General features: G+C 37.0%; 3 protein-coding genes across 4 annotated transcripts; 1 reads left to right on the forward strand and 2 right to left on the reverse strand.

Moving 5' to 3' along the window:
- Positions 1-38429: 38429 nt before the first annotated feature.
- On the forward strand, positions 38430-45684 carry LOC129882756 (protein KINESIN LIGHT CHAIN-RELATED 1). Its single transcript, XM_055957195.1, has 2 exons — positions 38430-40234; positions 45138-45684. Exons 1-2 carry the CDS (start codon positions 38526-38528, stop codon positions 45373-45375), a joined length of 1947 nt encoding a protein of 648 aa, XP_055813170.1. The 5' UTR covers positions 38430-38525; the 3' UTR covers positions 45376-45684.
- A 1101-nt stretch (positions 45685-46785) lies between these two features.
- LOC129881718 (RING-H2 finger protein ATL16-like) lies at positions 46786-48319 on the reverse strand. Its single transcript, XM_055955832.1, has one exon. The coding sequence runs from the start codon at positions 48072-48074 to the stop codon at positions 47004-47006; it is 1071 nt and encodes a 356-aa protein (XP_055811807.1). The 5' UTR covers positions 48075-48319; the 3' UTR covers positions 46786-47003.
- Positions 48320-50710: 2391 nt separating this feature from the next.
- Positions 50711-56759, reverse strand: LOC129881719 (hyoscyamine 6-dioxygenase-like). 2 transcript variants are annotated; one of them, XM_055955834.1, is made up of 4 exons: positions 56497-56759; positions 54546-54787; positions 53756-54071; positions 50711-51511 (listed from the first exon to the last, which is right to left on the reverse strand). In XM_055955834.1, the coding sequence occupies exons 1-4, from the start codon at positions 56746-56748 to the stop codon at positions 51275-51277; spliced, it is 1047 nt and encodes a 348-aa protein (XP_055811809.1). In that variant the 5' UTR covers positions 56749-56759; the 3' UTR covers positions 50711-51274. The 2 variants fall into 2 exon arrangements, with proteins under 2 accessions (XP_055811809.1, XP_055811808.1); XM_055955833.1 differs by having other exon boundaries at positions 53756-54074.
- Positions 56760-72089: the final 15330 nt, after the last annotated feature.

Here is a 72089-nt window from a genome sequence, read left to right on the forward strand (position 1 = left end):
CTAATAGAGATGAATGCTAGGCAGGATTTCGCTATTAAATATTTTAAATTCTTGAATTATTGGGTGGATAACCCTACTTTTATCGAAATTGTAGAGTCCTGTTAGGACAGACCCCTGACTGGGAATCCAATGTGGTCCTTCCACCAAAAAATAAAAAGGCTTTCCTCCACCCTTAGCAAATGGTCGCGAGTGGAATTTGGCGATATTTTTGCCAAGGTTAAGAAATATGAAGAATTGGTGAAAAGTGCCGAAGAAAATATGATAGTGTCCAATAATGAAGAGAACAGGATGCAATTGCATGCTCTCAATGCCGAATACATCAGATTTCTTAAAATTGAAGAGAACATTCTCAAACAAAAAACTCAACTACATTGGTTCAAAGATGGAGATGCTAACACCAAGTATTTCCATGCTTTAATCCGTGGTAGGAGAAGGAGATTGTTCATTCACAAGGTTACCAACAAAGAAGGTGATTGGATTCAAGGCGACAAACATATTGCTAGAGCAGCATGCGATCATTTTCAGAAAATATTCACAAGTGATGAATCTCGGATTTTGGAGAACATCTTGAATTACGTTCCTAGAATGATCACAGATGCTCAGAATGAAAGACTTCAAGCCACGCCTACCATTGAAGAGTTGAAACAGGTAGTCTTCTCCATGAATCCTAACTCTGCAGCTGGTCCGGACGGTATGAGTGGAAAAATCTTCCAAGCTTGCTGGGAGATTATTTCGGAGGACCTACTTGCAGTGGTTACTTCTTTCTTCGGAGGGTATGCTATGCCTAAGTTCTTTTCTCATGCTTGTTTGGTCTTGCTCCCAAAGGTAGATCACCCCAACACACTCTCTGACTATAGACCCATTAGTCTCAGTAACTTCACCAATAAGATCATATCAAAACTCATTTGCCTCAGGCTTGCTCCGATTCTCCCCGATCTTATTTTTCTCAATCAGTCCGGGTTTGTAAAAGGAAGAAGCATCTCCAAAAATATCATGCTAGCACAAGAGATTATCCACGATATCCGAAAGCCTATTATTGGCGAAAACGTGGTTATCAAGTTAGACATGGCCAAAGCATATAATAGAGTCTCCTGGTCCTATACTTGTCTAGTACTGAGAAGGATGGGCTTCGGTGAGACCTTTATTGATATAATTTGGCGAATCATGTCTAACAATTGGTACTCCATTATCGTTAATGGGTCTAGACATGGTTTTTTCCACTCCACCAGAGGGCTCAAACATGGTGATCCTCTTTCTCCTGCCTTATTCATTTTGGGAGCGGAGGTTCTATCCAAAATATTGAATAGTCTTCATAATTACCACTTCTACCGTGGTTTTCATATGAAGAAAAGAGGCCCACAGATTAATCATTTGAGTTTTGTGGATGATGTTATCATCTTTTCCTCTGGAAAGAAGGAAATTCTCCAGATTATCATGAAGACCTTGACTCTGTATGAAAAGACATCAGGGCAGCTTATAAACAAGAATAAGAGCCATTTCATGATGCATCCCAATGCACTCCAAGACAATGTGGAAATGGTGAAACAGGTTATGGGTTTCACTCAGAAGCATAGTCCCATCACCTACTTAGGATGCCCTCTGTACATTGGCAGGCAGAGAGTCATGTACTACACGAACATGGTCTCTAAGCTTGTCAACAGAATTAGAGGGTGGCACTCCAAAATCCTCAGCTACGGCGATAGAGCTACACTCGTGAAATACGTACTTCAGTCGCTCCCCATTCACCTTCTTTCGGCCATTACTCCCCCCCGTACTACTCTCAAACAGATTGAGAGAGTCACCACTTATTTTTTGGGGGGTGGAAGGATAACAAGAAAAAATACCATTGGGCTTCATGGAAGAAACTTTGTTACCCTTATGACGAAGGAGGTATTGGGTTGAGGAGAACTACAGATGTGTGCAAATCTCACTAGTTAAAGCATTGGTGGATCTTTAGAGCTAAACCAACATTGTGGGGTGATTTCCTTAGAGCCAAATACTGTCAAAGAGCAAATCCCATCATCAAAAAATTCCATACTGGCCAGTCGCTTATATGGAAACACATGATGCACAACAAACACATTGCCGAACCTCACATTCAATGGAGGCTTCACTCGGGTTCGTGCTATTTTTAGTGGGACGATTGGCTAGGTATCGGACCCTTAGCCAACTATAGGCAGGAGTTGGGAAGAGAAAAGAATGCGAGGGTGGCTGATTTTCGTATAGATGGCCAATGGAACATCGATATGCTAAATCAGTTGGCACCAGCGTAGCTCGTTCCTCTCATTACTTCTTCCACACTTCAGCTGCAAGGAAACACACCGGATCATGCCATTTGGAAGCTGAATACCAATGGGAACTTCACATGTTCCTTGGCATGGCAGCTTGTGAGGGAACACCGGACCAAGACACTTTCCGACCATTATACTTGGCACAAAAACATCCCCTTTAAATGCTCTTTTTTATTGTGGAGGACTTTTAGAGGCAAGCTGCCAACAGAGGAAAATATCACTGCATTTGGATATGTTTCCACACCATGCTATTGCTGCCACAGTCCAGGTCCGGACACCATAGAGCACATTTTCAGCACTGGCCATTTCGCTAGGAATATTTGGCACTACTCTCAAATTCTCTAGGCATAAGGCATGAAGCCACACTCCTCAAACCTCTTGTTATAAGCTGGTGGCTTCGCAAGTACCGCACAAAAGCTCACAAACTTATTCTCTATTCCACCCCAATATTTATATGTTGGAATTTATGGAAGAATAGGTGCACGAGCAAATACGGGGGGAAGAGTTCTAGCTTGGCGAGAGTGAAATTTGCTGTTTTCAAGGACATCTCAAATCTTCTTAGAGTCGCGTACCCCTATATCCATTTGCCCTCGAACTGGATCCACACCATCTCCTGCATAGATAAGTGTACTCATGAGATGAAGATCACCCAAGTCTCGTGGATTAAGCCACAACTCGGTTTTGTCAAGCTAAAAACTGACGGCAGCGCATTGGGTAATACGGGCGCAATTGGGGGGTGGCATCTTAAGAGATCACATGGGTAAATTCATCTTCGCCTATGCCATACCATTAGGGGAGGGAACCAACAATCAAACTGAACTAGAGGCGGCATTTTATGGGCTTAAATGGTGCATTCAACAGGGTTTTCAGCACGTTATCCTAGAAGTTGACTCGGAGTTGCTCACTAAAGGGATCAATCATCAGACTAAACCTCCGTGGAGCCTTCACCAGGTAACTCAGGACCTTGTTGGTATTTCCAAATTATTTGTTCACTTTTCTTGCAGGCATGTATACAGGGAGGCAAACTTCACTGCGGATGCTCTTTCCAAGCACAGTCACACTCTTACCACTCCAGGACACTACACCACCCTCCAGCAGCTACCTCATGGTACTCGAGGTTACTACATGCTAGATAGAGTCGGCCTACCCAGCTTCAGATGGAGGAAGACCAAACGGATTAAAAAGCCTCCATGATCTACTATTTTGTGTTGCATCCTTAGATTGAGCACCCAATTACAGTGTTTGTGATTTTTCATGTTATATCTTAGCCATGTTATTTGATGTTCATCGTCTACGATAATTTTGTTGTATATATAGCATTTATGAGGATTCATCTCCAGTTTTATTTAGATTTTTCCTTTATTTTATGTAAAGGGAGAGTCTTCCTTATTTATGATTTTCTAGTTTCTTTGTATCGAGAGGAGTCATTTCCTTTAGGTGCATAGTTTCTAGGTTTTCTTTTCATGTGCTTGTATCGGGGATGAGTTGGTTGCCCTTAGTAGGATGATCGGCTTATGAACCACCATAGGATTGGAGGTTAGGTTAATGTCCCCCTCCAGTATTTTTCTTTTTTTATGTATAATACAGCTTGGGGGTGAGCGGCTCAACCCCTGGCCGCGCACGAGAGGTGGGAGCCTCGTGTGAGGTCTGTTCCCTTAAAAAAAAAAGCTTGAAAAAGAATTGAAGAGGTCTTGAGAAGCTTAAAGAAATCTTAATGCTTGGCTTCAATTGGTAGCCTTGAAACCCTTTGATTTGAGAGGAATTTGTTGGAGATGATTTGGGAAGGAGGAGGAATGAAATTCTAGGGCTTTGGGTAACCAAAAGAGTGGAAAATAACCTCCAAAAGCATACAAGTTCTAATACATATGATCAGGGAATTGTCCAAGATGTCCTTACTTAAATCTGAAAATTTTTGCAACAAATTTGAATTATCCGGAACAAGTCCGTGATGCGGAGGCGCTCCCCTGTAGTTCAATTTTTTGCAAATTTTAATTTTTGCTAGGAGCTCAACTTGAGCATGAAAAAATCTACACTGACAGGGAACAGGTCCACGATAAGCCTTGGTCGCGGAGTCTTCTGTTTTGCATATTTATTGAAAATTTCATGTTGAGGAAAATGAGTCCGAAAAATCCTCCAAGGTCATTTTCCCTCTATTTCACCTTATTATAGCACATTTCAATATTTAAAATATGTGGAACATTCACTACTAGAAATAAGCTATTTTCCGACTACAACTACCGACTACAAATACATAGTCGAAAGTCTGTATATTTTACCGATTACTGTAATAAATAATTTAAGATTTATACTATTGAATTTTTTTAAATTTTATCCAACCGTGATTTATGACTACTGAAGTCGTAAAGTTTTATAAACAAAGTCAATAAATTAATTGTCACACCCCGGGAGAGTACCCTAGGCGTGGCCGGCACTCGAAAGCCATTTCTGGCCTCCAAGCGAACCACCTAGTCCAGTCACACATTCATTCAAACACATTCTCTCAGCGGAAGACTCAATCAATGAAGTACTATTCATAATTTAGGGCCAAAGGACAAATAACTATCAATCAACAAATATTTATAAAAGAACTACTCAAAAGAACAATCCAACATTTCTACGCTCCAGTCTATGAAGCCTCTATCAACAACCTAGAAGGTGCCAATGACAAGCCCATAGCTACCAATAATCAAAATAAAGGAAACAACACAAAACTATACAGGAAACTCAACATCCTCCGGAAACTAGGAAGACTCACCAACTAGCTGGGAGTGTGTGGATATTCAACGGTGCGCCTATTGATGATCTCTAGTACCTGTCTCTGCATCATGAAATGATGCAGCCCAAATGACGTCAGTACAAGGAATGTATGAATATGTAAAATAGCCGAATAAAATAAACACCAAGGAAGTATCAAGTCAACTCGGAAGCTCGACTCAAGAGAAATAACAACTCAATCAAGTGCCCTAAGTCTAAACAAGAATATGGTTTAGACGGGACCAATCACATATCGTTCAACTCAATCCGACTCAGAGTACTATCAAGACCTATATGGGAGTTTCTCTTATACGACAACCATCACTTATGAGTCAGTGACAGTATAACAAACCGACGTTATTGCCGCATCCTTTCATACTTTGCCAGGGCATTAACGAATCAACCAATCATGTATCTAATCCAACCAAGTCCTATAATGTCAAGATAATAAATTTGGGGAAGCATCTGACTTTAACGATTCAATCCCCTCCTACATTTGGCGACGTAGTTATTGGGTTCGAGTATGGACTATACGCTTACCCAATTCGGTGCTCGATATTCCTCCCAAGACTCAATGCTCATAAAACTCCATCCAATCAACTCAATCAAATCATAACGACAAGTCTCATTTACAACCTTGTCAATTCATCAACTCTATCACAATCAAACCTCTCCCAATCATACTATCCGATCAATCGCAATCATATCTTTCCAAAGTAGATCAAATAGGCATTTATAACAACATGTAAACCTATCCAATCATTCCTCTATTCATTTAACAAATCTTTTGGGACTCAACACAACTCCAAGGTTTTAAATCAATAATTCAAGATAACAACATATTTAAGAAAATTAACATTTCTTTATGAAAATCACATAGTTAGGAAATTAACAATATATAATCGACACCTCATCTCAACTAACTCATAACAATATGAAGCACATCACTTTCTTGACTCCACAACATCATCATAATGGAAATTAGGATAATAGATGAAAGGACCTATTTGGACCTACCTCTATCAATAAGCTCCATTCCTAAGGACAATAAATCAAACGAAGATGTAGGGCACATTGGTGGAATCAAACCATGTTTTGGATAGCCTTACATACCTTAGCAAAGACTTGAAGAAAAACCTAGATGTTGGGTCTTCAATAGAAAGCTTGAATCTTGAAGTTCTTGGAGGCACTTCTTGTTGGAGAAGGATTTGGAGAAGAAGAAGAAGAAGAGGAAGAGAGGGATTTCTAGGGATTTTAGAGAGAGAGAGAAAGAGATTGAAAATAGTCCCCAAAACATCCCAAGGCTGTGTATATATAATTTGGGGAAATCCCCAAATTGCCCTTTCTTCAAAAATTTGGAAAAACGGCTAAAACACCCTTGGCGCGATAGTGGCGGGTTGCGCCCTTATAGCGCCAATCCAAATTTAGGCTTAAAACCTACATATTTGATAGTGTCGCGTCGCGCCAAAGACCAAACTACTGAGGCTTGTTCCTAGAGCGATAGTGGCGCATCGCGCCCTTACAGCACCAAGCCCATATTTTCTAGATTCTAAAAAATAGGCTTAAAAACTCTGCACATCTTCTAGTGGCGCACCGTGCCAGGGACCAAACTAATGAGGCTTGTTCCTGGCGCGATAGTGGTGCATCGCGCCACTTCGGCGCCAAGCCCAGGTTTTCAGCAGTTGTTCCAGGCCTGAAATTCCTGTCGTGTTAGTTCGTCTTAGGATCGTCATATCTTTTGACTCCAAACTCCAAAAATTACTTTCTTGGTGGCGTTGGAAAGAAGACTCGATGACTTTTAATTTAATACATCGTGGGCCACCTAGATTGTCGTCCTCCAAAAGATAGGGTCGTTAGAAGTCGACCCTTTATACGAACTCATCCTAAAACTTAGTCCTTTGGTGTTGTCCCTGGCGTCTACCTCTAATTGGAGATGCTGGTGTTAGCGTAGGTCTAGTTGACTCTGGACCTACTAAGGCTAGCCTTCGATGAGGTAACCACGAGACCAATGATCTATCTCCCCTCACTCATAGCACCCTTGGACTATCGGTTGATAGTTGGAGGTCGTCTACCTTAGCTAAAAGAACCCATTTGTGAACCACTTCAGTCCCGACTTGGACCAACACTAGAGTCACCCTGACGGTGTTGATCACCCTCTAAAGTTTGTAGAGAGGCCTGGAAGGGCGGCTGGGTAGACTCAGGTGAAATCTTTGATGAAATTTGTCATAGGACTCCTGAGGTCTAAAATGGTGCTTACCCTGACTATCACCCTATCTAACTCTCTTCCTATTGACCTCTTGGGCCTGCGATAGAGCTGCTCGAGCGTGCGGACATGGTCTACCACCTCTAAAAATATATAGCCCACTAAGACTAAAGACTGAGTCTCGATCTATAACTGGAGTGTCAATCATCTAACAAAGCACCAAACTCTCTCCTCATCTACAGGTAAGATTATAGTGGCATGTTTGGAGAGTTCGTGGAATTGAGTCTCATACTTCAATACGGTCATGGAGACTTGCTTCAATCATACAAATTCATCTCGGAGCTCATCTATGATGCTCTTGGGATAAATCGGGCCAAAATAGCCTCTAAAAACTCAGATCACTCTATGGTAGAGACCAACTAGCCTAGTCTCCAAATATGTACACCACCGTTGCCGGACGGTATAGTCTAGCTTATAAGCAGTAAAGTCGACTCCTCTTAACTTTACAAGGCCCAAGGTCTGCAGCTGCTCTCAATAAGTAAGTAGAAACTCATGGGCATCCTCACCCACAGCCCCAGAAAACATTGGCAGTGATAGTCTAAGGAATACCCCAAACATTTTCTTCTCCAAAGTAGCATGATACCCTCCAAACCATCCGGCTGAGCGGCAGGTACTGGTGGCTGTTGAATAACTAGTTCCTCTGGCGCAGGCCGGTCCTACGGTATTGGAGCGGCGGGAGCTGGGGTCTACTGCATACCCCCAATAGAAACCAAAATATGGAGCCTACTGCATACCTCCAATAGCACCCAAAATCTGGCTGAACATCGCCTGTAAATCCAGAGCTGCAATTGGCTTGGACGGGGGTTGGGCTGGTCTCGGGCCTACCAACTGCTTATGTACTAGAGCTGCTGGTGGATCTACCTCTGGCTCCGAAGTCTGCTCTCTGTTCTGGGCTGGTGCTGTAGCCTTGATATTACCCCGAGGTCGTCCTCTACCTTTAGCCCGCGTTCAAGCCATCCTGTAAAAGAGTGGAACAAGTGAGATTTCTATAATCCAATAAGAAACACACTGCAAGACAATGATATAAAAAATATATGTTTCTAAAGAAATCTTGTAGCCTCCCAAAGATAAGTCATGGACGTCTCCGCACAGATCCGCGGGACTCTATTAGAAATTAGCTATGTACAATTGAGACTAGTGATCCTGAGGCTCTGATACCAACTAATCACGATCCGATTTCTCAAGTCATGATAGAGCCTACTATACAACCCACTAGTAGGCAAGCTGACCTATATTCCGGAACTGCGAGTAATAGGATGTCAAGGTTGAAGACCAACAATTCAATCTAAAATCGTAAGGAAATGATAGGAACATACACAAACAGGCGGAAGCAAAGCTAAATATGTACAGATAAAAGATCCCCCCAGAACCTGAAAGCCATATGTACAGAGCTATTACAAAAGATTACAAGTCCCCAAAGTGGACCACGGAATCAGAGTTGTTTCAAAAAGCAAAAGACAGGCAAAATACATATACAAAGGGAGATGGGTAAATCTAGAATGCATTATGCTCACTCTCGCCTATGATCATGACCGCAGCTAGCTCGAATTAATTTCAGTAGATAGTATTTGGGCCTGCATCACGAAAATAGAAACAAAGTGTAGTATGAGTACCAAAACAACAGACCCAGTAGGCATCATAGGCTGACTGAGCAAGATAAGCAAAAGTAAATTGAAAAACGAGTAATTGACCATAGCCAAAGACTAGGCAAGAAGTAAATATAGGTATGTACACGAGCGTACTCAACAAACAAAGAGATAGAATCTAGCTAAATCTGTCAGAGTCCCAAAAACTCGATGGGTACGCTCGAACCACCAATTTCCTGGACTTGAACCAAACCATCACAAAAGCCTGAAACTTTACCCCAAAACTGAGAGTAGATGAAGACTTGATCTGAAGATTCATCAGGGAATCAGGAAATTGAACAACGTGTAAGCTAGGCCACTGACTTCAACCTGGTAACTATAGCAAATAAATCAATGTGAGTAGGCTAAACCACGAACTTCAAGCGGGTAACTGTAGCTAAGGGGTCGAACATGGGTAAGCTAGACCACGGACTTCAACTGTTTAACTATAGCTAAGGAGCCGAACTCAAGCAACGACAATAGTAACTAAGGGATCAAACCGAATTAGAATCAGTGGCCAACGGAGCGTAACAAAGAGTACCCCCAGACCGAGTGATAGCATTACATCACTCTAGCCTAAACCCTATACAACCAGAATCATTGAGAAGACTTCCAGAATCAAGAGCCAAGTGATACATGTGTTACACCCCGCACTCTTGAGCTCAGAACGTCTTCTTAAGTTTCTTAGACACTATTATGTGAGCCGGATAAGCTACGACACTATCAAACAACTCTAAGGAAAGAAGATTGTGATACCTCGTGTGAAGGAAGGTTGGAGATAGAGTCATAAGAATCCGGAAAGAGTTGGAGGCTAAGAAATGAGTCGTAGGACTCGATTTACCTACGTAAGACACTAAGTTAAGAGTCTTATACACTTAATTTGCTTAAGGATATACCAAGCTTACATAGTATGGATTACATAGGCGCTTAAAGTGAGACGAAATTACGAACCCGCGAGGAAGGGAAAAAAATGACGCGTGGCAGCCAATAGAGGAGCGACACGTGGCAGCACCTCAAGCAAGCAGGTGATTCACCTACTTAGGGTCAAGTAGGTGATGCAGCTGCTTCGGGGAGGTGGACCCTGCTGCCACATGGCAGCCCCTAATTGGCAGCATGACACAGTGGCCAATCACGGCTTGACACGTGTCATCCTTAGGGGCTGACATGTGTCATCCCTTGGGACCACCCATATAAATGATATATATCTCAAACTTCATCTTGTTCACCAACATTTCCAGCAGCAACTTGAACATACAAAACCCTAAAGCTAAGGAGAGAAAATTGCGACGGCTTGGGAGAAAAATAAGGTAAGTCCCGATTTTGTTCCGTAAATTAATTATATAGAGTATACTATGATGATATGGAAGTATTAGTAGTATAAAATTAGAGTTTGGTGCAGCAAAAAACGGACAGCAAGCTTCCACGACGTTACAGCACGCTGAAAAAAAGTTCTGAGGCGCGGTTTTGGCGAGTTCTAGCCAATTTCGGGAAAGGTAAGTTCTTCCCCTCTAATTTTAAGTTTATGACGTTAAATTAGGGTGTATTACACACCTTAGGGGCTGCTGGAAGTTGGGGAAAAGGTTTGAAAAGTTCAGCGTTCGGAATAAACGAATTTGGAATCGCTATAGTTAAGTTGTTGTCGAAATAAGGTGTTGTACGCGTAGGGGCTGCTGCTGGTTGTGTTGAGGAGTGTTGCAGGGTCTAAAAGTTCTCTAAATTAGGTGTGGGATCTTCTGGTTTCAGCCACATGACCCTCCGCTTTGCAATTAAAGAATTCGCGAAAGAAAGATTAAAAACTCTAGTTTTTGTATCTTAGTTTCGAGTGAATTGTTGGGGGTTTATATTGTGTAATTTTGGTCGTAATATGTATATGTATGGGCTGCTGGTTGCATTGTTGGTTGTATTCAGGTGATAAGGACATGGTTGGGAATTCGTATAGGGCACATTATAGGGGAGGTGCTGCCCGATTTTCGTTAACATCCTAACTAGTTAAGGAACTAGCCGAGAAGGCGAGCGAAGGGATGAATGTTATGAATACTCGTGGGTAGTCTAAGTTGCTGAAAAGTCCAAGGCTGTTAATACTTACATTACTTCCATGTTAAATAGGTTTCGAGGACAATGATGTGGACGTGATTAAGAGAAGTCCATACAAGGTATGTGAAGCTTTCCTTTGGCGTGTTTTTGGAATAGATATGTAGAACTATTCTTCTTTTCTTTTGGCATGTCTTAGATATAAGTTATGAATGATATGTATACGATATTTGGGATGCAATCCATTCGTAAAGCCCTGAGTATGAGTCGAGACTCTTGTTTACTTCTTGGTATTAGAACTTCCGCAATAGCTGAGTCATTGCCTTTTTGTCTTCTATATGATGAAAACTAGTACATGTAAAACCTATTTCTTATTTCCTTTGGAATGGCTTAACTTTAAGTGAAATGGTATATGATATAGGTTTAGAGGCAATTCCATTTATGAGCTCTGATTGTAACTCGTGACTTGTAGTCACTCCTGAACATTAAGAGTCTGAAAGTAGTCAAACTACTATTCTTGAGCCTACTATATAATGAATAGAAAGTAGAGGTACCAGCTCCTCTTTTTAGAGGCTCTGAAATGATAAATGCCGTTGATTGCATGAGTTGAGTCTTTGACTAGATAAATTGTATTTCTGATTGCATAGACTATATTTCTGATTGCATGAACTATGTGGCATTATTTTGATGCATGTTTGTGATCCCTGAAGCCCCAACTGATATAAGCCCTAATGACATCTAAAGGGATACCTCGGATAATTACTCCCCCAGTCTTCAGGTGACGCTTCACTTGACTGTTTCATCGAGTCTTAGATAATGACTTAGTTGCATATGGTTTCTCACTACTATACTCGTGTATACTGTAACCCATCCTTCCTCGAGTCCCACGATGGGCCGGGATATATTATCATGCACAGTGTTACTATTTCTTTCACCGCGTCTCGGGCCGGATGTGTATAGTTCCACGCACGAGGAGACGATGTCGTACGTGAGGTGTGATATATGTTATATGTTATGACGATACGATTATTCACCGAGTCCCGGGCCGGCAGTAATATGATAGTATATGTGGTGAAATAAGGAAGGAACACCGAGTCCCTCCTTAGAGGGCCAGGTACATATGTATATTATGATGGTACGCTATAGACGTACACCACTCTATTCACCGAGTCCCTCACTAAAGGGCCGTATACTTTATGTAGGCATGCATATGAGATTAAAGCAATACATTGTGACCCTGAGCCCCGCAGTGAATCGGGTGTGATACGATGATATACATGATAAGATGATACCGTATACGATGGTATGATACCGTATACGATGATATGATGAAATGAAATGCATTATGATACAATGATATGATGAAATAAAATGCATTATGATACGATGATATGTGATTATGAAGTAATGATGATGACACCGAGTTCACTAGAGGGTCGGGCACAGTATATGATGGTGTATAGGATTACGTGTCCTAAGGTGCAGGTATAGTAATTTGTTAATAGTTATACTTATCCCCTGCATCCCTATTTCAGTTATGATCTCAGTTACGATGTGTTATGCTTTACATACTCAGTACATATATCGTACTGATCCCCCTTTTCTTGGGGAGGCTGCGTTTCATGCCCGCAGGTACAGATGTTTATTCTGGAGATCCATCAGCATAGGAGTTCCTCTCAGCTGTGTCGGAAGTGCTTCACTGTTCTGGAGCCTAAATTTTGATGCTGGTCACTTAATGTATATATTTGTACATTCAGGGGTACGGCGGGGGCCTTGTCCCGCCATATGTTGTTGTTACTATTCTTAGAGGTTTGTAGACATATGTATATGTGGGTTGTTTGTGAGTTAGTTTCGATATGTTGTAAATGTTTTTGTTATAGCAGCCTTGTCGGCTCGCGTGCCCTTTCATGATATGATACAAATGAAAGAGGCTACATGTACATGAAAAAGTTTTAAACTATTGGGGTTTTTATATATAGTATCACATCACACACGGTTCAACTTAAGTGTAGTTGATAAATACGCATAAGAGGGTCCAGGTCGGACCCCAGTTGCGGCCTACGGGGTTGGGTCGTGACAGAAGTGTTATCAGAGCAGTTCGTCCTTGGAATGTCTAGAGACCGTGTCTAGTAGAGTCTTATTTATCGGTGTGTTGTGCACCACATCTATAGACAGGAGGCTACAGGACATTTAGGATGTTACTTTCTTTCAAATCTAAGATCGTGTGATAGAGCCGAGCCATAGGAAATGAAATTACTCATACTAACCTGTGATTTTAGTAGGAAGACAACGTCGATATAAGAAAGTAACTGACGATATTGAAAGTTACAAAGCACGCAGGTAAGCAAAGGCATGAAGGACCTATGTCAGGTAAGGCGTTGCAATACGATTGACATATACAATTGAAAAGTGAAAGGAAAGGTAAATAGGAATGTGTAACAGGTGCAGCTCAAGTGGACATAATAGGTAAGTCTATTTCCATACTGTTAATTATGGGCGCCCTGTGTGGCTGCGAGATAAGATGATATGACTATATGTGTGTGCCCTGTGTGGCTGTGAGATAAGATGATATGACTATATGTGTGTGCCCTGTGTGGCTGCGATATAATATGATAGAAATATATATGATGTTGGCCCTGTGAGGCATTGTTGGCATTTTCTGCATGCAGGTGTTGAAATAGTAAGAAATACAGAGGAAACTCTGCCCAAATTTTCATAGAAATAAAAAGAGAATGAGCGGCAGGGCTATAGTATGTCTTGAAACGTGGTTCTCGAAACAAGTATGGCTGACCTCGAGAAATAAGTTAATTTGCTGAGTTAATGGCAATAGAAACTAGGAGGACGATACTAGAATAGTAAAATAAGTTAGAAAGGACCTATAAGCCAAAGCAAATGACTTAGAGAGGAATGATAGATCGGGATAAAACGAGATAGTAAGGCATTGCCTGAATTGATACATAGGGATAAACTATGACAAGTGATAGTTGAAGGAAGTAACAGTATGGTTAAGACAAGAGTACAACGGGAAAAGAATTGTGACGGATATGAAGTGTTAATAAGATAGCTTGTGAGACATTAAGGACAAGACTAGCTAAGAAGGGTAAGTAACCCATAGTAAGAATCGTGAAGAAAGTCAAGCGGTATTATACTATGGGTCTGAATGCGAACAAGGTACCAGGTGAACATAACAAAAACCATTATTAGAATAAGCAAAACTTAGTAAGGAATTAACTAGAAGGTATGATGTGGTCCATGTAAATGGAATGTAAAGATAGGTGTGGAACGGAAAAGCAAGCTATGGAACAAATAAGGAAGATTTATCAAGTTCCATAAGGAAAGTTTCGAATAAAGGTTATATGATGACGAAAAGGATGGCTAGTGCAAGGAAATAAAGGGTAATATGGAATTCCTTATGCCCAACCAAAAATGGAAATGAGTTGAAGGAATAATACATAAGTTCTAATAGAGGCACTCAAGATAGATGTGATTAATTAAGTATAAGTATCGAACAAAAAGAGAAATAGACAGTTACGAACTGGAGGTATAGTACGACGAAAAAGTATTAAGACAAGGCCACTACTATCACGAAGTTGATGTGGTTTTAAGTAGGATTAGAAATGAGCCTTAGGCACATGACAAAGGTGCAAGCTCAGGAGGCTTAAAGAAGTATGGTGTACACGTGACTCCACTCTAATGATTAGTGGTATCCACTGGAATAAAGTTAGTATAATGACGAAGCTCAAAACATGAGTCATTAAAGTATAAGTACACTCGAGTGGGGAATGTGCACCAATTATGAGCCCTCGTTAATTACTAATTGGGATGAATGGAATATGGCTTTGAATGTACTGCTACATTACGGATATTACTCGAATATCAATTGTTAGATGAGATTTTATACGATACATTGCGAATACTAAAGCACCCTACGGGTATGCTAGGGTTTCCTAGAAAGGCAACCTAACATGGGGATGATTTAACAGAAGATGTAGATATGGTACAGCACGTTAAATATGGTGGAGTGGAATCATTCGCATATGAATGGATGAAAATAAACAGAGGATGACATGGGTACACCCTAATAGGGGGGAAGTGGACAAAAGAAGTACAAGCATAAAAGAAAATCAACTGATGCTATCGCATGTAAATGGGGAAGCTTAAACGTCAAACGAGACCCCATAAGAGATGGACGTGATCATACTCACACTAATGCACCGAATTTTGTCAAAACTTCGAAGTTAAGCGTGCTCGAATGAGAGTAGCAATGGGATGGGTGACCCCCTAGAAAGTGAGAAAGAGAACAAAACAAGTATGACAAAAAGAGATTATAAAGGCATGTTGGTACAATGACACATATGGAACAGAGTAAGCCAAGAGCAGAAAAGATTATGATTGAAATACAATGCACCTCGTGAAAATGGCACAAGAATAGTTGTGCAACCTATGAATATTGGCATACTAAGAGCGAGGTCAAATGATTACTCGATAAAAGAAAGTCAGTAATAACAATGTGATTTCCATATTTAGAATCTATTCAGGAAAAGTGTAAGATGGTTCGAGGCAGAACTATTCAGATATAATCGGTATTAAGGACAAGAGCCATAGTGGAGCCTTGACCTTGACTAAAGGAGGTAAGCCACTAGTATAGCAACGCTAAGGAATTTTATGGACTTCTCTATGTCCGTACACACGTTTATGTAAGGATTACAATATGATGTATGGTAAGAAAACTGGAGAAAAGATCTGAGTAAAAGAGAAAGATAACATACCTAAGGTATTACAAGTTGGATTAAGAGGAGTTGTACCATAGCTTAAGTTAAAAGAAGCATCAGCAGTCTGATAGCTTATCTTAGGGAATGGAAACCCCGACTCAGAGGTGGAAAGCAGTTAATATGTATTATAGTACGAGCTTACCTCGCATTCTAAGAAACTGGGAGTTCATACGGGCTATGGTAGATGGGCTGACAGAATCAACCTGTTCCCCTCCAGTTAGAAAGGCATATTCAGCTGAAGGTTCTGCGAAATGACATAGTAGGGAAACAATAAGATTTCACGGAGTCCCCACATCTATTATCTTAGATAGAAAAGTTCAATTTACAGCTAACTGCTGGAAATCATTTCGAAAGGGATTGAGAAACCCAGATGAATCTTAGTATGACATTTTGCCCTTCGATTAAAGGACATGCCCAGATGTGATCCACTAAATTATTGATGAAGTAAAGCTTAATCCGGCACAAGCTATCGATTATAAACCTAGAATCGGCAAGAAAGGGATACATTGATCCTTCGCAGAGCATTTTTAGAATAGATAAAGCTGCCTATGAGTAGGACCTACCGTCTGATTTGAAATAATACATTCATTTTTCACAGATCAATGCTCCGTAAGAATGGGAACGACGCTCCCAGAATATTTCCCAGGGAGGAGGTCCACGTAACATGGAGTTATCCTACGAGGGGAAACCTATCTCCATCCGGGATCAACAGATTAAACAGGTTGCGAACTAAGGACATAGCTTCCGTCAAGGTACTGTGGCGGAATAAGAATCGTGAAGACATAAACTGGGAGGTTGAAAAGGATATGAAACACAAGTGTCCGTACCTATTCCCGATGTCTACAGATAGCCCCAGTCTTGGAACTCGTATATTAATTACTTGGACGAAAATGTATGCCATTCCAGTAGAAAGGCATCTCCCTATGATCCGTATAAAGTCTTAAGGAAAGTTTTATTCAACATTTGGGGACGAATGTTCTAAAGGGGGGAAGGATGTTACACCCCGCACTCTTGAGCTCAGAACGTCTTCTTAAGTTCCTTAGACACTATTATGTAATCCAGATAAGCTACGACACTATCAAACAACTCTAAGGAAAGAAGATTGTGATACCTCGTGTGAAGGAAGGTTGGAGATAGAGTCATAAGAATCCGGAAAGAGTTGGAGGCTAAGAAATGAGTCGTAGGACTCGATTTACCTACGTAAGACACTAAGTTAAGAGTCTTATACACTTAATTTGCTTAAGGATATACCAAGCTTACGTAGTATGGATTACATAGGCTCTTAAAGTGAGATGAAATTACGAACCCGCGAGGAAGGGAAAAAGACGATACGTGGCAGCCAATAGAGGAGCGACACGTGGCAGCACCTCAAGCAAGCAGGTGATTCACCTACTTAGGGTCAAGTAGGTGATGCAGCTGCTTGGGGGAGGTGGACCCTGCTGCCACGTGGCAGCCCCTAATTGGCAGCATGACACAGTGGCCAATCACGGCTTGACACGTGTCATCCTTAGGGGCTGACATGTGTCATCCCTTGGGACCACCCATATAAATGATATATATCTCAAACTTCATCTTGTTCACCAACATTTCCAGCAGCAACTTGAACAAACAAAACCCTAAAGTTAAGGAGAGAAAATTGCGACGGCTTGGGAGAAAAATAAGGTAAGTCCCGATTTCGTTCCGTAAATTAATTATATAGAGTATACTATGATGATATGGAAGTATTAGTAGTATAAAATTAGAGTTTGGTGCAGCAAAAAACGGACAGCAAGCTTCCACGACGTTACAGCACGCTGAAAAAAAGTTCTGAGGCGCGGTTTTGGCGAGTTCTAGCCAATTTCGGGAAAGGTAAGTTCTTCCCCTCTAATTTTAAGTTTATGACGTTAAATTAGGGTGTATTACACACCTTAGGGGCTGCTGGAAGTTGGGGAAAAGGTTTGAAAAGTTCAGCGTTCGGAATAAACGAATTTGGAATCGCTATAGTTAAGTTGTTGTCGAAATAAGGTGTTGTACGCGTAGGGGCTGCTGCTGGTTGTGTTGAGGAGTGTTGCAGGGTCTAAAAGTTCTCTAAATTAGGTGTGGGATCTTCTGGTTTCATCCACATGACCCTCCGCTTTGCAATTAAAGAATTCGCGAAAGAAAGATTAAAAACTCTAGTTTTTGTATCTTAGTTTCGAGTGAATTGTTGGGGGTTTATATTATGTAATTTTGGTCGTAATATATATATGTATGGGCTGCTGGTTGCATTGTTGGTTGTATGCAGGTGATAAGGACATGGTTGAGAATTCGGATAGGGCACATTATAGGGGAGGTGCTGCCCGATTTTCGTTAACATCCTAACTAGTTAAGGAACTAGCTGAGAAGGCGAGCGAAGGGATGAATGTTATGAATACTCGTGGGTAGTCTAAGTTGCTGAAAAGTCCAAGGCTGTTAATACTTACATTACTTCCATGTTAAATAGGTTTCGAGGACAACGATGTGGACGTGATTAAGAGAAGTCCATACAAGGTATGTGAAGCTTTCCTTTGGCGTGTTTTTGGAATAGATATGTAGAACTATTCTTCTTTTCTTTTGGCATATCTTAGATATAAGTTATGAATGATATGTATACGATATTTGGGATTCAATCCATTCGTAAAGCCCTGAGTATGAGTCGAGACTCTTGTTTACTTCTTGGTATTAGAACTTCCGCAATAGCTGAGTCATTGCCTTTTTGTCTTCTATATGATGAAAACTAGTACATGTAAAACCTATTTCTTATTTCCTTTGGAATGGCTTAACTTTAAGTGAAATGGTATATGATATAGGTTTAGAGGCAATTCCATTTATGAGCTCTGATTGTAACTCGTGACTTGTAGTCACTCCTGAACATTAAGAGTCTGAAAGTAGTCAAACTACTATTCTCGAGCCTGCTATATAATGAATAGAAAGTAGAGGTACCAGCTCCTCTTTTTAGAGGCTCTGAAATGATAAATGCCGTTGATTGCATGAGTTGAGTCTTTGACTAGATAAATTGTGTTTCTGATTGCATAGACTATATTTCTGATTGCATGAACTATGTGGCATTATTTTGATGCATGTTTGTGATCCCTGAAGCCCCAACTGATATAAGCCCTAATGACATCTAAAGGGATACCTCGGATAATTACTCCCCCAGTCTTCAGGTGACGGTTCACTTAACTATTTCATCGAGTCTTAGATAATGACTTAGTTGCATATGGTTTCTCACTACTATACTCGTGCATACTGTAACCCATCCTTCCTCGAGTCCCACGATGGGCCGGGATATGTTATCATGCACAGTGTTACTACTTCTTTCACCGCATCCCGGGCCGGATGTGTATAGTTCCACGCACGAGGAGACGATGCCGTACGTGAGGTGTGATATATGTTATATGTTATGACGATACGATTATTCACCGAGTCCCGGGCCGGCAGTAATATGATAGTATATGTGGTGAAATAAGGAAGGAACACCGAGTCCCTTCTTAGAGGGTCGGGTACATATGTATATTATGATGGTACGCTATAGACGTACACCACTCTATTCACCGAGTCCCTCACTAAAGGGCCGTATACTTTATGTAGGCATGCATATGAGATTAAAGCAATACATTGTGACCCTGAGCCCCGCAGTGAACCGGGTGTGATACGATGATATACATGATAAGATGATACCGTATACGATGGTATGATACCGTATACGATGATATGATAAAATGAAATGCATTATGATACGATGATATGATGAAATGAAATGCATTATGATACGATGATATGTGATTATGAAGTAATGATGATGACACCGAGTTCACTAGAGGGTCGGGCACAGTATATGATGGTGTATAGGATTACGTGTCCTAAGGTGCAGGTATAGTAATTTGTTAATAGTTATACTTATCCCCTGCATCCCTATTTCAGTTATGATCTCAGTTACGATGTGTTATGCTCTACATACTCAGTACATATATCGTACTGACCCTCCTTTTCTTGGGGGGGCTGCGTTTCATGCCCGCAGGTACAGATGTTTATTCTGGAGATCCATCAGCATAGGAGTTCCTCTCAGCTGTGTCGGAAGTGCTTCACTGTTCTGGAGCCTAAATTTTGATGTTGGTCACTTAATGTATATATTTGTACATTCAGGGGTACGGCGGGGGCCTTGTCCCGCCATATGTTGTTGTTACTATTCTTAGAGGTTTGTAGACATATGTATATGTGGGTTATTCATGAGTTAGTTTCGATATGTTGTAAATGTTTTTGTTATAGCAGCCTTGTCGGCTCGCGTGCCCTTTCATAATATGATACAAATGAAAGAGGCTATATGTACATGAAAAAGTTTTAAACTATTGGGGTTTTTGTATATAGTATCATATCACACATGGTTCAACTTAAGTGTAGTTGATAAATACGCATAAGAGGGTCCAGGTCGGACCCCAGTTGCGGCCTATGGGGTTGGGTCGTGACAACATGACCGATAGGAGAATAGGGCATTATAGAGGTAAGGACACAAGCTGTGTTATTTCCTAGCTAAAGCTCGGACTATTAGACTCAAGTCTGCTATATCAGTCTATAGGGAGCTAACTGTCCGAAATGACGTTGGAGAAGTTATAAGGCCCAATGGAACCAAAATTGCACAAGTCTAAGGCAACACTAGTCTAAGCCTAGACTAAGGCCAAATATGCTTCCAACCATATAACCACAGGTACAACATACATCACAAGACATACATGATTAACAATAACAAGAGTCATGCTTGAACATTCCAATAATTTCCCAAAATAGTGTCTAGGACATAAATTCTAGGAATTTAGCATGCTCGACACCCGAACCCCTCCAACTCATATAATTCAATATACAATTGCCTAAACATGCTTAATCTCACGGGGGAAAATCATATTCTACCTGTAGACCGACCACGCATACTCCAACTTACGGAACCCGAGCTTTTCCCTTTTGAATGGCCTCCAAATGCTGCCATGCTATCAATAATAGAATCACAATATTAATACAGTTATCATGACACTAAAATTATCGAATTCGGAGATGGGCCAATTTTGGAGTCAAAAATTAGGAATTATGGGACCTGCTCCATAACTCAGGAAATTGACTTCGAGAATAGGCTCAATTACTAACCCCATCTCATGTTCCAAAAAGGAACACAATTTACAAGCAACACAATCTATAATCAAGGCATGCATCAACATTGATATTTAGGTTCAACAACACTAAACTCATAGAAATAAAAGGGAAATTTATCTCAAGGGAAGCCTCAAACCTTAATTCTAATCACCCTACTAGAATCCCCTCAAAAAATCTCACAAAATAGCCTTTTGAATCGTCCAAATCGACCAAGAAATATAGGAGAAATCTTGGTTCAAAGTTAGAGATCAAAGATGGAAATTTTGGACTTAACGGGCCTCAGGTGTTGCAAAAGCGAACACCCGCAGGTCGCTTAAGCGACCACCTCAAAGATGCGCGTATCACTTTAGAGACATCAGGTCTCTAAGCGACCAGTCGCTTTGGCAATAGGCCTGCCGCTTAAGCGACACCCGCCCAAGAGGGTTGGTCGCTTTAGCGACCTTCTAGCAACTTCAGCGACAACACCAGACTCAACTGGTGCAAAATGGAATTGGCATGCTCAATTCTCTGACGGGGTACTTGATATTCGTTCAAGACCCTATGCGTGAAACCGAGATTTGTCACTCCACCAAATTTGATGTTTTGGACTCAATGACATATTTAAATTTCCATACGAGATCATTTTAATGAAAAATGGATCTCATACTCAAGTACTATTTTGAGCCTATTTCCATAACAAGACTCGGTATTAGACCGAAAGCCTTGGAAAGCGAACGAAGGGTCATTTTAGACCAAACTCGATATTCCAGAGCTAGCTGCTTGTCAGAATTTTTATCTGAGCGTATTTTCTAAGAATATTGACCAAAGTCAACCATTGTACAAGTTTCAAAGGCAAAAAAGTCAAACGGTTCCAAACTCGTATCGATTGCCTTAGTACTCGTGTCGACCATACTACACGCCTAATTTGGAAAATCCAGAGCTGATGGAACCGTTAGAATTTTATTCTGCGGTCATTTTCTTGATGTTATGACATAAGTTAATTTTTCAAGTTATGAAAGCTCCAAAACTGAGAAACGGGCCTAAACCCAAATGAATGATTAGGTGACGAACAGTCAGTGCCAGCAAGTTATAAATGACTTGGGGTCACTATAGGAACACTCTAAACAATGAAATGAATGCTTTAATTTAAAAATGACCTGGAGGGTCATTACAGCGTCACCTCTATAGTGCATCCGGAATGGTGCTTGAGTAGTTTTAGCATTGACGTGGCATGCCAAGCCTACAATTTGCTGCTCTTGTATTAATCTGTTGACATATGGCAGTTGTGGTCTTTCAATTTCAACTTCTCATTCTTAAACTTGCATTCTGCCGTACATATATAATATATATTATATATTAAATTTATTCCATTAAGCTGTTTGTTTGATTTCCTTCTATAATCTTCCATCTTTAATTTGTTTTAGCTTCAATTCTCTTCATCTTCATGTCATTTTAATCCTACAAATAAAATACACTATTACACACCATTCATAAAATTTATGCACAAAAAGAACGAATAAAAATACTAAATATAAGATAAATAATGATTAAAAATATATACATTTGGCTCATATCACTGAACTATGATATTGCATACAACAATACTTATATGCATCATACTTATAAATCACTATTAATTAATATTTCCTTCTCAATTGGTTTATGGTCAAAGTTCAAATATTTTCCATCTAATAATTTTGATGTGCGTTATATAATTAATAAATATATCATGATGCATAAAGATGAATTCTCCAAAATAGATTGAGATATATATTAGTCTGTCTAACATAGGGGAGAGATAATAAACAATCAAGAGTTGTAAATGCTTCTATTGAATGTCCATGAAGGAAAGAGTCTATGATGTACATAAAACATGATAGATCAATCGGTTCTAAATAAAATAATCCTTGAAAAGGGGGAGGAAAAAATTATTAAAATGATCATAATGATGAGGTAACGTTGTCACGACCCCGACCCATCATGACTGGCACCCACAACTAACCCTCCGGTAGAGAACCATTCTAAACAATTCAACAATAATAATCGCAAAGTAACCCAAGTTTTTAAGATGCAGTAGGTGTAAAAACAAAAATTAATGCTGAGTTTCATAAACACAGAAAACAACTAGTGATCAACCCAAATATAAGTGGAAGCAAACATATCCTAGGAACTGAAAGTCGTCCGTACCAAATTTCTAACTAAATGTCAATATAAGAAAAAGAGGGACACTCCCAAAAGAAGTCAAAATACTAAACAAATTTCTGAACATCCGAGTCCCCAAAGAAGGACTGAGACTAACGAAAAAGTCCACGACAGCATAACAGAATAGCTCACCCTTGGACTTCGAACAAGCTTCCACTCTTCTAATTGATTTCTCTCTGCAGCCAACTGAATTTACCGTGTACTAAACAAAAGTCAAAGAAAGAGTAGTATCAGTACATAAAAATAATGATATATTGGTAGGATCACGCGGTTAGCTAGTAAGCGGATCATAGACAAGTAAATTCAACACAATATATATATACATATATAAAATGAGTCAACTAATCTCAAGTTCAATCATATTCAGCAAATTCACAATTCAATATATTCCACAAGCTATAACTTCACACAAGGGTCCTTTCAAAGGACCCATAAACAATCAAATATTTGTCAGAATGTGACACCTGATCCAAATATATCATATCAGAATATTTTACCTAATCCAAATATGTGTCGGAATGTGACACCCAATCCAAGCATACCAAAATCACAAATACATTTAGTATTTACAATATTTATATCACCAAGAACAGGTTCATCATAAAAACAGGCCAACAAGTGATCATTTAAAATATAATCTAGCATGTTTTCCTATTCATAGACACACGTGCATATTATGAAGCAATTTAACAAGTATATGAAACACATACAGGAAACTAGACCATCACCTAGCTTAAATTCATGCTTCAACAACCTTACAATGTAAAAGCTTTCCTTTTCTAGGTTCGTTCTTCTCATTCTTTGTCTAGAAAATAGTAAATACATATAAAGGATCAACACAACGGCCTAACTATCATAAAATATAACACATTGCACATCCTATGCCAAACCCATGATCCTAACCCCACCCTAAGGCTATTTTCTAGTATTAGTGTTTAGTTCAAACCCTTCTCCAATGATTACCAATCATAATTTCTAGGTTGTACGAATCAAATGATGAATTTAGGGAGTAAAATCCTTACCTTAAGCATGGAAATCCATGGAAAATTGATAGAATTCTCCCTAGGTCACCTCTTGAAGTCTTAGAAATTGTTTGCAGAAAAAGACCATTTTTGGGGTTTGTCACGACTTAAGTCGCGACTGCCCCTCTCTGGAGGAAGAAATCCCACTCTAGCAGGTTGTATAGAAAAAGAAAGCTCAGAGTTTTAGCTCCAAGCCTCCATTTCACAATATACCCCCTTTCCAAGAAAGCTCAGATTTTTACCCAATGAGATTTCGCAAAGCCGTAAATGCTCTGTATCATCTTGGCTATCAGCTTATCCAATAAAATTACATATTTCATCTCCCATAAGTCACATGACCATCCTAGCTTTACCTGACTCAAAATTCATCAAAGTCTGGCCTAGGCTAAATTTTTCCGAAGCTACTACCCAAAGTTTTCTTGACCAAAATTCTTACCCATTGGCCTATTCCTATTGGTCTATTCCTAATAATAGGGACAAGTCATTATAATAGATACCAATTTATCTATCACTCATCCCCGAATGACAAACTAGGGAAAACAAGGCTAAATTAAAGATAGAGTACTATTTATTTCATCGAATAGTTGAGGATACTTGTCTCGCATGCCTTTCTTAGTCTCCCAAGTAGCTTCCTTTACTGAATAATATTTCCATTGCACTTTTACCGTATTGATCTCCTTAGTCCTCAAGTTTTATACATCACGATCAAGAATTGCAATTGGCTCCTCCTCATATTGAAGTTTCTTGTCTAATAGCACCGAGTTCCATTTAATGATGGAATTGTAGTTCCATCTCCATGGTATATTTTTAGCATAAACATATGGAACATCGGATGTACCCTATAAAATCTAGTAGTAAGGCCAATATGTATGTCACTAGCCCTACACAGTTAAGAATTTTAAAAGGGTCGGTATAGCGAGGTCTGAGTTTGACCTTCTTGCTAAATCTCATCACCCATTTAATGGGTGACACTTTCAGAAGCACTTGCTCACCAGCCTCGAATTCTTTGGTCAACATACTCCTTCTGATGACTTTTATCCACTAGAAGCTTAACTAGGATGGCTTTTACCTTATCCTGAGCATCCCTCACTAAGTCAATCCCCAATGGCTTCACTTTCCCAACTTCAAACCACCCTATGGAAGACCTGTATCCCCTTTCATACAGGGCTTCAAATGCTGCCATATCAATACTAGAGTGGTAGTTATTATTGTAGGAGAACTCATACAGGGGCAAAAACTTGTCCCAATGTCCATCGAAGTCTATCACACATGCCTTAAACATATCTTCCAGCACTTGGATAGTCCTTTCAGACTGCCTGTCTATCTATGGATGGAGAGTTGTGATGAAAGTAAGTTAAGTACCCAACTGTTCATGCAACTTACCCTAAAATTTAGAAGTGAACTGTGTGCCACAGTCTGAAATGATAGAAAGGGGCACCCCGTGCAACCTTACTATCTCATTCACATAAATCCTGGCCAGCTATTGTGTATTTTAGTCCACTCTAACAGGGATAAAGTGTGCTAAATTTTTTAACCTATCAACCACCACCCAAATGGAGTCATACTTTCTCAAAGTCTTGGAAAGTCATACCACAAAGTCCATGGCTATCCTCTCCCACTTCTATTCAGGAATAGGCACTATTTGAAGCAAATATGCAGGTCTTTGGTGCTTATATTTCACCTATTAGAACTTCTGACACTTGGCTACATATTCAGCTATGTCTTTATTCATATGAGTCCACCAATACAACCGTTTCAAGTCTTGATACATCTTAGGCACTCCCAGGTGAATAGAGTATTGTGAACCATGAGATTTAGGTAGGATTTTCTGAATTAGTCCATCTACCTAGGAGACACAAATCTTTCCCCTAAAGTAAAGTACCCCATCTGCATCAAGTATTGAGTTTTGAGCTTTGCCCATCAACACTTTTCCTCTAATTTTATTTAAGTTAATATCTTTAAACTGCTTGATCTTGATCTTTTTTTATAAAAGTGGGCCTTTGATCAACTCCGACCATTATCCCACCTTTCTCTAAAATGCCTAGCCTCATAAACCTGGCCTCCAAGTCCTGAATTTCTCTACACAAGGGCCCCCAAACAGGATAGACTGTCTATGCTCACCGGTTTTCGGCTCAATACGTCTGCTACCATATTAGCCTTACCTAAATGGTACTGGATGGTGACATCAATCTTAAAGAAACTTCATCCACCTTTGCTGTCTCAAATTCCAATTCCTTATAGGTGAACACGTACTGTAAGCTGCGGTGATCAATAAACACTTCACACTTGACTCCATACAGGTAATATTTCTCCAGATTTTTAATACAAATACTACCGCTGCCAACTCTAAATCATGAGTTTTTCGTTCCTCTCAAACACCTTTAATTATCACGAAGCATATGCTACAACATTCTTATCTTGCATCAATACAGAACCCAAATTGGAATATGAAGCATCATAATAAATAATAAAGTATTTACCTTTGACCTACAAGGTTAAAATTGGTGTTGTGGTCAGAAGAGTCTTGATCTTTTAGAAAAACTCTTTATACTTGTCAGTCCACTCGAATGGCAACTCATTTTTAGTCAACCTGGTCAAGTTAGTAGCGATAGAAGCAAAGTTTTTCATGTACCGGTGATAATAACTGGCAGTCCCACAAAATTTCTAACCTCGGTCATGAAACTAGGCGTAGCTTAGTTCTTAACTGTCTCAATCTTTTGTGGGTCCATCATTATCCTTTCTTTTGAAACAACATAGCCTAATAAGGCAACTGAAGGTAGCCAGAATTCACATTTAGATAATTTTGTATATAACCTTTGTCTTTCCGAAACACCTAACATAATTTGAAGATGATTTGCATGTTCCAGTTCACTACTTTAATACACCAATATATCATCTATAAAAACTATCACCGATGAATCTAGCAACGGTTTGAACACCTCATTCATCAAATTCATGAAGGCTGCAGGTGCATTGGTCAACCCAAAGGATATTACTAAAAATTCATAGTGCCCATACCTGGTCCTAAAAGCTATTTTGGGCACACCCCTAAGCCTAATTTTAAAATGATGATACCCAGACCTGAGATCAATCTTTGAGAAGATTGAAGTACCTTGCAACTGGTCAAAAAGGTCATCAATAGAGGCAAAGGGTATTTATTTCTGATGGTGACATTATTCAGTTGTCGGTAGTCAATGTACATTCTCATACTACCATATTTTTTCCTAACAAACATTACCAGAACACCATAAGGGAAAGTACTAGAATAAATGAACCCATTTTCAAGAAGCTCCTAAATTTGAGCCTTAAGATCTCTCAACTCTACCATAGCCATACAGTATAGAGGAATGAAAATTGGATGAGTACCCGGCTCTAGGTCAATGTAAAAATCTATATCTCGGTCAGGAGGCATACCAGACATGTCTGAAGGAAAGCCTTTTGGAAATTCACATACTACTAGAATAGACTCAATAGTAGGAGACTCTACATCCACATACGATATTGTCCAAATAAGCCAAACACTCTTGACCCACCATTTTTCTAGCCTAGATAAAGGATATGACCTTAGCTGGCTTAGGCTTGTACACCCCTTCCCACTCTAACCTTTCCCTCCCTAGGATCTCTATAGCTATAATTTTTGCATTGCAATTAAGTACAATAAAGTAGGGGGACAACCAAGTCATGCTTAAGGTCACATCAAAATCTGTCATGTCTAAGATCACTAAGTCAACCTAAGTTTGGTATCCCATAAACATAACAGAACAAGTACAATACACATGAGTGACTATGACTGACTCTCCAACAGGGGTAGAAATATGTAAAGGTGCATCCAATATATCACACAGTATATCAAAATCCAAGGCATATTTTACAGACACATAGGAATAAGTGGAACTTAGATCAAATAAAATAATAGCCATCCAATCATAGACAAGAATAGTACTTATGATAACTATGTCAGATGTCTCTGCCTTGGTCTTGCCTACAAATGCATAAAACTGAGTCTGGTCATCTTGAAAGGCTACCTCCCTACCCGGTTGGGCTGCTCCTAGACATGCACTACTATTACCATGGTCCCCACGACATCTCAGATTTCCTCCTCGCCTACCCTGTGGATATCTTCTGCCGTTGCCCTATCCAGATACTGGGACTACTGCTCTGGCATACTAGAGTGTTGAAACTATCCTATGGGGGTGAGGGCACACCCTGCGTATATGGCATATCTTTCCAAAATTAAAACAACCATGATCAAAGGACGGGGGGCTACTTGAGAATGATGCTCCCTCACCCTCATGGGCCTGATGTTGTAGTGGAGTACCTAAAAAACTACCAGTAAAAATGGGTAGTACTGACTGAATTAGCCGGGCAGCAATCACTAGCCTGTCTGACTCTTTGGAATAGGATCCCCGGAAGTTTCTTGTACTCTTGGGCTTCTTAGCCAAAGCTTTGGCTTGCCCATCTTAAGATTTGGAGGCACTACCTGTATGGAGTTTGATGCGAGATTTACACGGATCACAAGAGCCTTCAGTATAGTATGAGCCAGAGGGATCTTAATTTGAGGCAGCACCACTGAATTGAGCTCCTAAAGGACTATGACCTCTCTATTCTCTACCATCCGGGCAAGGAGAATGTAGTAGCGGACGCCTTGAGTCAGAAGGCAGTGAGTATGGGTAGTCTAGACTTCTTTTCTACTATGGAATGACCATTAGCTTTAGACATCCAGTCCTTAGCTAACCGAATAATTAGACTTGATATCTCCGACTCCCAGTGTCTGTTAGCTTATGTGAGAGCTCACTCATCTCTATTAGATTGGGTTTGCAACCGTTAGTTTGAGGATGAAGAGTTAGTGGCACTTTAAGATAAGGTTATGGGAGATGACACCGGCCTAACTACTTTAGATTAAGATAGGATTTTGAGGTTTGGTGGTCGTCTCTGTGTCCCAAGAGTTGGGGGCTTGATTCAGCTGATCCTTAGCGAGGCCCATAATTCTAGTTATTCTATCCATCCGGGCACTGCTAAGATGTATCGTGACTTGAGGCGGAATTACTGGTGGAGTGGCATATAGAGTAAAAGAAGCTAACTTGAATGAAAAATCTTTCCTATAAAGAGATATTAGGATTATGTGTTGCGTTGTTTGAGTTGCCAGTGGGTCAAGGCCGAGCATTTGAGGCCTGGTGGCTAGCTTCAGAGATTACCCATTCTTGAGTAGAAGTGAGAGAGATCACCATAGATTTCATAGTGAGATTGCCTCACACTTTCCATGGTCTTGATAGTATTTGGGTCATCGTAGATCGATTGACCAAGTCAACACACTTCCTTCCTGTTCATACTTCCTACAGTACTGAAAGGTTAGCCCGTATCTACATGTCAGTGGGATCAATTTTCGCCCTTGGTGGGGTTTGCATACAACAACAACTACCACTTCAATATTCAGATGGCCCCGTTCGAGGCCTTTTATAGTAGACATTGTCGTTTTACAGTTGGTTGGTTTGAGTCTATGGAGCCAGGCTGTGCGGTACAAACTTAATGGAGGGGGCCTTAGATCATATAAAGGTGATTCAGGATAAACTTAGGATAGATCAAAGTAGACACCAGAGTTATGTGGATCTTAGGTGTCAACCGTTGAGATTTGTTGTCGATGACAGAGTATTCCTCCGTGTATCGCACATGAAGGGCATGATGAGATTTGGGAGGTGGGGCAAGCTTAGCCACAGGTATATTGGCCCTTTTGAGATATTGAGGACAGTTAGCGAGGTGGCATATGAGTTAGCCTTGCCTCCGACCTTTTTAGCTATTCATCTAGTTTTTCATGTTTCGATCTGCGTTGGTATGTTCCAGAAAAGTCCCATGTGCTTCAGTATGACGCTATTGACTTGGATGATCATTTGAGCTATATTGAGGAACCAGTAACTATTTTGGCCAGATATGTTAGGTAATTGCGTTCCAGATTTATTCTTGTGGTTAAGGTTCGTTAGAGGCATCGTCCAGTTGAGGAGGCTACCTGGGAAACCGACCATGAGATGCGGGTATAATTTCCCAGCTTATTTGAGCTTTCAGGTACTTCTTGACTCTTATTTTTGCGGACGAAAGTTCTTTTAATAGTGGATATTATAATGACCCTCCTGGTCATTTTTAAATTAACGCATTCATTTTTTCATTTAGAGTAATCCTGTAGCAATCCTAAGTCATTTATGACTTACTGGTATTGACTGTTCGGTCGCCTGGTCGTTCGTTTGGGTTTTAGGCCCATTTCCCTATTTTGGAGCTTTTATAACTTAAAAAGTTGACATCAATCATAACTTCAGGAAAATGACCTCAAAAAGAAATTATGATGGTTCTATCAGCTCTGGAATAGCTAAATTAGACTATTAGCATGATTAATATAAGTATCGAGGCAATTAGTACAAGTTTGGGACCATTTGACGTTTTTGCTTTTGAAATTTGGCCTATGGTTGACTTTGGTCAACATTCTTGGAAAATACACTCAAATGAAAATTTTGATAGGGCGTTAGCTCCGAAATGTTGAGTTTGATCTAGAATGACCCTTCGTTCATTTCCCAAGGATTTCGGTCTAATCCTGATGCCCGTTGTGAAAATATGCTCAAAATGACACTTGGGTGTGGGATCAACTTTTCGTTAAATGACCTCGTATAAGAACTATGAATGCGCCATTAAGTCCAGAACATTAAATTTGGTAGGGTAGCATATATCGATTGCGTGAACGGGGTCCCGAACGAATCTCGAATACCCCGATAAAGAATTGGACATGCCAAGTCCATTTTGCACCAGCTGAGTCTAGTGTTATTGCTAAAGCGACTCCTGGTCGCTAAAACAACTAGGAGGTCGTTAAAGAGACCATCCCTCTTGGGCGGGTGTCTTTTAAGCGACCTGATATCACTAAAGCGATGCCCTCTTCTTTGAGGTGGTCACTTAAGTGATCAGGGGGTGTTCTCTTTTGCGACACCTGAGGCCCGTTAAGTCTAAACTTTCCAGCTTTGATCTCCAACTTTGAATCATGATTTCTCTTTCAATATTTGAGCGATTTGGATGATTCAAAAGGCTATTCTGCATGATTTTTCGAGGGGATTCTAGTGGGGTATTAGAATTAATGTTTGAGGCTTCCCTTGAGGTAAATTTTCCTTTTCTGTCTGTGAGTCTAGTGTTGTTGAAGTTAAATGTCAATGTTGAAGCATGCCTTGATTATAATTGGTGTTATTTGTGAATTGTGTTCCTTTTTGGAACATGAGATGGGGGTAGTAATTGGGCCTATTCTTGGAATCAATTTCGTAAGTTATGAAACGAGTTCCATAATTCCTAATTTTTAACTCCGAAATTGGCCCATCTTCGAATTTGATAATTTTAGTGTCATAACGAATGCATTAACATTATTATTACATATTGATAGCATGGCAACATTCGGAGGCTATTCGGAAGGGAAAAGCTCCAGTTCTGTGAGTTGGAGCGTGCGTGGTCGGCCTACAGGTAGTCTATAATTTCCCCTTGTAAGATTAAGCATGTTTAGGCAATTGTATATTGAATTGTATGAGTTGGAGGGTTCTGGATGTCGAGCATGCTAAATTCCTAGAATTTATGTCCTAGACACTATTTTGGGAAATTATTGGACTGTTCAAGCATAACTCTTGTTATTGTTAATCATGTATGTCTTGTGATGTATGTTGTACCTGTGGTTATATGGTTGGAAGCATATTTGGCCTTAGTCTAGGCTTAGACTAGTGTTGCCTTAGACTTGCGCAATTTTGGTTCCATTGGGCCTTATAACTTCTCCAACGTCATTTCGGACAGTTAGCTCCCTATAGACTGATATAGCAGACTTGAGTCTGATAGTCTGAGCTTTAGCTAGGAAATAACACAGCTTGTGGCCTTACCTCTATAATGCCCTATTCTCTTATCGGTCATGTATCACTTGGCTCTTGATTCTGGAAGTCTTTTTGATAATTTTGGTTGTATATGGTTCGGACTGGAGTAGTGTATTGATGGCACTCAGTTTGGGGGTACTCTCTGTGACGCTCGGTTGGCTGTTTATTCTAATTAGGTTCAATCCCTTAGCTACCGTTACCCGATTCGAGCCCGTGGTCTAGCTTATTTGTGTTTGGCTCCTTAGCTATAGTTACCTGGTTGAAGTCTGTGGTGAAGCTTACTTGTGTTCGGCTCCTTAGCTACAGTTATCCGATTGAAGTCTGTGGTCTAGCTTACCTGTGTTAGGACCATTGGCTACAGTTACCCGATTGAAGTCTGTGGTCTAGCCTACTCGCGTCGACTCATTTGCTATAGTTACCCGGTTGAAGTCTGTGGTCCAGCTTACACATGCTTCAATTTCCTGATTTCCTGATGAATCTTCGGTTCAAGTCTTCACCTACTCTCAGCTTTGGATTAAAGTTTCAGGTTTTGGGGATGGTTCGGTTCAAGTTTGGGAAATTGGTGGTATTATTAGAACTCTATTCGCTCCATTTATTTTACTTCTGCTATCCTTGCTTCTGTCGGGCATATGAGAGTTCGTTTAGGTTATTACCTTATACTTGTGTATGAGCGTACCCATCGAGTTTATGGGAGTCCAACGGACTTAGCTAGATTCTATCTCTTTGTTTGTTGAGTACGCTCGTGTACATACCTACATTTACTTCTTGCCCAGTCTTTGGTTGTGGTCAATTACTTGCTTTTCAGTTTACTTTTGCTTATCTTGCTCAGTCGGCCTATGATGCCTATTGGGTACCTGTTGCTTTGGTACTCATATTACACTCTACATCTGTTTTCATGATGTAGGTCCGAGTACTAGCTACCGGCGTTGATTCGAGCCAGTTGCGGTCATGATCGGAGGCGAGGGTGAGCACATTGCATTCTAGATTTACCCGTCTCCCTCTGTACATATATTTTGCCTGTCTTTTTCTTTTTGATACAACTCAGTTTCCATGGTCCACTTTTGGGACTTGTACTCTTTTGTAGTAGCTCTATACATGTGACTTCCACGTTCTGGGAGGAATCTTTTATTTGTACATATTTAGCTTTACTTTTGCCCATTCGTGTATGTTCCTATTATTTCCTTACGATTTTAGATTAAATTATTGGTCTTCTACCCTGACATCTCATTACTCGTAGTTCCGAGATATGGGTCAGCTTACCTACTAGTGGATTGTATAGTAGGCACCAACACAACTTGAGAAATTGAGTCGTGAAAGACACGCCACTAATGCCCGACATTGAAATTTCAGATTTTAAGGAGTCTGAATCCAAAAAGAAAAAGTGGTTATTTTTTAATTTATTTTGGACTCAATTATCTTATTAGGGGTTATTTCCTACATCTATAAATATTTCATAAAATTAGTTTTTACAGAACTGTTAACCTAGAAAGAGCTAGGAGTCGTCGTGAAGACCGTAGAATTTTGATTTTATCTTTTCTTCTCCTTTATTATTTATTTTTATATATTTCTTTGAATGATTTGTTGTAATTGCTCCATATATATATGGAGTTAAACTTCTTGTTCTAGGATTGTGGTTACTAATTAAATAATTATTTAGTAATTCTTGATTCGGCATATTTGTTTATCATATTAGTTGTTCTTATATTTTTGATTTTACTATTTTAATGCTTATCTACCATTAAAATAAATCTATTGTCCACTCTTGAACTCAAAAGACGAATAGAAGGACAGTATATAGGATGCCCGTGACACATACCTATATACCATGTTTGGTTACTAAACAAGAAGATAACTTAATGCATTTTTATTAGTTTATGCCTATCCCCGCTCAACGATGTAGTTAGGCTGTCAACAAAGGTAGACAATTAGAGGTTGGAAGACCATGATTGTATCATTAACCTTGTAAATCATCAACTAGATAATCGAATAAGTTGATGAAATTAATACTAAATATGATTATTAGGTAAACCATAATCCTATATCAATTCATTCACTGATTGTGTAAAAATATCTCTTCTCTTTGTTAATTGTTAACTAGTTAGTTTATTTTTATTTTTAGTGTAGCTAATTTAAATTTAGTATTTAAATTGTGCTTAAATAAATAATTAGGATTAATATAATTTAGTAAATAATTAATTGATAAGTCCATGTGGACTCGACATTCGGATTTTGAAAAGAGCCACTATATTACTTGTGAGACCGCATACACTTGTTTGTGCTTGGTAGCAACATTCAGACCAACACATGAAGTTTTGTCCTCACAAGCAATGATTTAACTATTTATCATTTAATCTGAGGCATTTAACGCCAAATTAGATTGAATATTAATCAACATTATCAAGATGAATTGTCTTAATTACATCATTTGAAAGTTGTGCTCTTAACTCAATTATTTTACACAAGTTATTTTGTGAATGTCAAACTGCATATGTAATCATTTTATTGATGCATCTCTTTAACATATCACATGACAATTGAACAAGCTCATATTCACCTTTTATACTTTTCAAAATTTAGGAGATTCAATCCCAACATTAATTGATCCAATCAACTTATCATGGGAACAATCAACATAAACAATTCTTGAAGAATATTCTGGTTCTTCAATATATGTCTAATAAGTAAACTCCAAATTTATCATGACATGTGCCTTTTTCTGTAGTAAATTTCTGATTTACTATTATATGAGTAAATTTCAGATTTATACCTTATCGATCACTCTATCTCTTTTGGAGGTGAGTTGTGGTCCCATCATGATAAAGTGTATATTCGTATTGATAAGTTTGTTGAATATTATCACATTCATTTCAGAGAATGGATCTATATCTAGCATTTATCAAAAGTTCTCATTCTTCATAAATGAAATACAATCATCTGAGCATATCAAATTATGACAACTTAATAGCTTATTCCACATTCATGTATATTATTTAATCACTTGTATTCTTTCAAACATATTGTGCACTACTACCACATTCAATTTAGAGAATGGATATGTATTTATAGCATTTATCAAAAGCTCTCATTCTTCATGAATGAAACATAATCATCTAACCATATCAAATTATGATAGTTTAGTACCTCGAATTTCATGTCAATGTGCATTATTAAACCACTTGTCTTCTTTCAGATATTTTATGCACTACTACCACATTCACTTTAGGGAATGAGACAGTTTCAATGAAATAAATTTCATGACTGATTTTCATCAAAAATACATTATTTCTCCTTCATTATCGTTATATTATCAATATGGTACATCGAGACTCAAACTCAATGTCTTATCATATAAAGGCAATTTAGGCCATAAATCAATGGGACTTTAACCCAACATCTTATCATCATGGTGCATTAGGACTCGAACATATGTCTTATCTTCTTGGTAAGATTAGACATAAATCCATCGTCTTACCCTTTTAATGCGATGAAATTTGAATTCATTTTCTTGCTTTCAATCAATAGAATACTAGGCTAACTAGTACGTATACATATAACTCAAAAAATATTGATAAAAATATTAAATTAAAAGTAAGCAGATAGCTCAACTTTATAGTACACGTATGTATTGGTCATCGTTATCCACTTTCTCATAGTTATAAACATATATATAATTTAGCCATAACATAATTAGTTATCAATAATCGCCAGTACTGGTGGCCATACATTGCTTGCTAACTTCTACAAGAGTTACAATATATCTACCATGCACTTAATCATATGCAGAGAATTGATTTTATCTACGTAAACTAAGGAATCATTAATTAATTCTTTGCCACCCTAACCATCTTAATTAACAGAGTCACTTCTCATATGCATAAGTGGGATACATACCTCCAGCAGCGTTAGCTCTGTCAATCTCACAGAGACAATACTACTACAGTGGTTTAAACTTAGTTAAAAGATTAGAGACTCGTGTTATAACGTGTCATGAAACTATATAAAACAATAATCATAGTAGGGAGAAGAGAGAAACCATATTATTTCTTTAAATGATATTTAGGGATTGAGGGATATTCACAGATCAATTACAATGAACGAAAACTCCTTTATTTATAGGGAAAAATTGAATTGATCACTAAATAGGATTCCTAATTTTTCTCCAAAAGATCCACATAATAGACATTTATTATAGTACAAATATGTTTATAACAATTATAAATATTTTATTAGGCTATTGGTTCAGTTTTTTATTTTAAGATTTTGGTTAATGCTTAAATCGATAATCCAATAACACCATACTAATTTTATCCCTAATAATTACTACTCCATATAATAGTGACTTTAGATTTTAAATACAAACCCTATTTTGTTTTGCATTTTATAGTGTCGTGTTGGTGCTGCTATTTTTGTCTAAAGTCATTGGATAGGTGGGGTTCTACTCATCAGTTTGACCTTCTTTTTTTCCCTTCGTTTTAGAGAGATTGTTATAGTGCTACTGCAACCAAGTTTGATACTTAACCAGAAAGAAAACAAGTATGTTTTAGCAATAAATTAATTAAATTTGCTTCTGATTGTAATTCGTGTAGATTTTTATGTATAAAGACAATGTATATGTATGAACAAATGAAAACAAGAAAAAACAAAAAAAATTAATTAGAAGAGCATTTTCTTATCGGTTAAATAGAAAACGAACCGTTAAGGACTAATAATGGATAATGAATATCTTATTGGCTTAGTTAATTGTCGATTAACGTATTTATGAATAAAAATTAATAAATTAAATTAATTATACAAAAAAATTGAACTAAATCGATCGACGATTAAATCCCTAGTTAACACCACTCGTTCCACACCTTGGGAAGGGATTCGGAAAGGAGAAGAAATCAGGCAGAGTTGTTTCAAAAATGTAGTTAATGGTGGTACGTTTACTCTTCTTCGTGCAATACTTCTCAATCAACTATTATGTGAAAAATTAAGGTACATCTACTAGTTCCTCAAACTAGTAGACTATTCCTTCCATAATAAAATAAGATGTTGAACGTCCGTTAGTTTTGAGGCAAATTTGAGCAATTTCTTTAATTATAAGGGCTTGTTTAGTGGAGAAATAAGTTATTTCGAGATTAATTATCTCGAAATTGTTATCCAACTTTCACTTTAAAATAAAAATAATATCATAATTCTTGAATAATTTATCCAACGATTTTATTCTAGTCAAACATGAAATAAATTCATCCTAAAATTAATTTTAAAATTAGTTACTTTTTATCACCAAACGAGCCATAAGGGTATATTCGAACTAAACTTAAATAGAGAGCAAATTTGTTTATTTTCATAGTTAAAAGGGCAAATCTAAACTAGTACACTAACGACAACAAAGGGCAAACTTGTCCTATTTTCCATAAAATTTAAATAGAGTAAATTTGTTTATTTTCATTGTTAAAGGACAAATCTAAACTAGTACACTAACTACAACAAAGGCCCCCCCCCCCAAAAAAAAATTGGACATTTTTGACCTTTTCTCCTAAGTAAGAAAGAAAATTAAAAAAGGGAAAAACATCTTTGAAGTAAAGGGATATTTTTAAAGCCATCAATCGTTTGAAAATAAAACTAATAATTTTTGCCTGGAGCATTTTTAAGGACCTGTTTGGTCATGCGATATGAACTCATGATTCGAAATCATAATATGAAATCATGATATAAAATTATGAGACGAAGTTGAAGTTTTGTCTGAAAATGCGATTTGAACTTTTTATGTTGTATGTTTTTCATAAACATAAAAATCTCATAAGTTGTAAAACTATCAAAATTGTCTCAATTGTTTATATAATCCAAATAAGCAAAAGTTTATAAAATCGCATTATACATTATCACAAAGCTATTTAAAAAAACACAATTTTTATTGATTAAACCTTAATTAATTCAATAAAAAAATAAAATTGAACATAAACTGTAGTGTTCAAGTTGTTAGTAGCTAAGAAAATTATTTTTGCAATTAATGTCATAGACCACCGTGATTATTCTTCTCTACTCAATATAATGATGAAATTATTTTATTATTAAACATTGATTTGAATGAAGTAGTAATAAATTTGATAAAAAATAATGAATTTGGTGAATATAAATGGTACTCCAAGAATTAATTTGAAGTAAAATTAAATTTTATATTGAAGTGAATAATCATTATATGAGATATAAACGGTTTTAAAAGTAATAATATGAATTATAAATTTTATTTACATATGAAATAAATTATAAAATAATTATGGATTATAAACTTGTGGTCAATTTTTGTATTTGAAAAAATCCACTATCATGATTCAAAATTTTTAAATCATGATTTTTGGTGAATTTAGGATTTCATCTCATGATATAAAATCAACATAGAATTGCATGTCCAAATGCTGATTTTATTTCATGAGATGAAATCGTATGGCCAAGAATTTTCATTACTTCTCTCTATTAAAAAAATAAAATAAAAATGAAGCGATGACGGATTGAACAACGTAGGAGCCGAGGGTTTTGCAGGGTTTAACAGAACCAAATACTAGGCTCCAATCTTGAAAGATCACCATGAGAAGAGTTTCATCTTTTGCTTCTCCACATCTTCAGGAGTATACCAAAACTTGTTTCTGTCTCATTTCTAAAGACTTCATCTCCCACTTTTCTTCTCTCCCCAGCACCAGCACCAGCACCAACCCCATCAATGAAAACCAACCAATTTCCACTCAATCATCAAATACCCATCTCAAATCTTGCACCAAGACTCAATCTTTACTCTTCTCCAATGTCAAAACCCAACAATCCCAAACTTTCAACACACTTGTGGAGCAAAACCCATCTCAGTTATCCTCAAGACAAAAAAAGATTAAAGAAAGATCACAACTTGAAGAGGCTTTTGAGTCTGCAAAGACCATTCAAGAAATGCTTCAGGTTTTTCAAGAAATGGACGCAAGTTTTGATGAGAGGGAACTTGGTTTGCCATGTCTCAGAATAGGTCTTAAACTTGACCAAGAAGGTGAGGATCCAGAAAAGGCTTTATCTTTTGCTAATAGGGCTTTGAAAGTATTGGATAGAGATGATAAATTGTCTTTGCCTCTTGCTATGACCTTGCAATTGTTGGGCTCTACTTGTTATAGTTTGAAAAGATTTAATGACAGTTTGGGGTATCTTAATAGGGCTAATAGGGTTCTGGATAAATTAGTAAAGGATGGTTCTTGCAGTGTTGAGGATATTAGTCCCATTCTACATGCTGTTCAGCTTGAATTGTGTAATACTAAAACAGCTATGGGGAGGAGAGAAGAGGCCCTTGCTAATCTTAGGAAATCTTTGGAGTTGAAAGAGATGACTCTGGAAAAAGATAGTAAAGAACTTGGAAGTGCTAATAGGGATGTAGCTGAGGCATATGTCGCAATATTACATTTTAAAGAGGCTCTACCATTTTGTTTGAAGGCCTTGGACATACACAAGGCACAACTAGGGCAAAACTCTGTAGAGGTTGCACATGATAGGAGGCTTCTAGGAGTTATTTTTACTGGATTAGAAGAACATGAGAAGGCATTGGAACAAAATCAGTTATCACAGAAAGTCTTGAAGAACTGGGGTCTTGACTCTGATTTGCTTCGTGCTGAGATCGATGCAGCCAATATGCAAATAGCCTTGGGGAGATATGATGAGGCCATTAATACTTTGAAGGTTGTTGTTCAGCAGACTGGAAGAGAGAGTGAGGATAGAGCTATGGTCTTTATCTCCATGGCAAAAGCATTATGCAATCAGGAGAAGTTTACGGATGCAGAGAAGTGCCTTGAAATTGCATGTGGAATCCTTGGAAAGAAAGAAAATATCTCCCCTGTTGAAGTTGCTGAGGCATACATGGAAATTTCTATGCTGTATGAGACAATGGATAAGTTTGAAGCTGCTATATCACTATTAAAGAGAACACTGGCAATGCTTGAAAAGCTACCTCAGGAACAACATTCAGTTGGAAGTGTTTCAGCACGAGTTGGTTGGTTACTGCTCTTAACTGGTGGAGTGCAGCATGCTATTCCTTTCTTGGAGGATGCAGCAGAGAGGCTGAAAGAAAGCTTTGGATCAAAACATTATGCAGTTGGTTATGTTTACAATAATTTGGGTGCAGCATATTTGGAATTAGATAGACCACAATCTGCTGCCCAGGTTTTTGCATATGCCAAGGATATCATGGACGTTTCTCTTGGTCCTCATCATACAGATACAATTGAAGCATGTCAAAACCTTTCAAAAGCATATGCTGCCATGGGGAGGTCAGAAATTCAATCTTTTCTTTAAGTTATAATGGAATTCGTTAGTGTACATTTTTCTCTTTGAATGGATGTACCTTTACCAATTACACCAGCTGAGTAATTGAAATATGTGTTCTATGAATCCTTCATTTGTCTTTGATTTGCCGGTTAAAACGGGTCTATGAGGCAGGTATAGATACGTCATGCCAAATAGAATAAAAATTATCACAAACTGCACGTATTCATATCCAATACTTGCACACCCCTGTATCATGTACGTTTAAATGTGTCCATGCAACATTTATTGACACAAGAAGTTTAACGTTCTTAAGTTGATTCTTGAGATTACCTTTCTGCAGTTCTTATTTCGTCTTGCCTCTTGAATTAGTTGATATGTATCTTATATGGTTAGTTTTTGTTTCCATGAATTCCTCATATAAATATTATTAATATGTCAAGGGAATAGGTACTCCTCTTAGTAGCCTTCAGTATCCGTTGTTTATCTGACATTTTATTTCATATGCCAAGCTTCTGCGTGCTCTATATGTTACCTTGTGCTCTCACACATTTTGTCGAAAACTAGTGTTCCAGTTATATAAATGTACTATGGACTGGCTGTATGCACTGCCTCATATTCTGCCACGTTGGAAGTAATCAATACCAACTCTTGGAGTCTCTCTTTTATCCGTAGAGATTACTGGTCTGCTGCTATGCTGTGACAGTGACAGAACATCTCCTCAGTTTGATCATGTTGAGATAGCTTACTACCAATAGATTGATCAATTATCTATCTGAATCATTATTGGTTGGTATGAATTCCAAATATTTTATTAGATGGAGATATGTAAAGGAGGATAGTAGATGGAAACAACACCAAAGCTTGTACTTATCCATCTAGACAAGTGACTTGACACAGTTGAAATATTGAGAAGCTTTAATTGAACTATTAGTTGTCCGAGTTTGATTTGCACATATGAACCATAGTAGATCTAACAGACTTAAAAGTTTATCTAGCTAAGTAGACAACTTTACATTCGTTGCTTTGCAACCAAGGGTGTAGCTTAGTGGTCGAAGAAGTTGGAATAAAAAACAATGGAGATAAGGGTTCAAATCCGAACAGAGGTCAAAAGAATTAGGTGATTCTTACCATTTGCTTAAATCTTGGTGGAAAGAGTTTCCAGTAGCTATATGTAATACCTAAATAGAATAGTCAAGGACTCAAGGTATGGAAGTTGGGCCGGACAATACCGGTATGAAAATACAAATGTAGCTTAGTGGTGAATAATTTAAATTAGTAGATTAGGTTAAGGATTTAAACTCACCAATAACATTTGAGGCTGAGGAAATGTTTTTTCTTTTTCTTTTTCTTTTCCTTCTGATAAGTAAAAGGTCATTCACAAAAACAGCACCAAGAGAATGCTGTAAATTGTACATGATGAATGACTCAGTCTCCTTTTAAAAATACAAGGAGTCTTAAAGTAAAACGGAGTGTCAATAGATTAAAAGGTGTGTTGATATGACATACATCTTTCATCTTACACCAACAAAGAAGAAGATTTGAAACAGTAAATATTATACAATGAATTTCAGTAATCCTTTCAATAATCTGGAACTTCTTTCCTTCCTTATTGCCATATAATGCACAGGGGTATGTTGTTCCATATTGTCTTCAGTTGCTTTGCAGTTCTCTTCCTCTCCAGAAACTGATTATATCCTTCACTTTGCTGGTATCATCCATCTAACCACCAACATCTTTGTAAGCATTCTCCATAGATGGGCATAGGGACAGTGAAGAAATAGGTGTTCCTAGACTTCTTCTGCACTATTACACAGGTAGCATCTGCAACAAGATATTTATCCCCTCCATGGCTTTTTCTGGGTGAAGCAGGCTCTGTACATCTATCCATGTGGTGCACATTACTTTTAGGGGTGTCTTGTTCTTCACCAACCTTTCAGGGTAGTTTGCTTCCTCTGCCGCTTGTAACCGCAGGTTATGCAAGAAGGGGCAGCCCGGTGCACTAAACTTCCAGCTATGTGCAGGGTCCGGGGAACGGCCCGACCACAAAGTTCTATTGTACGCAACCTTATCTTGCATTTCTGCCAGAGGCTGTTTTCAAGGCTTGAACCTAGCAGGTTATAGCAAGAGTTAACCGATAATGAGCTACTCTTACCTTCCTTCCATGTAAGTGAATCTAGTGTTGAGCCTAAGCTTGGGGGCATTCTCCAGAGGGTTGGCGCATTTTCCAGCTAAAGAATATGTTGGGCCACTCTTTTATTTCCAGATCCGGATAATATCATTCAGGACTATAGTTCACCTGTCATTTAATCCCCAGCCTTCAGTAGAATTTCTTGCTTCATGGCAATGCAATACTGGTCAGGAAATGCTTCCTTGTGGACTTTTTCTAACCATGCTTCTTTCCACATTTGATCTTCTTTTCAGTAGCAACCTTCAGTTTTACCAGTGTTTGAAATTCATGCCATAAGTTCCTTATGCTCTTCCAAAGAGCAAAGATATGTTAGGGTTGTTTCCCTGGTAAACCAAGGGTTGTCCATCCCATATCTTGCACTGACTACCTTTCTCCAGAGGGCTTCTTCTCTACGGAGTCTTCATAACTGTTTGAACAACATCCATTTGTCTGTGGACTCTAGTTTTTTTTAATACTTGTAAGTCCCCCTCTGTTGTGGTTTCTGTTACGATAGATAGTTTCACTGAGTGGATCGGAATTTCCTTCCCCTAGGAAACTGCCCCTTATTCTGTTCAACGTTTCTCAAAATATGCAGGCATAGGGGGAACATGGACATTATAAATGTATGAATGCTATCCAAGACAATATTAGAACTAACATGATTCCTATAGATAAACTTCGCTTTTTCAATATTGAAAGTCTCTTTTCTAACTTTTCAATCACACCTTGCATATCAGGTTACACATGTTTTTTCCTCCCAAAGGAAGGTCCATGCATACTTTTGGTATTTCTCCAACTCTACAATCAAAAGTATCCCAATTCCCGTTTGTTCCTTAACTCGTTTATTTGAAACAAAGAGCTATTTCTCACATTTATATGTAGCCCAAATCCTCGAATGAAATCACATGACCCATAAGTATGGATAATTTTTTCACTTCTGCACCGTAGATAATAAGAGCATCATCGGCATAAACTAAAGAACCTCTGATTTTAGCCTTTTAGGGAACTCCTATTTTGCCTAACCAATCCTGCAGTAGTATTGGAATGAAATAAACCGCAATGGACACAGAGGATTATGTAGTCAGTCACAACTAGTTTTGAGATTGCGAAATGGTTATTTACTGATTGATCTTAGGACAATAGATCAACATCAAGCGAAGTGATTTATATTTGTATACTACAGAAAGGATAATTTGAGAGAATAGAGAATAGCGTGCAGAAAGTGAAGCTCAACTGCATTTTGCTATTATGTTTTTGGTGTAATCAGTTATACTCAAATGATACTGTCTCTATAATTGATGTTTTAGAATCAATTTAGCATGGATCAGTAAGAATTGGGGCCACTTGTATATTTGGTTTCGGTACAACCCATGTACTGTTTTGTGATATAATACAAAGTTACCAAGTTCAAAAAAATACCACAGAAAGGAAACCCATGTATTGGTTAGATAAACAAACTATGTTATATAAGTTATTTTGATTGAAGAAAGATGTTCTGCATGTAAAAGCCTTTTTGATTTACCCTACATTTGGAGTTCCCTTTTTATTTCAATAGAGGTATATATGTCTAAAAAAGAAAATAAACTTAAGAAAAATGGAAAACTCAAGCAAAACCTTTTCTATCCAGGAAATTTGATCAGTGTAGGAACTTTATTCAAATTTATTCCTTTAGTATTATTTAATGACGTCCATCATCTAATTGGTGTCGATAGGTTGCACCAATCATTCCCACCTCTGTTTTGAGCTTACATATTTCCACCTGTAGTGCATTGACATTAAGACTTTAATAGTTTAATTGGAGTCAACTGTCCCACCCAATTCCATTTGGCGTCACTGGTCCTGCTTGCACTAAATTTAATTGCAACTTGTTACTAATTATAACACAATAGCATCTTTCTTTATTCCTTCGCTTTTGTCGTACATTAGATTATTAGTTTGTGCCAGGATTGCAGCTGTTCTATCACCACTACACTAGAAGTTTAAACATCTAGTTATTTCTGTTTTTCAATTTTCTTGAGTTAGATAATGGCTTTAAGGGGCCATTCTATCCGCCCATAAAAATAATTTACAACTTTGGATGACATATTGACAGACAGATTCTGATATTGACTTTCTTTGTATATTGTTTTATAATTAATTCAATCGGCTAGATTCATATAATTCTTCATTGTCGTTCTTCTCCGTTCTCTCTGTTACTGCATCTATCTTAGACTCCTAGATGGAAACTTGATGTGCTACATAGCTTATTCTCTGTACTTCTAAATTCGAGGACAAAATTAATTGTCTTCATAATGTTTTCACAGACTGTCATTTTTTAAAAATAAAATCCTCACAAACAAAGAGACAAAATATGGAGAAGGCTCTGTGGAAATGCAATTTGAGAATCCTGAAAAAGTGGGTACATTTATTTATTCACGCAATTTCAGGAGTGTTGGGGCCAATTATGCTTGCAGAGGTTCAGTTGTAGCATATGCCTCCAAATTCAATGACATAATTACCTGGACCTGCATATGTTATCCTCAAACCTTAGTTATAGAAATAATATTTGTTGAGAACAAAGCTTAAATGACTGTTGGAAGTGAGTTACGTTATTTATAACTTTATTAAGCTCCAAAAAAGGCTTGAAACTAGAAGTTCTTTATCTTTAGAAAAGTATAATTGAACGGTTTGTTAAAGTTTTATGATGTTCTTAGTTGAGTGTGAGAAATATGTCTAACCTGTTATTTGCGATTTTTCAGCTATCAGCTTGCCATAAACTTCCAGGAGAAAGCAATTGAGGCTTGGGAAGGCCATGGTCCAAGTGCAGTAGATGAACTTAAAGAAGCTCATCGACTTCTTGAACAACTGAAGAAGAAAGCTTCTGGTGTATCCGATGGGAATAGGATGAAGGCCTTACCTTTGGCTAATTCTAGTGAACAAGTTGTTGTTTCAGCCATTGAAAGGCAAAGAAATGCAACTAAAATGCTGAATCAGTGAAGTTCTCCGTAAGTTTATTAATGTGCTCTTTCCCTTTTAGGAATAAAACAATACCTTTTGTTAGTTTGATATATCCTTTTCACTGGAACCTATTCTTATAAGCTTCACCAAGGATATTAAAGCTACAAGATCTGATCGGTCTGCAACTTTCATCTGTCATAATAGTTGTTTGTTTTACATTGAGGTCTCTGTCCTGATTGATAACATTCTGGAAATGACATTGCATCCAGTTCAATTTCATGTCCATTTCCAAGTGTATGTAGTTGATGTGTTTGAATATTCATTTTAATAGCAAGTTTTTCTATCCTTTTTGATGTTGCTAATATTTGACAAAGAAAGATGAGCTTGGATGAAACGACACAGACAACGAGTATTCGTTGATCTTAATTTGTACAACTTGTTTGGAATTGAAGCGTGTAGGAGACTATCTCATTCCTTTTTATTTAGGAATTCCTGATGTTGGTGCTGGCAAGTTCTCACATGGCATGGAAACAGGGAATTGACCATGCTACATTTTCGTTTGTTGTTTCCGCAATTTGTGACAAATATATGCAACACGCAGAATCTTTGCATAAAAAAATTGTACTTGAAAGAGTTTTGAATTACTTTACTCTTTTCTTAGATTGTGAATCTTGAGGTTTGACTTTTTTTTTTAATACGTTATTAGTGCATTCACACGGATAAGAACTTTCTAACCAAATTGAGGTACACTTTTATCATTTTGGCTTCCAGCAACTTGGAAAAATATTCAAGAAATGAAATAATCTACACTTGGAAAAGAGAGGATTGTCCTCTAGTCTGATTTTTATATAGAGTTGTTTAGCTAAATCTATTAGGTAAAGGAGGGATGTCGAAAGCTCTTCTGTTCCCTTTTAAATTCATCCGAAAAGAAAACTTAACTGCCTTCAAATTTAATACTTGATCCACGAAAAAACATAATATTAATTATTTATGATAAGCCTTGTTATGATAACCTGAAAGAATAGAGTAATAACTGACTCTGTAAATATATTTTTTCATAGTCAATGTTTGGTTAAATTCATTTAAATAATAGATTGAAGTGGGTAACGTGGTTAGTTGAGGAAATTCCTGCAAAGATATCCTCCAAGACAGCTTCACATGACTTTGTGCCTAGAAAATTGTACTGTGTGCTCTTCAAGTTTGACCGATTCATATATGTCGTGATTGGTAAATATTTTCTCCGATTAAATATAAAACGTAATTTTTTCATTGTATTATTATTAACTTGAGAGAAACATCCATTAATATGGGCAATGAATTTTGTGATGCTGTAATGGGTCCCTTGCCATGGATTGGACCCTTATCTCATTTTTTTGCCATTCTTTCTGATTTTCTCACACTCAAAGATCAGAGGATAAGAAATCAATTGGAACACAATCATTTTCACTCATGAAAAATAACTAGTACAAATAGTAAAACATTTTCTCTCAAGGTAAAACAGGCAAAGAATTATACCACAAAGCTCCAATTAGGTCTGTGCAATGCTCATGTTCTCGTTGTAAACTAACGAACTAGAAAAAAATGATTCTATCACTAAAACCATGCTAATATTTGTCAAGTTTGCAACAAAGAATGGACAAACAAAAAACAGATTCAAGATAAAAATTTTAATATTCAAAGGGTAAAACTGATGTCTTGGATCTTCTATGTCCAAAAGAAAAGATTGATTTTCGAATTGATCTGCTACTGCTTTCACCATTGTGTCTCACCTCATTGATCAGCTGCCTATTATGGCGTATCATCTGTTGCACTGACAAATAAACATGTCGGTCTGCTGCTGAATCCATGGAGAAAGATCTTCTTATAGGCTCAACTGAAAGCTGAGCATCTTTATCTCTTACATTTATGCATTCATCACCCATGATTGAAAACTTTCTTGTTTGCTGTTTGGCTAACTTACCAATCCTCTGTTCAAACTTTCTCGATGAGTGACTATGACTTCTTGATTGGGGTTGCAACAGTTCTCTACTAATAGAGTTACTTGTATTTTGCGCCTCTGTTCCAAATTCACTGCTCAATTCAATCACAACAAAATCTTCATCACTCTCTAAAATTCCGCTTCTTCTAAGAAGCGGAATATGAGGATCTTGAGGTGATGAGTTTGGTGCGACAATCATATCAAGTGGATGTTTATTTGTAGTGCCTGAAATGCTAGTTCTGCAAAGAGGACAACTAGCATTATTTTGAAGCCAAATGTCAATGCAATCCAAATGGAAAGCATGGCTACATTTTGGTAAAAGTCTAAGCATTTCATCTTCTTTAAATTCATTCAAACAAACCACACATCTCCTAAAACTTCTTTCACCAACTCTGTTTCTGCTGTATGGAAAAGTTGGAATTTCTCTTATCACCAATTCATCAAGTCCTCTGCTTTCTCTTGATGGTGTATAGGCCATTAAAGGGTCTTCATATTGGCGTGGGCGCGTATTGAAAAAGCGCCTTAAAGGGTCAAATTGTTGCCAGTTGATGCAGCATTTTGTTACAAAGATATAATAACTCACTAGCAAGAATCCTATAGACATGATTCCTAACATTGCGACGCCGATTATTGGGAAGCCACCTTCAGAAACTGAACCCATAGGAGATAATTGAGTAGCACTAATGTTATTGCTCTGCTGGTTTTTGAATGAAAAAAGAAATTCATGAATGGAGATGTGTTTATGTGATGCTGCATCCATCAACACCCTAAAGAATCAAGAATATGATGAGCTTGATTGGTTCGATGATTTCGACCTTGAACTAGAAGATGTTATGTTATCTTTGGACAAGAGGTCTCGGTTAGAGACTGAATTGTACGTGTTTATGAATTGAAAGAGATTCAAACTAGATATAAGATGAGTGAAGTTTTATAAAAAAGTGAAAACTTGGAAAGTCAAATATGAATAAAGAAATAAGAGCATTGAATGAAATGGGAGAGCTTTGAGGAACACATGCACTTAATTATGTGTAATAATTGCTGTTCAAGATTGATAAAAATATAGTAACATAGGTGTTTGAAAATGCTGAGACATGGAGTTGGGGGAGATGGAGTGAACAAAAAATGCAAGTTGACTCTATTATTAAACTAATAAAAGAACAATAGAGTATGAAGCAGACTTCACATTTCCACTTGGCCTGTGCTCCATTTCTTTTTTCCATTTTTACTCCATCTATTCACTTTTATTTATCATTTTTAACATATATGAGAAAAAATATATTTTTTCTATTTTACTGTTAATGTTAATTATTTGTTTTCCAAATTATTTTTTATAATAAAAAATTATGCGTCAATTAATATGTACATTGTGGTAGAATACTCATATTATATTATTATTTCTTTAAAAAAGTGCAAAATTCAAAGTAAACAAAAGGAGTACTTTTACCCTTACTATTTCATCCGTTCACGTTTACTTATCATAATTCACTTCTCGAAAGTAAAATTTTCAAACATGTAAATATTTAAATTTAAAATATTAACCAAATACAATTTAAAAGTTAATCAAACTGACTCTCGTGAAGTGAAACGTAACAAGTAAAAGTGAAAGGAGATAGTAGTAATTATTCTTGAAAACTACAAATATAAATAAAGAGTAAAATAGTTAGAAATCTCATCCTAATTAATGTTTCTTAAGATGCGTCTAAAAGAGAATCACGTCAATAATTTGAAACAGAGGATCTATATATCATAACACAAGAAGGAAGAATAATTTGATAGTAGATTTTAAGTACTACAAAGAAATTCAAAATTGTGAAAGATTACATAAGTATATCAAAGAGTTACAAAATGTTGAGACTTACCAAAAACAATGGTATGGAAGTTTAAAAAACATTAAAATGACACATGGTTTTCTTGTGTAGATAGGGGAATGGGATGACTAGTCATTAATGAAGAAAATATGGGCACCTAATCCTATAATCATTCACAAGACATAAAAGTAGTACTTGAAGTATGTTGCACGATTCCTAATTTGAAGTGAAAAAAGATATGGACCCTAACATCAACATCACACTCCAATCTTGCCGACCAAATGGTCCATGCAACTCCAGGCGTGGGTGGCCTCATCAACACTAGGGCTTCCAATCTCCACACTTCGACTAATAAGGGGATCAACTACAACTAGAAGAATTAATAATCAATCGCATAAGAGTCAGATTCAAGATTCAAGATTTAAATTCAGTCATTAAGATTTTTAATATTAAATTTATATATATGTAAAACATAAAAGTACAAATTTTTGCGAATGATTTATATGGATAATCGTATAATAACTTGTTTGTCGAAGTCAAGACGATTGGATCTAGTTTGAACCTATGAATGCGGACTAAAATTAAAGTTTATATCTTGAAATAAAGAAGGCATTTCTTGATAAGTAATGTTATTTCTACCATGATCACTTGTTATAGTCTGACGTCATACACATTTAACTAAGTTGGTTACACCGGTCTTCTTACTCTATACAATAAAGTAGTATAGATCTAGTAATACTATACTACTCTACCATGATAAGTAATCTATGTTTTTTCAACCTAATACAACGTTCCAGATTGCAAAAGAAGGTGTATTTTACTTTGTGTGTATATCAATTGTATTCTATCAAATATAGATGAGATATTTGTATGGAAAAATTACTAGAAAAATCACTTTTTAATAAATAATTACTGATTTTAGCGATATTTTTTATTTATTACCATTTATAGCAATATATAACAATATTATGATATATCTACTATGTATTAAAAGTGAATTATGTATGCAATATAAATGTATTATAAGTGTTTTAAAATATATTATACTTGTTTGGTAAGAAATTGACACAATGTATTATAAGTGTATTAAAATATGTGATAAATTAAGTATCCATGAATAAAACTTGTATTATATGAGTTTTATAAATTATTCTCGCAAATATGTATTAAAATTGTATTATAAGTGTTCAGTGAAAAAAAATATTATTGCTATAAATAGTAAATATTTTCTTAATGTTGTACATTTATGTAAATTTCCCTATTTGTATTGGGCAAGAGATGGTGGAGACCTCTCTTCTTCCTTTTCTGTTCTACGATTTCATACTCAGATTCTCAATATGCCCGAACAAGGGAGAGTTACAATTTGTGCAACACATGGTATAAATGTATAACAAGGACAAAATACAGTTGAATACATTGATACAAATCTATAGTCAGTTGCAGATATACTCATTTATATTGATACAAAATGAATACATAAGGAACAAATACACTTGATACAATTGTATTCGTTGATACAAATCAATTTTATCAATTGTATTCGTGATACAACTTGATACAACAAATACAACAAGTATTCATCCTCCCTCTCTCCTTTTTTTGTTGCTTCTTCTCGTTGGTATTCTCCTATATTTTGCTGCTATTTGCTATGATTTCTCTCGTCTTTTGCTTGGTTTGTTCTATCCATTCAATGTTAGTCTTCTACATGTAGAAATATATTATGCGTCCTCTAATTCAGACTATTGGTACTGAAATAATGAAACTTTTGTTGTAAATTTTCAGTAATTTCTTATGATTGAGTCGATTACATTGCCATTTCGAAGGTTTACTGGGAATTTTCATTTATGTGAAGTCGTCATTTGATAAGTGACATATCACCCATTCTTTTCGTATAGACGTTATTCTTGAATAAGCTATAAAAATCGATCTGATACCTTTCGCAGGATCAATAACTAGAATCCACAATACATATCTAGTAGGTATATATACACACCATGTCTTGTTCCAAAAATTACATCTGGCATTAAGCCTTTTTGAGCTGATGGGAGAAGGATTGGGCCTTACTGGAGATATCTTTGGAAATGAACTCACACAAGCACAAATTCTTTCAGTCAACCACTATCAATCACCTCCTATCCAAACGGGCCCTGAGTTAAGCGTCATTTTGTATGACATCAGTATGAATACCAAAAGCCTTGGAAGCATTGATAAAATCTCTGTAAAGAATGGATTCGTAGAGAGGAGGATTAGACTCATTCAACAGGACTTTTGCTGGCTCAACAATGCTGTTGGGAGTTGGATTGACAAATATGGCTATCGATGTTCTTGCTTCCTTTGAATTTGTTACTGCTCTATGCTCCACACTTCTTAACTTCCCGTTACTGATTATCTATTTCATTCAAAAAATTACACAAAATATATAAAAGTAATGTGATAGAAATCATGATTCACACAATAATGGAATGGAAGTGTCCATATTACTACTATATTATATGGAAGGCTACAAGCACACAACTCTTGAACTACATGTGTGCTTGTAGTCAAGAGTGCTTTTCTTGAAATATAGAAATGACGATAGTATTACTCCCGCCATTTAAAAAGAATGACCTAATTTGACTTGATACGAAGTTTAAAAAAATAAATAAAACTTTTCAAATTTGTGGTCTTAAATCAAAGTTATGTCAAATGTACCAAAATGTACTTTAATCTTGTGGCCCTAAACATGTTATGTGGAAAGTTGAAATTAAATTGTTGCTAAAATAAAAAAAAGGTCATTGTTTTTGAAACAAACTAAAAAAAAGTCATTCTTTTTTAAACGGAGGGAGTATTATGTATTATGGAATCAAAAACTTTTTTTTCTTAGACAACGTTAAATTAATACGTACAACTACTTTTTGTTGTTATTCTGTGTGTCTAAAATATTAAATCAGAAAATTGAAGTAAACTGAAAAATAGAAAATCAGAAAATATCTGAGATTACAAAATTTATTATGTATCCTTAAGGAATTTAATCCCTTTATTGTATCTGAGGTTATGCATTACTTTATTCCATGATAAAATGAATATACTTATTAATGAAATAGCGGTACCTCAAACTTCAATAACTTCAACAAACTCAAAAGCCAACAATTAATCACACGAAGCTGTGATATTTGTTTGTAAGAAAATATATGCAAAAACAGTAAACTCAATGCAGAAAACTGAGGGAAAACCTCACTAGCTATTTGTAGCCAATGACCTGGGTTGATGAGGTGTGAAAACTCACCTGTTCAGAATACGTATGGTGTATGTTGGGAGAAAAATGTCTGTTCAGAAGGAACAAGTCCTTTTTGAATATTTTCCGCAAATTTTAAATTTATTCCGCGAATAAATAAAAAAATTATTAATCAATCACATTATTTGGAGAGTTGAATTGAGCCACAATGGCGATAGCGCAAGGTAGGGCCCTCTTCTAAGCTCTTTAAAATAGCTAGAAGGAGTGTTTCTAACTAAGAGCCCGTTTGGATAGGCTAAAGTTGATTAAAACCAACTTAAAACCCTTTTTTAGCTTTTGGACGTGTTTGCCTAGTGTTAACTTTAAGCCATAAAGTTCTTAAAGTCAGTCAAAAATGAAAAGTTAGGATTTCTAACTTTTTTTTTCTAAGTGCTTAAAGCCATTTTGTTTGACCATGGAAATTACTTTTATATCCCTTATATTTTAACTAAATTCCCAAACTACCCTTTTTATTCTTTTAACCCTAAAATTCAAATACTTATTTTCAACATAAGCACTTTTATCCAAACACTCAACTGCTTATTTATAAAAATAACTTTCAGCACTTCAAAATTCGAAAAATATTTTATACATAAAAGTTTCTTTTTTTAAGCAATCCAAACAGGCTCTAAATGCACAAAAGATCCCTTCTTCACCACGGAGAATTGCACTATATTTTTCCTTCATCTTATTTTCCTACTACTTGTTCTTGTAAGGCTTAGTTACTCTTTCAATCTCAATTTACGTGACACTTTTTTCTATAATCACTTCCAAAAAGAATGATACGTTCTATATTTAGCATTAATTTAACTTAGAATTTTTTATTTTACCCTTAATGAGATAATTTATAACTATACACAAATATTTACGTATGATTTATCTTTACAAATTTCAAAAATCTTATATTTATTCTTAAACTCTATGTACAATGAAATACCGTTACTTTAATTGAGACGGAATGAGTATGTTTATGACATCTCGATGTAGTTTTTACTTATGTTAATTGAAATTTAAATAACCTAAATTTTCAAAGATGAAATTTAAGAAAGGGTGAGACCCTTTAATGCGCTCTGATATCATCTTATGAAACTAACACTAAAATGAGAGACCTTAAGATGTTTATCTCGTTAGCATTGAAAATCCACCACACTAATAATGGAAAAGATTCTTCAGTATTTGGTCCAAGTTTTGTCACGACTCATTTTAAACTAAATAAGTTAAGAGATGAAAATTAAAAATTATATTATCTAATTTTTATTCTACAAATAAAAATATATAATATTTTATTTAAAAAAATATTAATGATGGAGTTAATATGATTATTTATATATATATAAAAGGTATATTATCAATTTAAAAAGCATATGTATAGGTAAGTACCTCCAACTGGTTGCCTATGTTGACAACAAATGCATTAGGCACAGAACCAACGCACATCCATTGTTCATCTACCAAAACTTGAAGACCACTCACATTTCCTTGATATATTATTGTTATGAGGCTCGGATCCCGATGTTTTAATATGCCTAAAGTCAGGCTTGGATCTGGGCATGGTGGATAATTATTTGCTGACAACAATTGAACTTGGCTTTGTTCATCAAAGTAGCCTGATTCAATTCCTAATCCTTCGCATATCAGCTCCAAAATTGTCAAACTTAGCATCCTTATTTCCGCTACATATTTTCCCACTACTTCTCTGCTATTAATAACAAAACCCATCAGTTATTTATTTGATTTTTACTAGATTATAGTACTCTGTTTAATTAAGCTTCTGAGAAGTCTATATATATATATATATATATATATATATATATATTTTAAAAGGTGTTTATTTTAGAGATTTGAGGTGTTTGAAAAAGTTTTTAGGAGGGAAAGGAGGAGGGGGGTTGAGTAATAGTAGAAACTGTGTTTCAAAAGCTGAAAAAAAATATTACTTTTTAGCAGAATTATTTTTAAAAAATATGGTCAAACACAAATTATTACTCTAATATTGTTAAAAGCACTGTCAAAATTGATTAGCTGAACACAAAGTACTACTTTTAAAAAGTGCTTTAAAAGTAAACATGTTTGAAAAGTTTAAACAAAAAAAAAGGAGGCTATAGATCCCCTAAAATTGGATGAGAAATAGTTGAACAATAATATTTCTAGGTATTTGATATTGTTTGATTACCTGTAGCTGGCTGGTTTATCAGGCCAACTTTGCATGCATTTCTCCAGAGGGTGACAAGGGTGTTTTATATTATCTCTCCATAAATGGATGCCATTTTTAACTTCTTCTTCGCTCCCTGTGAAGATCCATCCTTTTCTAGTTGGTACATTTATTTTTTCTTCGTCAGCCATACTGTTGAAAAACTCTTCAAAGGTAGACAGTGTTTCAGTCACCACATTCTCTGGGATTCCATGGTTAATCACCTACAGAAACAAATTTAGGATTTAAACAGATTCGAGTTTGAAATTCTATCACATCACATATAATTTGCTAGATTCAGAACCTATTGTTCATAGCTATTGATATTTTAACATATAATTAAGATCTAAGGTAAAGCTACTAAATTCGAATGAACCTATTTGGCTACATTCGCCTCCCATATCCTCCAATCTTTATTAGTCTAGACTCTAGAATCGGATTAAAGATTTAGAGACATCGAATTCAAATGAGGTCCGATTTAATTATTTTAAATATAACATATACCGGGTCCAGGTCAAAGATTATAGAATTTTTGACTAAAATAAGTCATTATTTAAACTAATTTATTAAAATAATATATTTTTTTAAAATTTTACAAAATTAGTATAAACGTTATTGATAGTAACGTATTAGGTCATATTTTATTTCACAAAATTAACAGATAAAAATAAGGGTGACGGTTGTTAAAGTAGGAATACGTTATCAGTGGTAACGTTTTCGTAGGAATACATTATCACCGGTAACGTTTTTTCTCCTTCTGATAAATATATAAATAAAACGAACCCAATTAACATTGTGAGAAATCGTGGATCAGGGGCATGTGGGTTCAAATTCACCAAATGTATTCGAGTTCGAACCTCAAATTAGGCATAATTTTTAGTTCTTCTTAGTTTTTTTTTAAGTTACAATTAGTGGGTCTGTGTACTTTTTTTAAAAAATTAACTAATAGAAGTAGACCATTATAGTTCTAGACTTCTTGTCCATGGGGAATAATTTTTAATTTATTAGCTCAAATTTCTTTTTAAGTTTCGTATTTGAGAATTATTTTAAATTCTTAATAATTTAGGCTATATATTTATAGTTTTCAAATAGTACTTAGTTTAAATTTTTTTATAATATACAAAGTTGTGTATTATATTTCCTTTTTATTTATTATATACGAAAGATAGGTGAGTATATTTTTATTTATTTAAAAATTTTGCTGAATAATGTTGGAGTATGCATGAAGAACATTTATTCCAACAAGATTTATTTTATAATCATTGTTTGAAAAATGGGTGAATATGACTTTAACAGAGAGTCGTAACTGACAGTCACGTTTTTAAGTAAAAACATTACTGACAGTAACGTTTTATAGTTAAATTTGTAGGTTTTGATTCTATACTTGCAGAATTCGATGGCCCGTGATTGAATTGTTAAGAAACATTATTTTGAGTAACGTTTTATGGGTAAAACGTATCTCAGAGTGACATTTTTATAAAACTTTACTCATAGTAACATATTATGTTAAAAACGTTACTCATTGTAACGTTTGTTAAGTTAACGCCGTCAGGACTAGTATATAGCCTAAAATGTTACTGCCAACAACGTTTATATTAATTTTGTAAAATTTTAAAAAAATGTATTATTTTGATAAATTAGTTTAAATAATGGCTTACTTTGGTCAAAACTTCAAGATTATAACATATAACGGGTCTAGGTCAAAGATTTAGATCCACACCTAATCTTTAAACACTTGCTTGTTTTTCTTGAAACAATAACAACATATCCAATCTTTAAACACCTGCTTGTTTTTCTTGAAACAACAACAATATATCTAGTACAATTTAATAAATGGGGTCTGGGGAGAATATGATGTACGCAGACTTTACCTCTATGTTTATGTGCAGAGAGGATGTTTCCTCATTTGAGAAAAAAAGGAGATTTAGTATACCTGGAAAAAACCAAATTCTTGACCAGCTTGCAAGAGTTGCTTGATTGTTTCCATTTTTTGTGAAGAACTTGCTAGGGATTTTCCAAGATCAATAACTGGGATTTTGTTGCATATGGGTATAGGGGCATCCCCTGGTCTTTCTTCTTGGGGAAATGTAAAACACTGAGGCACAGATTGAACATTAAACCATATTGTGTTATGCTTCTCCATAATTGCCCTGAAAGCTTCTTCAACTCCAGCAAATTTAAACATGGATAGTCTATCTTATGCTAATAATTAAGTACATGTGCCTGGTGGTTATGCAAATGGTTACTTAATTATTTCTATATTGATTAAAAGATAGAGACATATATACTTTAAATTAATTAACCAACCCACAAACGTACTCCCATGAATATTCTATTGCAAAAAGTTTTTTCTTAATTACGTCTCACATTATCACTCCCAACTTTAATTTCTTTGACATTGAACAACTTGCTGTTTTAAATATAAAACGCAGCCGGCCACTTTTGTCGTCCATGGTAAAATTTTAGAATCTTAAGATACATGGAGTTCCTTTAAAAAGAAATAATCCTAGATCGAAAAAATACACGAATGTTCAATCTATTTGATTAAAATTGACAGATATCAAACTTGATTCTTTAGATTTGATCAATCAGAAGACAAAAAGGATGGATTGGTTGTCACATAAAACTATAATTAGCTATAGCTAAAAGTACATTATTTAACAATAATTTCTCTTTCATACCAATAATCATATTATTCAAGTAAAAAATGTAAGTTGTAGCCATTTAACCTGTATATTTCTTATGATAATTTTGTTGTGGCTAAGTAGTAGGTTAAACAAAGGCCATATAATAATTTTCACTAGTTGTTTATACTATTGACAAAAAAATCTAAGATCACAAATACAATACGAATTTGAAAGATAAATACAAGTCTCAATGTATTTGTTTCTCAAATAGAACAAAGAATAAGTAAAGGAATAAGAGAGTCCGCTAGACGACAAACAACTACCTCCCAATGTCTCCTCGAAAAGCCTCGGATGAACAAGAAGGAAATCTAACACGCAGGTCCGGGCTCGATACCTACACAAGTGTAGAAGCAAGGAGTGGTTACCAAACAACACGGTACTCAGCAAGTAAACTAATAAGATCAGGTAAATCTAATAGAAAAGGAGAACTTCTTCCATCCCAACCGAACTACCATAACTACAATCTGCACAGAAATCAGCCCAACCTAAAGTTCACAAGGCACAGTTCACAAGGTTTCATAATCACAGTCCAAACGTTATAACTCACTGATCATAAGTATCCCATTTATCAATCACAAGTATCAAGCTTATCACACATAAATATCAAGGTTATCATGCACAATCAATAATCAGGAATCATGAAAAACACCCTAGTCCTATATACTCGCCGATAAAGACCTCAACATCAATCACACTTGCTAGTAATGACCTTGGCATCAATATCATTTGTCGGCAATGACCTCGGCATCAAAATATTTGCCGGCAATGACCTCAACATCAATAACACTCATCGACAATGACCTTGACATCAACAACACTCATTGGCATTGACCTTGACATCAACATCACTCGCTGATAATGACCTCGACATCATACACTCTCCAACAATGACCTCGACATCAATAACATGTCCATATCATCACCGTGTTATAGAACTAATTCGAATAGGCATGTTCACATAACAATAAGGAAAACTGATGAGTTCAAGTAATTCATAATCACAACAAAGCTATCTAAGCATTTCTTCAACCACACATCAATATCAACATCACGATAATTTATATTTTTCAACACAATATTATCAACACATTGCTTTTTCAGTAACCCTATTCAATTATTAAGGTTAATTCTTTTGAGTAGTTAACCTATCACCTCCCATTACTCCCCAACACATACAAGGAAGAGAATTTAAGAATTCTACAAGATTTACAGAGTTTTACAGGTTCACTTGACTTAATCAATCACAATCAATGCAAAACTTGAGTTTCTCCTTTCGAACTGTAGCCAAATCAACACAATCTATTCAAATAAGTGTTCACAATGAGATTCTGAAATTAACAGTAACCATATTACACAATTTGAATAAATGAGTCAAAATAGCTCAAAAATCTGATTTTTGAAAATGAGGTTTAAATGTGGATTTTTTTACATAAATAGATTACCCAAAGCATTTGGAATCCATTGGTGAAAACCATTTTAAAAACAGAGTTGTATTCAACTCAAAATAACCATTTTAGCAAAAACCCAAGTTCTTGAGGAAAGCCCTTATTTCTTGAAATTAAAAACCATTGATTTAAGGTCAAAATCATGATATAGTTAATGGGTAAAGAAGATTATAGATCAAAATCACTTATGCAATCGAGAGTTTTTGGAAAATCCTTTGAAAATTGCCTCTACCGATCTCACAAAACTAAAAAATGGGACATTTTCCAACTTTGAAAAAATTCATTAAGTGCCAGTGATACAAACTCCGCAAATGTGAACACAGTACCATGAACGTGGAGCATGAACAAGCAGACTTTTCGCGAACATGGAAGCTAGGTTGACAATGGGAAGGTTCTCCCCCCTTGACTTCTGCAAATGTAAGGGTCACCCGACTTGATCCTTTGAGAACGTGGCCAAGGCTTCGCGATTGCGGAGAAAGGAACTCAGACACCAGATCACAACAATCAACAATGTTCAAATATTCTCCTAATGGGCCCTTGGATTCGTTCAGAACCCCGTGCACACAAAACTATACATGCTACCCTACTAAATTCGATGTTTCAAACTAAATGGAATCGTCGAATTACCAATTCGAGGCCTATTTAACCCAAAACTCATGAAGGCTGCACTAAACACACATAACGCCTAAATAGGCCAAAAATAACCCGGGACCTCCAAAATTCCACCAAGATATCTTCCAGACCTAAAATTATTCCCGAATCTAATGAAACCATCAACAAATCTGATCTGAGCATCCAAGCCACAAATGTTGACCAATTTCAATTCAATGGCTAAACTCTCAAAAAATTCCAATTTAGGACCGCAAATCCTCGAAATAATTCTAAATCTGAAACCGATAACCCTCCTAGACCAAATTCCGCATTCTAGAGCTAATGGAATCGATGAAATTTTATTTTGAGATCCAAAACTCTAAAGGATACCAAAAACTACTTTTTCACAACTTAAGCCTTTCAAAACTCTAACATTTCCACACTTCACAACGTTTTACTCAAAACTAGAAACATATTTCACAAACCAATCAGAAATGTCTTGGAGTCAATATAGAGAGGAGTAAAAGAGTAATTTTAATAAAATTTCTAAAAAAATGATGAATCAAGTCATTATATTATCCACCACTAAAAATCATGTTCGTCCTCAAAAATAAAGTAAAGATAAGACATGAAGTCTCAAAAGGGTGAGGATATCTAGCACACATGTTAGACTCCACCTCCCAAGTCGTCTTTACGACTGAACGGTGCTTCCACAGTACCTTCATTGAAGCAATTTTTTTGGTCCTAAGCTTTCGGACTTTCCTATCCAGAATAGTTATAGGCTCCTCCTCAAATGTTAAATTCAGACCCAACTCTACTGAATCTAGTAAATCACATGAGAATCAAGAGGCACGTACTTCAAAAGTATGGAAATATGAGACAGGGTGCACAACTGATAAACTAGGTAATAAGGCCAACTTATAGGTCACCTCTCCCACTTGTCTCAAAATCTCAAAAGGATCGATGAATCTAGGGTTAAGCTTTCCCTTCTTTCTGAACCATATCAAACCCTTCATGGGTGATACTCGGAGCCAAACATGATCTCCCTCCATAAACACTAAGTCTCAAACTCTCTGGTTTATAAAACTCTTTTGTCGACTCTAGGCTATCAATAGTGTGCCCTGAATCATAGGAACCTGCACCATGGAATCTCTAAGCAAGTCTGTATCTAAAGATTCTATCTCAGCCAAGTCAAACAAACCAATTAGAGATGTACACCATTTGCTATACAACTCCTCAAATGAGACCATCTAAAATTAGAGCAATGATTATTTTTTAGACAAACGCTACTAAATGCTGATCATATCTAGCACCAAAGTCAATCACATATGTGCGAAGAATGTCCTCTAACACCTGAATCGTCCACTCAGACTGGCCGTCATTCTAAAGGTGGAAAGCTATACTCATAGCTAACTGAGTACCCAAACCATATTCTAAATCCCTTCAAAAGTGATAAGTGAACATGAACCTCAATTAGAGACAATGGAAATAGGCACTCCATGAAGTCGGACTATGTGACTGATGTAAAACTGAGCTAACTTCTTCATCGTATACTTCACTCGAATTGGGATGAAATGGGTGGACTTAGTTAGCCTGTCCACAACCACCCAAATAGAATTATAACCACCCACGGTGATAGGTAGGACCATAAAAAATTTCATGGTAATCCTCTCCCACTTTCAAGTAGGAATGAACATCCTCTGAGACATACCTCCGAGCCATTGGTGCTCATATTTGACCGGTTGATAGGTCAAACATCTGGACATAAAATCTGAGATAACCCTTTTGATGCCACACCACCAGTAATGCTAACTCTGATCATGAAACATATTTACCATCCTTGAGTAGATAGAAAATCGAGAACAGTGAGCCTTCTCTAGAATCAGCCTGTTAAACTTGCCCATCTTGGGCACACAAATCCTGACTCCGATCCTTAACACACCATTAGAATAGAGTGTAGCCTCATTGGCTTCCCCTATCAACAGTTCATCTTGAATGAGACATAATTTTTCATTCACAAACTGTCGCTCATGGATCTTCTCCACCAAAGAAGAACGTGCCTCCACAAAGACAAAAATACCACCATCCTTTGAAATTTGCAAGTGAACAGGGATTTTACCTAGCCTCTGAACATCTTTAGCCAACTTTCGCTCCTCATCTTGAATGGCGGCAAGACTTTCCATGCTAGAAGTCTTCCTACTCAAGGCATCAGCTACCACATTGGCCTTTCTCGGATGATAATAGTCATATCACAGTCCTTTAGAAACTCAAGCCATCAGCGCTACCTCAAATTCAGATCTCTGACTGAAAATGTACTAAACACTACGATGATCGGTGAAGACCTCACAATGAACACTTGTAAGCACTACTAGAATTTCATTGTTTTCAGACTACTAAAGTAGTTGGAATGTAGTCAGAAAAATGGAGTTTTTCGATGACTTTCCAACTATATTTGAGAAATTGGTATATTGAAGGTTGGAAAATATTTACCGACTATAGTTGTCGGACTTTACCGATTACCGTAGTTGGAAAATACAAAATTAGACCCGACTATTAAACTACCATTATGGTCAACTACTTTAGTCAGAAACCTATTAAAAATAATAATTTATTAATTAAAATATTGTCAATTACAGTCATTGGAATAGTTAAATAATTAAATATTTAATTAATATGTAGTTCGACTACTTTAGTCAGCATACATAACTTATTTATAATAATTTAATTACTCTTCCAACTACTATAGTCGATATAAATAATTAATTTATTATTTTCTACCAATTACTGTAGTTGGTATTTTAAATTTCTTTAAAAAAATATATATGATGTTATCGATTATTGTAGTCAAAAAAAATATATTTTTAATACAAAAAAATATATTTTATATGATGCACCACCTGCTAAATTATATTATCATCTATCCATAAAAAATCAACAATAAAAACAAACATCAAATACATTCCTTAGCATTCAAATTCCATTCAATATAATTGAGTCTAAAAGTTCAAGCATCATCAAAATCAAGTCTAATAAGTATTCAATTGTTTTTCAGTTGTTTGAAGTCGTTCTGTCAGCTTTGAAATTTGTCTTCGCATTTCTTCCATTTCTTTTGAAGATTGAGTATTAGAAGTACTAGAACAACAATGGTGATGAATGATACGAGGAAGGTTGCACTCCAAGCCCGTAAACTCTACCTTATAATACAACTCCTGCCGCATTTTTTCATATTGAAGTAGTACCATCAGATGATAGTTGGGTTATGCAACCAGCCTCAGAAGTAGGTTGTGTTTGAAGCCATTCATCCAAGCCTTTTTGAAATTCAACCTGAAATAAATGTATAAATAAACGTCATCAGAAAGGTAACAAAAGGAGCAATTAGAATCTATTCGTTCTTAGAGCTATTGACTTGGTTAGGATCCAACTTCCATGTTTGATCGAAGCCAGTTGAAGCAAAGAAGATAAAGGAATAAAAATATATAAGTATTCTACCAAAATTATCAAAGAATAAAAAGCCTAACCAATACCATGGAAGTCCGATAGTACCATTCTAATTCTTACATTGATAGATTTTGGTAAGTTTTCCAATTGTGTTGTTGTTCTAACGGGGTCAGAAACTGAATTTGAGTTCTTTACAATGACTCTTGCACATTGGACTATAAAGAAGAATAAGAAGCAAAAACAACATCCATGGCATGTAAAACATATCACGGATCAGATCACTACAAGAAGCCTTTTCATGCTTTTCAAGCGTTTGCAATCTGCCTAACCAGTTTTGGCACAAAATTGGCCTGTGAATAGATTCTTAAGTACTGTTGGTAATATGCTTCCTAGTTTGTTTTCTTTTTCTTTGGGCGCACAATGAAACTTTTTACTTAATCTAGTATGCTCTACTCGTGCTATATTTATAATTTAGGAAATATAGTAGATGTTGGGATCAAGTGCAATCTAACCTTTATGAGAATTTCAACATCACTGTAACAAAAGCTCGATCAATAGCGGAGTTCTCTACTACATGTTTTAGTATCATCCATATAATTTAAATAATTTATTCTAATTAACATGGGATACACGTGTAACACACGTGTACAGAGACTAATTAATATAAACATATGAAGTCTGACCGAAATTTTAAACTATATTTTCAGACAAACTCAATAGAGTACTGAAAAGAGTAGCTAAAACTAATACCTGAGCTGCTATTAAGCTATGACATGTTCCTTTTATTTCTTTCATAGGTTAGCCATGTCCCACAACCACATTGCAAGCAATTGTAATTGCAAAGTACTAGCCATAAAGCAACCAAACCCACTGATGACCACAGACACAAGGACAATGACAAGGACTATTTATTTTCAAGACAGTTTAACCAACACAGACTTCTCACAAATCAAAATATATATGCACTGAGGTAATATATGCAGAATATCTTGTTTGTCATTATGGTTTAAGCTAGAAATTCTCTAAAATAGTAAATGAAATGGGCATTTTAAAAAATGAACTAGACTTTTAAGGTAACTAGAGTTATAACGAGTTGATTTCTCAAATTTTCACTCAACTAATAGTAAATTATTTCAAAAGTCACTTTCTTTATTGAAAAAATTTGGTATCAAGGAAAAAAGTGACTTTCTAAGATAATAAGTACTATCAAAATCACATCACAAGGCCTCTGTCCCTATGCATCATCACATGACAACAACTGGATAATTAACTCCTCAAGTTCCTGATGCCTACCAAATACCCCTGATTCATCAACCAATGAAGTAGATGGGAAACATTTAGGTGAATCCTTTTTGTCATTCACCAGTTGAGCTTTCAGGCCAAGGCATTTTTTTTTCAAGTCTTCCAATGTTTCAATGGTCTCTTCCAATTTGAGCACCATGGAGTTTAAGTAGCAAAAAATATATATGTTTTGTGTGTAGTTATTACCTAGAAAATCAGAAACAATGAGAAGGGAGCAAGTTGAAATATTTGCCATATGTTTCTTTCTAAAAAAAGAAAATAGTTTAAGAGGACAGACAAATCTGCAAGAGTACCCCTTGTTTATATTGTTTGGTCACACTAATTATATAATTTGTAAAAATGGATATATCAATTATTGAACCCAATCAAATTAAATCCTATAGTACTATAAATGATAAAGAAAAATGGTTACTCAAACAAAAATAGAATTCAGATCCAAATTTGTCGAACAAACCAAACACGTTACTCGAACAAACCAAACAAGTTAATCATCTTTATTTGATTTGTAATCACTATCAAATTCTTCCTAATCACTATCATACATTACCCAAACAATTGTCACCTTGATGCATTTATGGCATAAAACATAAACATGTATAAGCATTTTGTAGAGAAATTTTATAAAATCAAAGAACACAATCAATAGTATCAATCTGGGTTGGAAGAACTACAATAATCTACAATAATAAACAATAATCAACAAAATTTTACTAAGGCCTTTAGTATTACGATTGAAGGAGGGAGAAATTTTACTTACCTCAATAAATTTGAAACCCTAAATTGAGATGGTGAGAGAACTAGAGGGCACATCCATGGGTGATAAATATGATAAAATATTGGGAGAAATATGACCCACCTTCCAGTAGTCTAAGCAAAGTAAGCCCAACTTCAAGTAGTCTCTTAGTTTGAAAGGTAAAATACTAGCAAGCTCACTAATTTCTGATGAGAGAGGAGCGCAGTAGTGAGAGAACTAAAGAGGAGTTAGAGTGAATTAATTATTAGAAATAATATTACTTTACTTGATTACAGTAGTCGGGTAATTAAATTAATTTTTAATTAAAAATATTATAACATGGCCGACTATGGTAGTCTCTATTTAATAATTGTTTTTAATTATTTTAACAAGTTTCTGACTATTGTGATCAGAAACTAGTCAATTAATGTAACACCCCCCAGAATTTTTCCCTAAGATTCGAACCTTCCTTGTATTCGTGTAGGGCCGAACTCTATTATTGTGAAGTATATGCATGAGTTAAAATGAGTTCTTGAGAAATTGAAAAGTGTTAGAGGTGATGTGGGGTCACAAAGGACACCTAGGAACAAGCTAAGTCCAAAAGATTCGTCGTGGCTAAGTTTTATGATGAGTTCGTATAAGGGGCCGACTTCTAACGATCCTATCTTTTGGAGGACGCCAATCTGGGTGGCCCACAACTTATTAAATTAAAGTTCGTCGAGTCTTCTTTCCAACGCCACCAACAAGCCTCAGTAGTTTGGTCCCTGGCGCGGCGCGCCACTAGAAGATGTGCAGGGTTTTTAAGCCTATTTTCTAGAACCCAGAAAATACAGGCTTGGTGCTGTAAGGGCGCGATGCGCCACTATCGCGCTAGGAACAAGCCTCAGTAGTTTGGTCCTTGGCGCGATGCGCCACTATCAGATGTGCAGGTTTTAAGCCTAAATTTGGCTTGGCGTTGTAAGGGCGCAACGCGCCACTATCGCGCCAAGGGTGTTTTAGCCATTTTTCCAGATTTTTGAAAAACGGGCAATTTGGGGATTTCCCCAAATTATATATACACGGCCTTGGGATATTTTTGGGACCATTTTCAATCTCTCTCTCTCTCTCTCTAAAAGCTCTAGAAATCCCTGTCTTCCTCTTCTTCTTCTTCTTCTTCTTCTCCAAATCCTTCTCCAACAAGAAGTGCCTCCAAGAGCTTCAAGATTCAAGCTTTCTATTGAAGACCCAACATCTAGGTTTTTCTTCAAGTCTTCGCTAAGGTATGTAAGGCTATCCAAAACATGGTTTGAGTCCACCCATGTGCCCTACATCTTCTTTTGATTTATTGTCCTTAGGAATAGAGCTTATTGATAGAGGTAGGTCCAAATAGGTCCTTTCATCTATTTTCCTAATTTCCATTATGATGATGTTGTGGAGTCAAGAAAGTGATGTGCTTCATGTTGTTATGAGTTAGTTGAGATGAGGTGTCGATTATATATTGTTAATTTCCTAACTATGTGATTTTCATAAAGAAATGTTAATTTTCTTAAATATGTTGTTATCTTGAATTGTTGATTTAAAACCTTGGAGTTGTGTTGAGTCCCAAAAGATTTGTTAAATGATAGAGGAATGATTGGATAGGTTTACATGTTGTTATAAATGCCTATTTGATCTACTTTGGAAAGATATGATTGCGATTGATCGGATAGTATGATTGGGAGAGGTTTGATTGTGATAGAGTTAATGAATTGACAAGGTTGTAAATGAGACTTGTCGTTATGATTTGATTGAGTTAATTGGATGGAGTTTTATTAGCATTGAGTCTTGGGAGGAATATCGAGCACCGAATTGGGTAAGCGTATAGTCCATACTCGAACCCAATAACTACGTCGCCAAACATAGGAGGGGATTGAATCGTTAAAGTCGGATGCTTCCCCAAATTTATTGTCCTGACATTATAGGACTTGGTTGGATTAGATCCATGATTGCTTGATTCGTTAATGCCTTGGCAAAGTATGAACGATGCGGCAACAACGTCGGTTTGTTGTACTGTCACTGGCTCATAAGTGATGGTTGTCGGATAAGAGAAACTCCCATATAGGTCTTGATAGTACTCTGAGTCGGATTGAGTGGAATGATATATGATTGGTCCCGTCTAAACCATATTCTTGTTTAGACTTAGGGCACTTGATTGAGTTGTTATTTCTCTTGAGTCGAGCTTCCGAGTTAACTTGATACTTCCTTGGTGTTTTTTTCATTCAGCCATTTTACATACTCGTAGATTCCCTGTACTGACGCTATTTGGCCTGCATCATTTCATGATGTAGAGACAGGTACTAGAAATCATCAACCGGCGCACCGTTGAAGATCTACACACTCCCAGCTAATTGGTGAGTCCTCCTAGTTTCCGGAGGATATTGAGTTTCCTGTATAGTTTTGTATTGTTTCCTTTATTTTGATTGTTGGTAGCTATGGGCTTGTCATTGGCACCTCCTAGGTTGTTGATAGAGGCTTCATAGACCGGAGCATAGAAATGTTGGATTGTTCTTTTGAGTAGTTCTTTTATAACTGTTTGTTGATTGATAGTTATTTGGCCTTTGGCCCTAAATTATGAATAGTACTTCATTGATTGAGTCTTCTGCTGAGAGAATGTGTTTGAATGAATGTGTGACTGGACCAGGTGGTTTGCTTGGAGGCCAGAAATAGCTTTTGAGTGTCGGCCACGCCTAGGGTACCCTCCCGGGGCGTGATAAACATGGTATTAGAGCATAGAGTTCAAGAATCATAGGGAGTCTATGAAGCCGTGTCTAGTAAAGTATTGCTTATGGGTGTGTTTTGCACCACACTTATAACTAGGAGGCTATAAGACATTAAGAATTGTTTCACTTCTTTCATACTCTAAATTCGTGCGATAGAGTTAAACTCTATAAACTTCCTTTCTAATTCATGCGTTTATACGTTACAGATAATGACTCCTAAACGTACTGCTAGCCAAAGAAATGCTGATAACGCAGAGATACCACAGTCAGAGGTACACCCATCGAGGGCTAGAGGCCGACCGTCGAGGATGCGGAGGAACCTCAAATGCCTACTACTCCACCTGCACTAACTTCGAAAGAAGACTTTAGAGGAGCGATTGCCATGCTCACTCAATTAGTGGCTGCCCAAAATGGTAATCAGAGTTCGCCAACTCTTAGCTCTAGTTCTCAAGAGCCATCTGCTGCTACTAGAATTAGAGACTTTCTGAGAATGAATCCGCCGGCATTCACGGGTTTTAATATTGATAAAGACCCCCAAAATTTTATTGATGAGATGTGGAAAATCCTGAAAGCTATGTATGCTACGGAGATTGAGGGGGTTGAGTTGGTGTCTTACCAGCTCAAGGATGTGGCAAACATCTGGTATAACCAATGGGAACAAGGTAGAGGTGAGGATGCTGAACCTGCTATGTGGGATGAATTTGAGGGAGCCTTTCTTGACCACTTCTTTCCCCGAGAATTGAGGGAAGCGAAAGTGGAGAAGTTTGTGAATCTGAAATAAGAAGGCATGACTGTTAAGGAGTACAGCCTGAAGTTCATCCAGCTGTCCAGGTATGCTCCAGAGATGATCCTATATGTGAGGTCGAAGATGAGGAAATTTGTCTTTGGTTTGGGAAGACATGTGAAGAAGGAGTGCAAATCGGCATTATTGATCTCCGATATGGATATTTCAAGATTAATAATGTACGCTCAACAGGTGGAGGATGAGAAGAGAAAAGACAGAGAGGAGCATCTAAGCAAAAAGGCAAGATCAGCTGGGCATGAGAATAATCAGAGGCAAAACAAGGGCAACAGGTCCTTCTTCCAGAAGAGGCCTTCTAACTATGCCTCATCTACCGCCAGTGCACCTATGCCGCAGAACAGGTATGATCGACAAGGAAAAAGTTGCCAGAATTTCAGACCCTAGGGTTCTCAATCCCAGGCTAGCGTGGGTTAAGGTTCACAAGGGAAGACACCATGCGTCAAGTGCGGTAAGCTCCACTTAGGAGAGTGCAGAGCGGGAAGGGTTGGTTGTTATAAATACGGCCAAATAGACCATTTTCAAAAGGAATGTCCAGCATGGGGGAACAGAGCCCACTATTCTACCACTGCACCACCAGCTAGAGGTAATCAGAGGGGTACTACTTCAAGTACGAGCGGAGGTACAAACCGTCTATATGCCATGGGTAGTCGTCAAGATCAAGAGAACTCTCCAAACGTCATGACGGATATGATTCGAGTCATTTCTATTGACTGTTATGTTTTGATGGATCCCGGTGCCACACTATATTTTGTGACTCCTTATGTGGCAAGTAAGTTTGATAAAATCCCTGAGTGTCTCCTTGAGCCCTTCAGTGTAGCTACTCCTGTTGGTGATTCTGTCTTAGATGAGAGAGTCTATAGAGATTGCACTATGTCAATTCATCACAGGGATACCTTGGCTGACTTAGTTGAGTTAGACATGTTTGATTTTGATGTGATCCTTGGCATGGACTAGTTTTATGCCAGTTATGCCTTCTATTGATTGTAGAACTCATATTATCAAGTTCAAATTCCCGAATGAGGCTGTCATAGAGTGGAAGGGTAGCCCTGTCGTGCCTAAGGGTAAGTTTATTTCCTACCTTAGGGCCAGGAAGCTAATCTCAAAAGGGTGTGTTTATCACCCTGTCTAAGTGAAAGATGATAGTATTGAGTCTCCATCCCTTCAGTCGGTTCCGATTGTCAACGAGTTTCCTGATGTCTTTCCTGAAGATCTGCCTAGAGTCCATCCTGATAGGGAAATCGACATTGGGATTGATGTCCTTTCTGATACCCAGCCTATCTCAATCCCTCCATATAGAATGGCTCCGGCTGAGTTGAAAGAGTTGAAATAACAGTTGAAAGACTTGTTAGATAAGGGATTCATTAGGCCAAGTGTCTCACTATGGGGTGCTCCGATCCTTTTTGTGCGAAAGAAAGAAGGGTCTCTTAGAATGTGTATTGACTATAGGCAGCTGAACAAGGTCACCATAAAGAACAAATACCCTCTCCCCAGAATAGACGACTTATTTGATCAACTTCAGGGTGCCACTTGTTTCTCAAAGATAGACCTAAGATCAGGCTACCATCAGTTGAAGGTGAGGAAGTGTGATATCCCAAAGACAGCTTTTCGGACCTGCTATAGCCACTTTGAGTTCTTGGTGATGTCCTTTGGGTTGACTAATGCCCCCACAGCTTTTATGGATCTTATGAATCGAGTATTTAAACTATATCTTAATATGTTTGTGATTATATTCATAGATGATATTTTGGTTTACTCCAAGAATGAGGAGGAGCACGCCCATCATCTTAGAGTTGTCTTGCAAACTTTGAAGGACCATGTATTGTATGCAAAGTTCTCAAAATGTGAATTTTGGCTTGCATCAGTGGCCTTTCTAGGCCACATTATATCTGGAGATGGTATTCAAGTTGATGCTCAGAAGATTGAGACAGTAAAAAATTAGCCCAGACCCACATCCCCGACAGAGATAAAAAGCTTCTTGGGTTTGGCCGGTTATTATTGAAGGTTTGTAGAGGGATTCTCATCCATATCATCACCATTGACCAAGCTGACCCAAAAAGGCTAAGTTCCAATGGTCTGATGCTTGTGATGAGAGTTTCCAGAAATTGAAGACCAAGCTAACCACTGCTCCTATTCTAACTTTGCCCGATGGAACATAGGGTTTTATGATCTATTGTGATGCATCTAGAGTTGGTTTGGGCTGTGTGCTGATGCAGAGAGGAAAGGTGATAGCCTATGATTCAAGACAGCTTAAAGTTCATGAGAGGAATTACCCAACTCATGACCTTGAGCTAGCAGCTGTGGTATTTGCTCTAAAAACTTGGCGTCACTACTTATATGGAGTGCATATTGATGTGTTCACCGATCATAAGAGTTTATAATACGTCTTCAGCTAGAAGGAACTCAACCTGAGATAAAGAAGATGGCCCAAACTACTCAAAGACTATGATATGAGCATCCTCTACCATCCAGGTAAAGCGAATGTTGTTGTTGATGCTCTTAGTAGGTTGTCTATGGGTAGCACTGCCTATGTGGAGGGGGGAAGGAGAGAATTTGCGAAGGAGGTATATAAATTAGCCCGATTAGGAGTTTGTCTTAAAGAGAACAATGAAGGTGGAGTTAATGTTCATGATGGGTCTACATCCTCACTTGTGGCAGAGGTAAAGGAGAAACAAGATCAGGATCCCATCCTTCTCCGGTTGAAGGAAGTTGTTCACAAACAAGAGGTGACAGTTTTTACCAAAGGGGGAGATGGTGTGTTGAGGTACCAAAACAGATTGTGCATACCAGATGTCGATGATGTTCGAGAAAGGATTATGGTTGAAGCGCATAGTTCCAGATATTCTATTCATCCTAGCTCTACAAAGATGTATCACAACTTGAAAGAAGTTTATTAGTGGAGTGGGATGAAGAGAGATGTTGCGGAGTTTATTTCCAAGTGCTTGAATTGCCAATAGGTGAAGGTTGAGCATCAAAGGCCATGTGGTTTAGCTCAAAATATAGAAATTCTGGAATGGAAGTGGGAGATGATCAACATAGACTTTATTACAGGTTTACCGAGGTCCCGAAAGCAACATGATTCCATTTGGGTGATTGTGGATAGAATAACAAAATCAGCTCACTTCTTGGCAGTTAAGACTACTGACACCGCAGAAGATTATGCAAAGTTATACATCCAGAAGATTGTCAGGTTGCATGGGGTTCCCTTGTCTATCATTTCAGATAAAGGAGCTCAATTCACCTCCCAATTTTGGAAATGCTTTCATAAAGGACTGGGTTCAAAGGTGAACCTTAGTACGACCTTTCATCCCCAAATAGATGGCCAAGCGGAGCGCACCATCCAGACGTTGGAGGATATGTTGAGAGCTTGTGTGCTTGACTTCAAAGGAAATTGGGATAATCACTTACCTCTCATAGAGTTTGCATATAATAATAGCTATCATGCAAGCATTCAAATGGTTCCTTATGAAGCTTTGTATGGGAGGAGGTGTAGATCACCCATTGGGTGGTTTGAGTTTGGTGAAGTTGAGTTGATTGGGCCCGATTTTGTTCACCAAGCCATGGAGAAAGTGAGAGTTATTCAAGATAGGCTAAATACAGCCCAAAGCCGCTAAACATCTTACACCGATGTGAGAAGGAGAGACTTAGAATTTGAGGTGGATGATTGGGTATATTTGAAAGTATCACCCATGAAGGGTGTCATGAGGTTTGGAAGGAAGGGGAAGCTTAGTCCTCGATACATTGGTCCTTACCAGATTGCGAGGTGGATTGGGAGTGTCTTCTATGAGTTGGA

Source organism: Solanum dulcamara, chromosome 3 (genome assembly GCF_947179165.1).
Source record: "Solanum dulcamara chromosome 3, daSolDulc1.2, whole genome shotgun sequence".
In the NCBI taxonomy this organism is placed as follows: domain Eukaryota; kingdom Viridiplantae; phylum Streptophyta; class Magnoliopsida; order Solanales; family Solanaceae; genus Solanum; species Solanum dulcamara.

Coding starts and splice junctions, on each gene's coding strand:
- LOC129882756 (XM_055957195.1), top strand. CDS start 38,526: ATGAGAAGAGTTTCATCTTTTGCTTCTCCACATCTTCAGGAGTATACC. Junction 40,235..45,137: donor GCATATGCTGCCATGGGGAG/GTCAGAAATTCA, acceptor GCGATTTTTCAG/CTATCAGCTTGCCATAAACT.
- LOC129881718 (XM_055955832.1), bottom strand. CDS start 48,074: ATGGATGCAGCATCACATAAACACATCTCCATTCATGAATTTCTTTTT.
- LOC129881719 (XM_055955833.1), bottom strand. CDS start 56,748: ATGTTTAAATTTGCTGGAGTTGAAGAAGCTTTCAGGGCAATTATGGAG. Junction 54,075..54,545: donor GATAAACCAGCCAGCTACAG/GTAATCAAACAA, acceptor TGTTATTAATAG/CAGAGAAGTAGTGGGAAAAT. Junction 51,512..53,755: donor ACATAGGCAACCAGTTGGAG/GTACTTACCTAT, acceptor TGAATGAAATAG/ATAATCAGTAACGGGAAGTT.